Consider the following 72,089-nt stretch of genomic DNA (forward strand, 5'->3'; position numbering starts at 1 on the left):
TGGGGGATTGACAGTTAAGGCGGGTGGGGGAGTCACGTCATCATCTCCCCTCCCATTTACCTCAAGTTAATACACACGCTGTCTCTAGAGTTTCAACACACTGAATCCTCCAGGCACTACTTACAAAAGGTCACATTGACAAGCGTGTTACGCTATTTTTAAAATCTTTCCTTTTCTTAGCACAAGCACAGCTGAGAAGCTTCGATGCATGTGCTCCATAACGCGTTGAAAAATAATGCATTTAATCACACTTTGCATTACAAGCAAAGGGGAGCTTTTGTCAATGCATGATTTCCTGGTACACCGATTACATTGATCAGCGCATCCCGATTCATTTTACCCTCGCACCACCTTAGTTTGAGAAGAAGTATGAAAAATATGAGGTTAACACAGAAAAACAGATCACCAATTCAAGCTTTATGAATAATCGATTCGCCATCAATAATTGTTTTGGTAAAGCCATCCTCCTTCCATTTTATAATTTTTCCGCCACTAGCCATGATTAAATGAACGGTAAAAAGTAAGAGCGAGGGTGACTTATTTAGGCAGGAATATATATGATAGCAACACTCATGACAATGTCAATCATGTTACGTTATTATTAAAATGTTTCCTTTTCTTTTTCATTACTTCTTTAACACACTACTTCTCCGCTGCGGCGGGTATTTTGCTATATATATAATATATGAATTACCTCCAAAGAGCGCTGAGACTTTTGATATCATGAACGTGTGTACAAAAGGGGTCTCCTGCCCAGCAAAAGTCGAGCAGCCAGCGCGCGTGCATAGCTGTGCCGGCCTTTGAGACGCTGACTGCGCTTCTGCCTTAAGTCAAAGTGAGCACTTTTAATTTTTTTCATCCGCCCCCTGAGCTATAGCCCAGACAAGTGCAAACACGGGACCCCTTTTCTACACCACGGCAAAATAATATTAAGGCGATTCACACTTTCTTTTGCACGTATACGATTATCAGGTCCTCAGCTCGGATTATGAACACACGCATACGAGTGGAGGACTCACAGTGCCATCACAGCCGATTAATGGCGGGGACGTCTCACCAGTCTACACAAGACCCACCGCGACTGTCGCCAAAAGGCGATCATAACGTCAGCGAACACATCTCTCTATACTATATAAAAGAAAAAGGCAACTTTCCTTTCTTTACACCTTTTTTCCTTTTATCCCAAACCAAAGCCTTTCTCTCTTAAAACGGCAGAGGACACAAAATAATTTTCTTTAATTGCCGGTAAGGCACATTACCAGAGGCACAAATTTGAACGTTCACATAGAAAATGTAATTTCTATACCACAGCCGTCGTGTAGCGCCTTTCAAAAGGGATCTACTACCGAGAGATGATCCATATACATTTTAGCTGCTGTTAGTTACTTACCTGTTTTGTTACACAGTCTTTAAAATGTAGTTTACCCGAAACCACTCCAGTAGTGCTCAATGTACCTGTACTTCTTAAAACGTTAATGTTTTACTGTTTAATAACTTATAGACTATATTTCATTATTTTTCCCTTGCACTCAGTGACTAAAGCTATACACACACATATAGACACATACAAACATACACACAAGTATATGTATGTGTATATATATGTATGTATGTATATATATATATATATATACACACACACCCCTATCTAGATTATATATATATATATATACACACACACACACACACACACATACATACATACATACATACATACACACATATATATAATTTGTGTGTGTAGATATGTATATAGATATGTAGATATGAAGATATGTATGTGTATATATATGTATATTATATATATATGTATGTATGTGTGTATGTGTGTGTGTGTATGTGTGTGTATATATATATATGACAGCAGCAATCCAAGCTGTGAGAAAACAGTAAAAAGGAGGCGTGTCAGACGTCGTGGTACATTTTCTGATGCAGCTACGAAAACAACTTTGTGACGCTGCCACCAAATACACAAAACAATTACTTTGACAATCATGTTACATTATTTTTAAAATGTTTCCTTTTCTTTTCATAACTTCTTTAACACATGACATCGCTGAAGCGGGTATTTTGCTATATATATATATCACAGCGACACTCATAACAGTGACAAAACAATTACATTGACAATCATGTTACGTTATTTTCAAAATGTTTCCTTTTCTTTCTCTTTCCTTCTTTAACACACTACTTCTCGCTGCCAAGCGGGTATTTTATATATATATATATATATATATATATATATATATATATATATATATATATATATATATATATATATAGATAGATAGAGATATATATATAGATAGATAGATATGAGAACAACATAGATAGATAGATAGATATATATATAGATAGATAGATATGAGAACAACATAGATAGATAGATAGATAGATAGATAGATAGATAGATAGATAGATAGATAGATATAAGAACAACACTCATATCAATGACAAAACAATTACATTAACAATCATGTTACGTTATTTTTAAAATTTTTCCTTTTCTTTTTCGTACCTTCTTTAAAACACTACTTCTCCGCTGCGAAGCGCGGGTATTCTGCTAGTATAATATAAATATAAATGACGCTGGTTTTTCTGTGTCGTCGCGTCCGAGTTGGTGGGCGTGGCTCTGTGAGTTGTCGTCGTATCCAATGGTCTTGGAGTTGGTGGGCGTGGCTCCTTCCTGCATGCGCCATAGGTGTCTCACTTGTCGGCAGCTTAGTGAATCCGCGCCCCTTCCGGCATGCTTTCCATGGTTGTCTTGCCTTAGTGAATTATATATACAGATAATGCTGGCTGTATAACACTTGAACCTACTGAATATACACAGAGACATAATAAAGTAGCCAATTATGTACACTGGACTATGTGCAAGAACGTAGGGGTACAAGTGCCAGACAAGTATTACAAACACCAGCCAGAAAAGGTCATGAACATCAACAATATCACCATCTTGTGGGATGTTCCAATAACAACAGATAGAACAATCCTAGTGAATCATCCTGATATTGTGCTGCATAATAAGAAAGAGAGAACCTGCCTGTTGCTTGATATAGTCGTCCCAGACGACTTGAACATCATGTTAAAAGAAACTGAGAAGATTGGTAAATACAAGGATTTGGAAATCGAGATTAGCAGGATGTGGAACTGTAAAACTAGAACTGTGCTAGTTATAGTTGGAGTATTAGGTACATTAAAGAAAGATCATGATGAAATTTTGAAGATTCTGCCAGGCTATCCATTATCTAGTGAAGTGCAAAAGATCACACTTATGGGCACTGCACACATCCTTAGAAAGGTGTTAGGGTAAGTCACTTTGGCTTATTGTTGTAGTCTGGATTTACCAGCTAAAACCACAAATACATCATGTGAGTCGAAACAAACTCTGAGTAATAATAATAATAATAATAATAATAATAAATGCATATCATATTTTTTTAATCCAGGGGCTACAGATGGATGCAGCCCATTTAAGCAAGATAGGAACCAGGAATAAATGAAATACCAATCCATCGCGGGACAAACTTTTACCAGGTTAATACTGAGCTGCAAATAACCCAAAATATATGTCTTTGGGAGAAAAAACAAATGCGGACACAGGGACAGAAGTCTGGAGTTTTGCGTCTGTACTGCTAATTACTGGAAGAAGAAGAAGAAGAAGGGTGGTTCTATGTAAATGAATTGCCTAAATATAACTTTTTCTGGCAGGCAGTGTGGTATAGTGGTTAAGGCTTTGAAAGTCGGCTTGTGCAACATGCTTCACTGTCAGCAGATGTTGCTTCTGTTCTCTTCCTGTCTTGCATTGCCGCTTGCTACTGTGGAGTTATGAGTCCACAGCTCGCTGAGCAAAGGCCGTTTTTGAAATAAATAATCACTGCTCTCGCGGCGGCTTAGTGAGGGGGCGTAGTGGCCATAGAGGGTCCTGAAGCCTAATTATGTGGAGGAAGTAGCCTGCACTTTCAGGTCTTTGGTTGTGAATGACTTTCCTTTGTGCTCGAAGTGTATGACAATCAGTTGACCTATGCAATGTGCTTCACAATCGGCAGATGTCGCTGTGGTTTTCCTGTCAGCAATGTGCCTGCACAGCTGTTCTTTTCCTTGCAATCAAAACAAGCAGCCGCACTGCCGCTTCCCAGGAGTGGGCCTTGAAGTCCCAATTACATGGCCGAGGTACCTTACATCTTCAATCCAGGGCCCATGCATGTCATAATATCTTGATTAAGACCGAGGTTCAAGGCCCAGTGGTTTGAGTTTTTGCTTGACAGACAACATTTATCTATATATATATATATATATATATATATATATATATATATATATATATACAGTATATAACAGTAATACTTTTTGAGTTTTACATTATTATAATAAGGATAAAGTAATCTAGTAGCAGCATATGTTTATGAAAGTTGACCCACTGAGGAGGCAAGGTGAAAGAAAATCTTTGCTTTTATATTGTGATGCTGTTGAGGAGTGGTGTGAATATCATCAGCTCCAAGATGGACAAATTAATTATTTTTACATCAAATCAAACCTGATAGTACACTTAAATCATCTTAACCCAAGCTAAAGCTACACCTCTGGTCACATCATGAGAAAAGGCAGCTTGACATAGAACACACTGGTATCTGAAAAACTTCCAAGGTAAATGAGGAAAAGGGAACACTAAATAAACTAAATGAATGTCATTGTGTACATTTCAACTTTCAAGAATTGAATGATGTCATTATTAGTAGAAAAATCTGCTGAACTATTGCTCCCAAGGCTAACAGAAAATGCAACAAATGGTCACATTTGTTACAAGAGGTCATAATCACCAATGAAAGAAATCTGCACTCTTAGGCAACAGAATGAAGAAAAAAATAAGACAACTAAGGAGATTATGTCAGGATAAAAATATTGGAATACAAGTGTTGCAAGTCTTAAAATCCAGAATCTGATCAAACATGTTAAAGTTGGTCAAATGTCTGAAATGAGAAAACTAAAGGCCAACTCCCAGCAGCTAGCTTGTGTCCCAAAAATATTCTTACTGTTACAAATTGTCAAGTAACAACATGACATTAATCTCAGATGCACTTATGAAGTGCTCAAACAATATTTAGACAGAAAGAGGAAATGATTTTTACACATTATTTTTACATATTAATATCCCATTTGAGGCTTTTCATTGTTCTACTTTTAAATAATTTAATATGTCTCACTTATTCTCCGTGTTGCTGTTTGATTTTTCCTCTGACATCCCACTCTAAACTGGCCCTTGGTGAATGGATTGGTGTCTGATCCAGGGTTGGTTTCTGAATTGATGCTGTCAGAATTAGCTCTAAACCCATGGGACCCACAGGTCAAGTCAGGTTGGGGAGCATGCACTGGTACAGTGCATTGCTTGACCCCCCACACAACGAAACAGCTCAGAATTCTGGTTGGCAACCCTCCAGGCAGACATGCAGTCCAGTCCCCCCACCCAGAAATGACCATCTAACTACTGCAGCCAGGTGTTACGTATGCGTCCCCTTGGCCGGGTCCAACTGCTCAGGTCCTCAACAATGAGGATCCTGTGAGCTGGATCACCCTTGGGGAATCATACCACATGGCCATAGTGCCGTAACTGACGCTCCCTCACAATGCCAGTAATGTGCTTCATTTGAGACTCCATGTGCAACTCACAGTACCAGAAAGTGGATTAATTAGGTATGAACAATCTATGTTATGTATGCATTTGACCAGGGTTTGAAGTGTGCTGGTGCACACTTATACAGCATACCGGCCTCAGGGGGATCCAATCACATTCCCACCTCAATGAAAAGTATACCACTCGCCCACACTATAAATAAGAAATTGTGTAAAAATTTCCAACAAAACATAGACTACTAGTACTTATTCATATAGGTATGAGAGAGAGATGTGGGTGCTGGAAATAAAACATAGCCCAGCCTTCTATCCCAAACAAGTGTGTTTGACTAATTGATGCCTCTGTTTTGGTCTGCATTATGATATTGTGGCCAAGGCACTGGGTTTTTAAAATCTCAAAACCTGAATGATTCGATTCCAGTCAGTAGCTCATTTTGTGTCACTTCAACTGCCTGTGCTGGAATTGCAAAAAATAAAAGAATTAAAAAAATTGTAAAATACCTCAATCTTGAAAGTCATTTTGGTCAAAGCCATCAGAGAAATATATAATAATAATAGTTTTGGCCAGATACAAATGAGTGGGTGTTTCTTTACAAATCTGTACCTGATGCTGTGCTGCTGGGAGAGGCTCTAGTTTCCCATGAAGCTAAATGGAGTCCTGGGATCATATGTTTGCTTGGTTACAGTCCATGTAAAGCTGTACTTTCCTTCCATGTTTATGTGAGTTGTTTCTGAGCTACCTTAGATGGAGAAGATAGATGGGTTGACAACTTGGTGTGCTAAATGCACTGCTTTCATCAAAATGTACATTGGTGTCCTCCTGTATCTCTAAGACACACACATATTGGGTTGATTGGTGGTTTTTAATTGGACTAATACAAGTTAGTAATGATGTGTATGTGTGCTTGTGGTTTGAATGGCACCCCTTCTGGAGTTTGTTCCTACCTTTCCTCCTAGTTCAGCCAAAAATGGCAGCTCTGTATGGGAAAGAAAGTTAAACACTACTAAGCGTCATTTATATTAAAGGACTTCAATGAATTTCAAGGAGAAATCGAACTCCTTTTCAGTTCTTATAGTTACTTTTGGTTCGTAACGGACGTTCGTTTCTTCAGCAGTCGTGGACTTTGGGCTGCCACGAATTCCATGTTTTTTTCCTGATTTTTCCACACTCAGAAAACTGCAATTCAAGGGAATTTAGTAATCGAGGCGTAGGCCAGCAGAATGTCCGTGGGGTGCAAATCTTTTTTTTTTCCTCTTCCCTTAGTGCCAGACCAGATGCGGATATTTTAGGGTCTCTGCTCAACTTTCCTCCTGCAGGGGGAGTTTTCTGGTAAAGCGAGCCGAGCTTGCGCTTTGTACAACCCGAGACGGAGAATCACAGCGGTTGTATTTGGCAGTCTTGTGCGGAGGGCACCGGCGGCGCCTGGGATCGGGTCGGAGGCGCCCGAGAGACTGGCAGCGGAGCGAGCCGAGGGAAGCCGAGCAATCCCGAGCCGAGGCGAGAGGAGTCGAGTAAAGGAAAGCTACCGGCGGAGCGGAGCGGCTCCATCTTGTGCGGCCCGTCATGGGGGAGACGAAGATTATTTACCACCTCGATGACCAGGAGACGCCGTACCTGGTCAAGCTGCCAATCCCTGCTGACCGGGTCACCCTGGCGGACTTTAAAAGTGTGCTCAACAAACCTAACTACAAGTTCTACTTCAAGTCTATGGACGACGACTTTGGGTAAGAACCGGACCAGGGGCTCGCTGCCTGCTGGACTGGGCCTTTTCTCCCCGGCCTCTTCATGGCTTCACGGCCCGAGACGATTCGTCATTCTTCTCAGCGCCGCCTTGGACGCTGACGACTTTGCGCTGTGTAGAGCTTTACTTAACGCCAGGGGCCGAAAATGGCGCCTGGACGGCCTCTTTGTTATGAGAAAAGGATTCCTTTTGTGTGGAGTCGAGGACTAGGGCCTAGGAAAAGCCGCAGCTCCCGTAACTTACACGACCAGACCGCCTTTTAGGTAGACACAAATGCGTGTGATTGAAAGGGGAAAGGCAGCAGACCGCAGGATTCGCGGAGAGGCTCGAATGAGTGCTGGCCACACGGGCTAAGAAGTGGGGTCCTTAATGGATGTGTGTGTGCGGAGAGAAGGTTAGTGGTGGTCAAGTGGGACTCTGTGGGCTGTAAGCAGAGGGTCCCGTGTGAAGTTGACAGACGAAACAAAAGACCTAAAATGTGTGAGGGAGGACTTGTGACATTGGTGGGCTCTTTATCTGAGTTTGGGGAACTGAGTGACTAGCTCCTCAATTGAGTTTGGGGTCCTGAATGACAGTGATGGGCTTCCCACGTGGATTTGGGGGGCCCAGATGTGAGTGATGGGCTGTCCATGCAAGTTTAGGGTCCTGAGTGAGAGTGATGGGCTCTCCATGCGAGTTTAGGGTCCTGAGTGAGAGTGATGGGCTCTCCATGCTAGTTTAGGGTCCTAAGTCAGAGTGGGGAGCTCTCGGTTTGAGTTTGGGGTCTCGCGAAGGGCTCTCTGTTTGAGTTTGGGGTTCCCGAGTGAGAGTGAGTGGCTTTCCATGTGAGAAGTGTGGTCTCTCCATGTCATCAGTTCTTTAGAAGGTATGTGATTCATAGAGGTGTGTGCTACAGATACTGCAGAGTCAAACCCCTCCATGTCATGGTGGTGATCAGAGAATAAATGACAGGTTTGGTGTCATTAGGAGGGCATGTGTGAGAGAAAGCACCTGATGCTTTTCAGACTGTGGTTATGACTGAATTAAAGACCTCATTCAGAGAAGTGTGAAACCAGAGAGAGAGGAAAAAAAAAGCCACTGGCTGTAAGATCTCTAAAAAGGAGGACAGACCTGAACATAAAGCTTGACTCTCAAGTGAGAAGAACCCCTTTTTAACATTCTCATGACAATATGTTGCCACTGCATTTGGTTGGAATTTCAAGGGTCAAATGTGATGTTTGGGAACAGAGGAATGAGGTACTCGTTGCAATCTTAAGATTGTATTAAGTAGGTTTACAAAATAAATGGTTGAATGAAAAGAAGGGAGGGGCAGAATAAGAAACGGCCACAAATGAAACTTGTAGGTTGTTCTGCAGTGACCCAGGGCCGGTCACTTTATTATCTAGATACACTAGAAAATTGTGGGCAGCTCCTCCTGGTCTAAGGTTGCTGGATTTAAATCAGTGCTACAGTTTTAGTCTTTGTAGAGTTTGCATGTTCTCCATTTTTTCCTCAAGTCACCTCCCATCCTAAAATGTGTTTTTTTTTTTGGTAACTCTGAAATGGTACAATGAGTGATTACATTCTTTTCAGTGTTTTGCTCCGTGTTGCTGGGATAAGCCTGGCAAATGTATAAGCGAAGTAGTTTGAAAATGGATAGATTTCAGAAGTTAATTTAGTGTGACATGCAGAGTTAGGAATGTTGTAAGTTAATTGTGTTATTGATTGATTGTTTATTCTTGGTAAAGTCATTCCTTTACAAATGAAGGTCCTGGTAGAATGTGCATGTTTATATGTTCTTGTTGTTCACTGGATACTTTTTTGGTTTTCCTTTTGGGCCTACCCCTTACACAGTGTAATCTCTATCGGTGTACTCCTTATACTAGTGCTGTTCACAGAAAGCATCAGCACAAATTTGGATTGCAGGAAGTACTAGCATGTTGTAATATACAATGTGCCCATCTAAGCAGGGAAGAGGAATAACTGAGCAAACAGTTGAAGATGGTGTCTGTACTGAAATAAGGGTGAATTAACAGTTCAAGCTTGCCATTGTTATTGAGTTTTAACAAGAAGTGATAATGAGGGGCATCCAGAAGAGGAAAGGATATCTTTTAAATGCCTCATTCACTTGAACTGTTCTGGCAGCAGTGCAGATGGTGAAGACAAAGAAAGAGGTGAAGCCCCATGTACACATTTTCTCAGTGATGAAGAGGCTTGGGCTTATGTGTCACCGTGTTTGAGCCCCTTCACATCCTGCTGCTTTATTCAGTGCATTGGAGAGCGTCTGGAAAAGCTCCCAGGGGCCAACCGCTTGGCTACTGTGCTCTAACACCTGTTGCTTGACAAGGTCTAACATCCCTCTTGGGCTCCCTCAGCTGTCTGACGTTTGTCTGGCCTTTGAAATGGACTCGATGTTTACCGTTCTGTACGTCAGTGTGTGTTTGGATATGGTCTGGCTGTGCTGTTTAGTAGTGGCCATCAGCCTGGGCCTGCAGGACCTGTTGAATGTTTCAGACTTCACTTTTACAATTGTCAAGTGGATGGCGCCTAAAGTATACATACATACACATATATATATATATATATATATATATACTTGCATCAATTTTGTGGGAAACTCTGTCTTTATTTCTGCTTTTTACTCCCCTCCCCCTCAAGAATGGTAAATGAGCAGACCAGCTGTGCCAACTGTCTCTGGATGAGCAAAACAAACTGTGGGTTAAGATTACCAGTGTCTGGTTGTACCTGCTTATTCAGGACCAACAGGGCTAAGTGAATTTAGTTTTGTCCAGTTGTGGCAGTTCATTCAGGAATTGTTGGAGCATACAATTTGTAAGCCAGGATTGGTTTTCATAACTGGCATTTCTTTTTACATTTGGAGGCAAAAGTGCCAGTGTTATTTTGGATTTTTGTTACGTAGAGGTAAAGAGATATTACACAGGTATGGTGCACAAATTTAAAGCGCTTTGGCTACTGCATTCTACACTGCTGTGGTGGCATTATAAGTTTTGGTGTACTGGTTTTACACTGAACTCCTGTCAGATGGCGCAGCCCTTTTTGCTAGCTTGCTTTCTGATCCTCGTAAATGGTTGACAGCATTGGGCCCCAGTTGGGGGCGGTGTAATTGGAATGTGGGCTTGGAAGTGATTGGCATCTTGAATCCAAGTTGAAGTCAGTTAGAGGCACATGTGAAACACATTAGTGTGTACTGGGAAATCCGCAAACGATTATGATGCGTGCAGTGCACGGACAGGATGGAAGAAAACCATCTGCGGCTAGTAAAATAAAAGCAGAAATGTTGAACTCTGCCTGGGGCATCATGGAGCATTGAACAACAAATATTGCTGTGTGTGTATGTTGTTCGTTTTTTTTTTTTCCAGGATTGGATCTGTACAAGGCTTTGGAGCTGAGAGAGAGTATTCAATTGCTTCCGGTGTTCCTTACATTAAATCTTCCGGCTGCCAGGGGCAGCACCCGCTGCTTTGCTCAGAATGATGGTCTCTGTGTGACCTCACAAGAGGCTTGTGGTTGTGAAATGAGCAGCTGCTGCGTCAGCTGTTCTAGGGGCAGCCTCTCAGGAAGGTTTCTGTTTCCTTTCTGTTCAGTGGGCCACACAGATAGCTGAACTTGAGATTTCCATTACTGTGTGCAGCTGCAAGGGGAATGACACGTGGTCCCTAGTATTTCCTGGTATTCACATACCCAAGGCTCACCCAGTCTTGATCCATGACGGTTTGACAAGGACATGGCTCACAGGTGGCATTTGGTTTAAAAGAGGTTGGACTTTGTGGATTTTTTGCCCTGGGCTTCATTTTTTTTATTCTCCATTTATCATCTATCTAATTGGCACTGGAGATGTGCATAACCTCGAGTGCAAGTCTAACACCTACTAAGTCAGTTTTGTTTCGCAGTGGGTCTTGCATCTCTTCCTTACTATCTTCAATGTGGTCAGTGGATAGAGGTGGATAAGAAGACTAACCAGTACAAATTCTGATACATTCTGACATTAGCCTTTTGATCCATCCTTCTGGTGAGATGCCGTACCTTACAAAAATATTTAGATCCTTTCAAAGTTATCAAATTTTGCATGCTTTTTTAAAATGTTTTGTTGTCTTCTCTATTTTTATCTCAGACCTGAATGTTCAGGAATTAAAAAAAAAAAAAAAAAAAATTAGACAATTTAGAATGAGTTTGATTACTCAATCTGTTAAATTTTGTAATGCTCACCTAATACAAGTGCTGGCTTCAAAAGGCTGTTTTCAGTATTTTTTTTCTTCATTAGCATTCATTATCTATTTTGCATTTCTTCATATAATTGACCGTTTTTATGCACATGAGTTGTTCATTGTTGCCTGAATTATTTTTGCACATGTTAAATCTGAATGGCCTCTGGGCAAATTTGATCTCTGAAAATGGAGTGCTAAACAATATTACTGCCTAGTCTAATCCATTAAAGAAATGTTTTCTGGTTGCTAAGAGAAGGGAGCTGATTCTGCTCTTCATTCTCACAGCTTTTAGTTACTTGAAAATTCCATAGACAAATCTTGTTTGCATATTTGACATTTTATTTTGCTACTGGTTGAAATAAAACAAGTTTATTTTCAGTTTAATTTGAATTACAGTTTTGTTTTCTTTACCATTAAAATTAATGTTCTGTTTTCTGTAGTATGAGTGTTGTACCATGTGAGCCATTATGACTGTAGAGAAAAGCCAAGCAAAATAACACCTTTTTATTTAGTTAACCAATAAAAGGTGTCATTTGGCTTGGCTGTTCTGTTTTCTTAAACTGAAAATTAAATAAGCAAAACTGGAAAAATGTAGTTAATCATAAGTCACAGCAGCAAACCTTGTATTTTTTTTTTAATTGTCGGACAGCACTAGAATTTGAATTTCTTACCACTAAAGTTTTAATGTTTGCCTGATTTCTGTGGTAAACTGCCAAAACAGAAACCCATTATCTTTATGACAAACAGCAATAAAACAACTAAACTTTAACCTTTCTTGTGGTGTGGCTCATAGAAGGAAAACAGAGTAAGCCTTGGCTCAGGGCAATGTCTAGTGCAAATGAGATTTAGGTATGCCACTCTGAAAATGACCACAAAGTAACAAACATTTTTTTGACAAAGGTTGCTGTGAATATGACTATCCTCATTACTCCATCTGCCATTCCTGGAGGTGGCTTTCAGCTGTTTCTGAAATTTAGATGTGTCACTTTTTCTGAAGCTAAAAAAATATTCAGATGAGTTTAAACTACTTTGTATGTGTTGAATAGATGGAAAGAATACTTTGAGAGGCTGATGAATGAAGACCATGAGTGAGGAGGTTGGATGATGTGGAGATAGTGATCCAGGAAGTGCAATGGGTTAGCAAGGAGGAAGTATGGACAGCTATAAAGAGGATGAAGAATGGGAAGACCTTTGGTCCTGATGACATACCTGTGGAAGCGTGGAGGTGTTCAATGGGGCAGTGGAGTTTTAACCGAATAGTTTAATGCAATCTTAGAAAGTGAGAGGATGCCTGAGGAGTGTAGAAGAAGTGTACTGGTACCTGTTTTAAGAATAAGGTTGATGTGCAGAGCTGTAGTAAATACAGAGGGGATAAAACTGATCAGTCACTGCATGCAGTTGTGGGAAAACTTAGTGGAAACTAGCTTGAAAAAGAAGGTGAAGATTAGCGAGCAGCAGTATGGTTTCATGCCAGGAAAGAACACTACATGTGCAATGTTTGCTCTGAGGGTGTTGATGAAGAAATATTGAGAAGGCCAGAGGGAGTTGCTTTGGGTCTTTTTGTACTTTGAGAAAGCATATGATAGTTCCTCGAGAAGAGTTGTGGTATTGTATGAGGAAGTCGGGAGGGCCGGAGAAGTATGTAAGAGTTGTTCAGAATATGTACGAAATAAGTGCGATAGTGGTGAGGTCTTCTGTAGGAGGTGGGATTACACCAGGGATCAGCACTGAGCCCTTTCTTATTTGCAATGGTGATGGAAAGGTTGACAGATGAGATTAGACAGGAATCCCCATGGACTAAGATGTTCGTGGATGACATTGTGATCTGTAATGAGAGTAGAGAGCAGGTTAAGAAGACTGAGGAGAGGTGGAGATACACCCTTGAGAGGAGATGAATGAAGGTCCATAGGACTAAGATAGAATACATGTGCGTAAATGAGAGGAAGGTCAGAGGAGTGGCGAGGTTGCAGGGAGCAGAGTTGGTGAAGGTGGATGAGTTTAAATACCTGGGATCAATAGTATAGATTAATGGGGAGTGTGGAAGAGAGGTGAAGAAGAGTTTGTAGGCAGGGTGGAGAAGAGTGTCAGGTGTGAGATGTGACAGGCTGGCACTGCTAAGAGTGAAAGGGAAGGTCTGCAAGACAGTGTTGAGACCATCTATGTTATATGGGTAGGAGACGGTGGCACTGACAAAACAGGAGACAGAGCTAGTGGTAGCAGAGTTTAAGATGTAAAGATGTCAACATTTGCATTGGGTGTGATGGGGATGGACAGGATTAGGAACGAGTACATTAGAGTCAGCTCATGTTGGACTGTTCGGAGACAAAGTCTGAGATGCGAGATTATGTTGGTTTGGATATGTACAGGGGAGAGATGCTCGCTGAATTGGGAGAAGGGTGCTAGGGACAGAGGAAGGCCTAAGAGGAGGTTTATGGATATGGTGAAGGAAGACATGTGGGTGGTGGTGTAACAGAGCAAGTTGCAAAGGACAGTAAGATATGGAAACAGACAATCCTCTGTGGCGACATCTAACGGGAGCAGCCAAAAAACAAAGTAATAGCACGTGGGGCAAATCTATTGAATTAGAAAACCTGTATGTATGTTCTGATGTGATCCTCTCATCAGTGTAAGAGATCACCAGAAATAGAGGGTTGTAAAACAATTATGGATGGGGGGAAAAAGAAATCATCCCAGGAAAGCATCCTAAATTTCTGATTTGAACCTCACCTGATAGTAGAAGTTGTTTTTTGCTCTTGAAGTATGATTTCACATGAATCCATGATTAAAAATAAATCATTGTATCTATTGTAAGTACCTGCTAGTTTATTTGCATGCTAATATTTAACTGTAATATTTTTCTTTTGTTGAAACTTGCATACTATATAAAGTTGTTAATGTTTTGCTTAATGAAACTAAACTGTTTTGCTGTATTTGCTATAGTTTGTATTTGTTCAGCCTTTTGACTTTAGATGCTCAATGCTAATGTGCTTGTAAATAATTCAGACATAGAAAGGCTCTATAAATTTATACGGATTGTGTCATTGAAGTATTTGTTGTGATAGATACAATATGGAAGCGAACAAATAATTAATGTGGAAATTTGTTTTTTTTGTTTTTTTTTAATAATTTACATTTCTTTGCATACTCCATATTTTATTGTATACTATGGCAGGTTATGACCGTGTCACCATTTATAGACATTATTTAAATGTTACTGCAGTTTTCTCCCATGGCAAAAACTATAAAGGGTCAAGGTAGTTCCTGCAGAGGTTGCGTTGTCAGTTTCAAAAATAAAACACAAAGACATTAATATATTTTGATAACCAGCATCAATGTTTTAATAGAGAAAAATTTGAATATGGAAATGCCAGATTGTAAGTACAAGAAGGAAATGTGGAATTCTGCGTATGGTTTAACACTAGAATTACCAGAGCCTACGAAAAAAACTCATAATTCCGTCCCACCTTAAACTGCTTCTTAAATCCCTTCACACCTCTCCGCCAGCGTCCTTTGTCTTCTAAATGTGCTGATAAAGAGAAGCTAGGAGCAGCCGGCTATTCCATCCCCCCACCAATTTAGAACGTGCACGAACTTCTCTCAGCTCATGCCTTGATTGAGTATCTGGGAGTGAAGTGGAGTTTTAGAGTGGAAATAATAGATCGTTATTTGGAACACACGCATTTCATGTCTGTTCCGTTTCTACAGTAATCTGTGTCAACACATTGTTAAAACAGAAACGTTTTTTAAATATTCTAGTAGTAGATGACAAAATGTAGGCATAAACTATGTGATGTATGAGCCTGAAGTCCAAATAGCAAAGAAACATTTTCACAAGAATAACACAATTGCGCTTTCATTCAAAAATTTAACTGCAGAAACAAAAAGCCGCCTTAACATGCGACATTGACACCAGTTTATTGTAACTGCCTCCGTGGTTCAATAGACTCAGGCCCCGCTTGGGAATCAAGGGGTCACGAGTTCGATCCTGCGCCCCTCCGTTTTGAGAAGTAAACTGCTTTTATTCTTACTGTTTTAGAATAAAAGCATACATTTGATTTCAGTCTGTAACAGCCGGTGCAATATATGATCCTTGTAAAGGTTAGCTTTTTTTTTTTATTCACTTTTCATTCTCTCAGTCGCGTTCAGAATCAATCCATATAACCCCATCTGACACGGCTGTTTTCACTAAAGACGCGCTATAGCTCTGCAGTGTACCACGATGCATACTAACGCCAAACAAGACACTCCCCCAAAGGGTTCTGACACACAAACGCTGGCGAAGCTGCCTTCTTCGTATCTCACCGTCACTTGATTTTCTTTTTATTCAGTTTTATTGAGTGTTCCTGCCAGTCCCCGCATGTTGCTGTATGCTGTTTCTTTTGTACTCCAGGACAAGAGGAAAGACAGAGGAAAGAATGGTAATGACCAGTAAGTTCGGCGCTATATGCAATCATTAGACACTCCCCATCTGCCCGTGTCGTTCAAACACAGGAACATATATTGGTGTAAAAGTATAACAAAAGTGCACTTTTATTCAAATCAATTCAATCAAGTGACGGTGAGATACGAAGAAGGCAGCTTCGCCAGCGTTTGTGTGTCAGAACGCGACTGAGAGAATGAAAAGTGAATAAAAAAAAAAAAAAGCTAACCTTTACAAGGATCATATATTGCACTGGCTGTTACAGACTGAAATCAAATGTATGCTTTTATTCTAAAACAGTAAGAATAAGAGCAGTTTACTTCTCAAAACGGAGGGGCGCAGGATCGAACTCGTGACCCCTTGATTCCCAAGCGGGGCCTGAGTCTATTGAACCACGGAGGCAGTTACAATAAACTGGTGTCAATGTCGCATGTTAAGGCGGCTTTTTGTTTCTGCAGTTAAATTTTTGAATGAAAGCGCAATTGTGTTATTCTTGTGAAAATGTTTCTTTGCTATTTGGACTTCAGGCTCATACATTACATAGTTTATGCCTACATTTTGTCATCTACTACTAGAATATAAAAAACGTTTCTGTTTTAACAATGTGTTGACACAGATTACTGTAGAAACGGAACAGACATGAAATGCGTGTGTTCCAAATAACGATCTATTATTTCCACTCTAAAACTCCACTTCACTCCCAGATACTCAATCAAGGCATGAGCTGAGAGAAGTTCGTGCACGTTCTAAATTGGTGGGGGGATGGAATAGCCGGCTGCTTCTAGCTTCTCTTTATCAGCACATTTAGAAGACAAAGGACGCTGGCGGAGAGGTGTGAAGGGATTTAAGAAGCAGTTTAAGGTGGGACGGAATTACGAGTTTTTTCGTAGGCTCTGGTAATTCTAGTGTTAAAGATTTTGATCAATGATGCATATTGATCTTGGGAATGAATTCTGTACAGTAGTACTTGAAAAGAGGAAACATGAGAAGGTGGTTATGGGATGGGGATGGGTTGTTGTTAGGTGAGTTTTGGAATTGTGGATCTGTAGATGGGGAAGAAACTGTGGAGATTAAAGATTATTTGGTAGGGTTGGTTAGTGGAGTCTTAATTGAGTGCTTTCTATTCTGCACCTTTTACTGGACGCCAACCAGTAGTGCATTTTGATTTCAGTTTAGGGAACAAAACATCAAAACAAATTTATTGTTGGGGCTTTTATTTTATCAAAGAGCAAAAATGAGAATTGTTCTAGGAATGCAGTCAAAAATAGCTTTAGAGGAATAATCTTCAATTATATATGGTTGGCCCTTCACATCCACAAGTTCAACCATCCTCTGATCAAAAATATAAAAAAAAAAAAACAAAATCCAGAAAGAGAAATTTGAATTAGCCTTATGCTGAGCACTGTTCTAAATCTATGTGAATAAAGTGATCTGTAGGCATACTCTGCTGTACCCTTCTGCCATAGTAGATAAGTTTAATCCTATGAGCCATTAAACTCAACAGTTCTTATATGGCAGCCAGTTGACACTGTTCTTCAGTCGTCTAGCTCAGCTCACACAAAGCACCCTTGCTGTACTCTGTAAACTGATCGACCCTGTCCTCCTGTAATCACAGCTTTTATAAAATGAAAGCTCTTTGTTGCTCACCTACACCATCCCAACTTCTGATTACTACCAATTGCCAATTTAGGAAGCAATTTGTATCTTTTCACTTCTAGCAGTACTGCAGCTCTTAAACAAAACACAGAAGACATACACACATTCTGGAACATAAAGACAGTTAAAATATTTTTAGATCAACTAGGCTTATTCCAGGGCTACTGAGGATGAGTTATGAGGAAAGATTAAAAGAGCTGACCCTTTTCAGTTTAAGCAAAAGAAGTTGAAGAGGAGACATGATGTGCTTAAAGTTATGAAGGGAATGATTACACTGGATTGAGACTGATACTTTAAAATGAGTTAATCAAGAACGTGGGAGAACAGCTGGAAACTTAAGGGTACATTTTGCACAAACATTAGGAAATTTTTCTTTACGCAGAGAACCATAGACACATGGAGTAATCTACCAAGTATTGTGGTAGACAGTAGGACATTAGAGACTTTCAAAACTAGACTTGATGTTATTTTAGAAGAATTAAGTAGATAGGACTGGCGAGCATTGTTGGGCTGAATGGTGTGTTTTCATATAGATTTGTTGTAATTTTCTAAAACAAACACAACTAATCAATCATTAACCAAAAAATTTAAACTGAAATTGGACTTCCTTAAAACACTGCCCCCTCCCCAAGGCAATCGAAGAGAGTCCATCCATCAACCCACAGGCTAGGGCACCAGCCTTTGGTATCCGTAAGTGGGTCCAGGAACCAATCCTTCGCTAATGTAGTGTTTCGTTTTAATTGGTTATAATGCTATATTGACAATGGCACCTTTAATCAGCCGTAATGTATATTTCATAATGCATTATATATATATATATATATATATATATATATATATATATATATATATACATATACACACACGCACGCACACATAGAGTACACCTCCAAAATTCGTGGGGGTTACGTTCCTAGAGCACCCGCAAATTGTAAAAACCCGCAACTTTTGGATACCTTTTAAATGCCTATTTTAAAGTTTAAACCCTAAATATGCCTCCAAAGCACTTTAACTTCATTGCAAACTCAGGTTAGTACATTACCTAAAAAAATAATGTAAATGTAAACCAGTCTACTGTACAGTACTGTACTGCTATGTCTCCCGCGGTGCTAGAATGTAAAATACTGATATTACTGCTATGTGTGCTGTAATTCATGCAAGCGCATTTTCTTTGGTATGCGCTGTCGTTTTCTTTGCTATAAGTAGAGTGAATACATAATAATTTAATTAAAATACAGTAAAATGTATGGGTACTCACCAATGATGAATGATATTAATGCTGATGATGAAGTAGCTGTGCAGTATGATGCAGGGGATGCACAACTCCTCGGGTGGCGCCTCTTCAGGCGCTTCAGGAGGAGTCGTATCTTTGGACTGGTCTTCTGGTGAGGTTTCGTGCTGGCTTTTCTTTATAGGTTTCAGGAATATTGTGATGGGAAGTTGCTGTTGTTGTTTCTTCATGGTAGCAAGCGTTTTATATGTCTGAATGGCAGCATCAATGCCATTATTAACTTTGAGAGCCCTAACTATATAGGGATCCCATGCTTCAATCACCCCTTGTAACTCCTTTGATGTCCGAATAATCTGGGACAGAGGTTCCAATGTCAGGCCCTGCTTTTTCTCCTCTTGCACTGGATCTGTCTCTTCCTCCTCCTCTTTGCTGGCAGACTTTTAACTCCAATAAATCCTTGTCTGTCAGGGGTTCAGAGTGGGCATCAATAAGGTTGTTCACCTCATCTTGACTGATGTCGTCAAAACCTTCACCACCCAGTATCTTTGCCAGTTCCACGGCCTTGTCGACAGCATTGTGCTGACTTTTTTTGGCTGATAAGCCCTTGTTGTAATGGACACACTTTGGCCACAGCTTCTTCAGCAGGCGTTGATGGTTTCCTTTTTCATCTCCTTAAGAGCAGCTTGAATGACTGACAGGCACGTTGTGATTGTAAAGTTATGCCAGTAACCCTTTAATGTAAAATTCTCATCCGTGTCCATTGCATCCACAAGGTATTGGAGAGAAATCTGGGTATAAAGAGCCTTGAAGGCACGGATCACACCTTGATCCACAGGTTGGATGAGGGAGGTGGTGTTGGCAGGGAGGAACTCAGTCTGAACTGCCTCGTAATACAAATCCAAAAGATGGCCGCCAGCATTATCCATAATAATCTTGAAGTCCATGCCTAAATCGTGGAGGTATTCCTTGGCTTGAGGAATGAAGCACTGGTGAAACCAGTTTGAAGCAAGGAATTTAATAATCCAGGCTTTAGGGTTGTGCATCCAATAGATAGGCAGCAGGTTTTTATTTTTGTTTTTAAGGGCCCTGGGGTTCATTGATTTGTAGATGAGGCCAGGTTTCATCATGTAACCAGCAGCATTGCCACACATAAAAAGTGTCACTCTGTCCTTCTGCGCCTTACACCTTGGAGCTTTGGCTTCTTCCTTCAAGATGCAAGTTCTGGACGGCATCTTCTTCCAGAACAAGCCAGTCTCATCCATGTTAAAAACTTGTTCAGGCTTGTATCCCTTTTCCTCTATGATGTGCCTAAATGTCTCGGGGTACTTCTCCGCGGCTTCTTTGTCAGCAGATGCTGCCTCTCCATGTAGAGAGATGCTTTTAAATATTAAATTGTTTCTGAAAACAATCAAACCATCCCTTACTGGCTTGAAAATCTCTGGCTCCGGTGCTGTTGATGGCCCTGGTTGCGGTTCTTCGGTACGTTCTACATTGTCTCCTGTAGCAAACTGCTGGTACAATTTCCATGCTTTCTCATGGATGATGTTACCATCCAAGGGGATGTTCTTCCTGCAGTCGGTGATCCACAATGCCAAGGCAGATTCCACCCTGACGATATTTTTATTCCTTACAGTCGTTACCTTTTTGGCACTATCGCAGAAACTTACAGATATGGTACTCCCGATTGTTGCCTCATTCTTCTTTATGTAGCATACAGTGCTTTCATTAATGCCATAATGGCGTGCTACCGAAGCATAACTTTTTGGTTCACGGAGTAAATCCACCAGTTCAACCTACTCCTGGAGTGTTTTAAACATCTTTTGGTGCTTAGGCTCGGTGCCATAAGCCTTAGAAGGTGCAGGGTGTTTTGGCAGCATCTTGTGCGTTTTAAGAATAACAAAATGGAAAACACGAGGACACTCTGCTCTAGGATTGGCTACTTTCGCCATCCCAAACCATGTTTCCCTCAGCGGTGGTTTCTTGTACTCTCTACAGTACAGTATTGCCACAAAAAAAGCCATACAGTACTTGCATATAGTATTGTGCTATAATGTTTTCCAAGTTTATTTTTTGCAGTGTGCTTCCATTTAGCACTACCATGCTTTGAAATAATTAATTGTTTTAGATACAAAGGAGCTGTATTTTGACATTATCAGCGTTAATGATAAAGGACGTTGCCTCTACTGTAAAACTACATGTTCCATTTCATCCTACAAAATGCAGTGCTATAATGTGAGTAGATATTTTCAGAATATAGTATGTGATGTGGTGCGGCACGATGGCCCATTGGTAGCGCTACTGCCTCTCAGTAAGCAGACCTTGGTTCGCTTCCCAGGTCTTCCCTGAGTGGAGTTTTCATGTTCTCCCCGTGTCTGCGTGGGTTTCCTCCGGGTGCTCCGGTTTCTTCCCACAGTACAAAGACATGCAGGTTAGGTGCATTGGCGATCCTAAATTGTCCCTAGTGTGTGCTTGGAGTGTGGGTGGGGATGTGTGTGTATATGTGTGGTGCCCTGCCTTGTGCCCTGTGTTAGCTGGGATTGGCACCAGCAGACCCCCCGTGACCCTGTGTTAGGATATAGCGGGTTGGATAATGGATCGATGGAGCATGTGAAGTATACAACATGTGGTAAACATTAAATTGTGAGGGTAATTTGGACTGTGACTTTCTTAGAAGGACTTCGTACACTTGTGAGAGAAATTTGTCAAGCATGTTAATCCAGTCTAGTAAATTAATATTCATATGCTGGAGTAGTGGGATTACTTGGCAATAGAATATTTAACTACATATCTGAGTTAGATGTGGTGTTTCTTTAGATCTATTGATGCTATTCTGAAACGCACAGTGTAAATGTGACCTGACTTTTTTCACGATGTCTGCCTGCTTTTATGCTTTTTGTCCAGTGAAACCTGTTTTATTATACTTGTATGTATATGCTACTACTTTTTATTTTTTATTTATTTATTTATTTTAAATTCTCACATATCCTTTAAATGCTGTGGTAAATGATATGCATGTGTTTGTATATGTGTGTGAATGTGTCCTGTGATTGACATTTGCCTTGGGCTCATTCCTTGTGTGTGTGTGATGCTGCCAGGTTAGGCTCTGGACCCCTAAAGCCATGAAGTGGACTAAAATGAAAATGTAATGTAATATAGATTTCATGTATGGCTTGTGTCTTAGCTAAAGTACCATCTTCTGCATGTTTCCGCATTTAGCATTAGGCATTTAAAGATTAGTGGTTTATTATCCTATTTCATAGAAACTGGAGGTTGTACAAATACCATTTTCAGTCAGTCTGTACTTTATATGAGGAGTGTATTCTTGATATGTGGGAGATTACTGTGCAAGACAAAGCATTGTATCGTTCTAAGAAAGACATCAAGCCAATGCAGTTCAGTATGATTTTTGGTTTGCCCTCAGTCAAGAGATGCTATAAAAAAAATAAAACCAATCCAGTGGGGAGGATAGTTAGGTTAGTTACTGATGAAGTGGTTTTTAACTATGGAAACAGCCTACCTAACTAAAAAGACACTATAGAAAATTATAATATGTCTATCGATGTACACTTAGCCCTTTGTGTAATATTTTCATTTTGTTTTTCATCTCTATTTTTAAAATGGCTGAGCCATTTTTTGATGTACAGTATATAAATACCTGCATCAGATGGCAGAAGTGTATGGTGTGTGTTTTCTAATGTTAGCTATTGAAAAAGTGGAAATGGATGGATCCCGAAGTAAGGGAAAGCCTGGCAACCAAACCATGGATTAAATTGTTGGGAGTCTTGGTACCACTGAGATGCTGGAATGCAGCAGTTACTTCATATCCACGGAGATCTCCTATTACAAATAGTGGTGTGGGTGTGGTGAAGATAAGAAATGTGTGGACCTCCTGTGGTAAAAACTGAACTTCTTGCAGCATTTTGGAATGAGAATTGTGAAGTAGCACTAATGTTTTTTGTCCCTACTGCTTTATATTTTATTCTATTATTTCTTATCACTAATACTATTTACTTCATAAATATTGGGCATTTTCTAAAATAAATTAATAAACAGAATGAATGCAACACTTGACCGTTGCTGTTTACCAATGTATTTTAATTTTAACAAAATATGGTCCATGGTTGAGGACCTTTTCTGCAGTCCCCTGATCTGGGATGAGTTTCATGCCTCAATGCCCAAAGCCCAGTTCATTTTTGTGATGGTTATCAATAGTTGTACATTTGAAAGGGGCTGTTACAAGAACTGCAGTCTAACGTGCTGCACCATTTCTCAAAGGTCCAGACATTAAAGGTCAGAACTTGCATGGCTGTCCTATTTCATCAACATTAGTGGGCAAACTTTCTTGCCTGTAGATGACATGTACTGCTCTAGAATCTCCAGCTGTTTCACTCTCTTGTCAGCTGTGTCGGCATCAACATTTTGCAGCTTTGTAGTATTTGAAAGTACTCATAGACTATGAATGTTTTGCCTTCCAAAGTCATTATTTGGAAGTGTGCCTGCATTCTTGTTAGCGTGTTACCTCCAGGTTTTTTATTATCTTTACTGGAAATACTTGTTGCTGAACTACTGTTTTCCAGTAAATGCAAATGAAAGCATTAGGACTTCCAAGATCTGCTGCACTCGTGCCACATTTATAGCACTTACATTTGTAAGCAAAAAAATACCTAAAAACAGATGCTTTAAAAAATACCGGACCTGTCAATGTCATATTCACAAGTTGGCTTTTTTCCCCCCATCTAGTTCTTTGAGGCTTTAGCTCCTTCAGTGTCTTGCTACAACATTTCACAGCTCCTCAACTCTACATTATTTTTTTTTTTCTTTAATTTATGCTTTTTGCTCCTATGGCGTGTATGAGTTATAGCTTGTACAGGTTGGGGATACATCAAATATACTTATTGCATCGTGGCTTATTCTGTGTGGGATGTAGTAAATGACTATCACATACACCAAGTACAAATTGTTGTATACTTTTGTTTTTTAACCCTTTGAACCAGGCAGGCCCATTTTGTTTTTTTTCCCGCATAGTGGTATATACCCGAAAAACCTGCACATATCTGTTCCTGTGCAGTCCACTGCTGTAGAGGCATATTCCCAAAAACTTGCTTCTCCTTGCTGCCATCATAACCTGGCTGGCCAAAATATCAGGCTTTGCTTTATTACACTACGCACATACTATATGTCTGTCGAGTTTGTCAGTTTTGTTTTTTCCCTCGTGGATTACAAGAAGAAAACTAAAGTTATTTCAGCTGTACTTTACAATGGAATCATTTCAGAACAATACTGTAGATGTTTAGTTTCTGCAGAGAAGTACATAAAGGCAACAAGAGCTTTTGCCCTTCTGCTCTACAGGAGGTTTCTTTCCTCCTTGAACTCACCGTAGTACATCTGCGTTACAATTTGAAAGGTGTACCATCCCAGTCAAACTCCCCACCTGTTACTAAGGCCCTATGGAATCCATTTTATTTTTTCACAAATTCAGTTTTTTTTTTTTATTTTTGGTTTTCACCATTTTATTTTTCCTTAATTCGTTTTTTTTTTTTTTTTACTGTAAGTAGCAACAACTACCGCAAAACAAATAATGAGATGGCAATTTACATTCCTTTTAATGAAACGGCACACTAGTACAACTGAACCTTATTTTGCAGTTCCATTCATCAGGTAGGAGCCCAGATCCTCCATGATGCCGTATGCTGAGACTGCAGTAGGACAGTGCGTGCCCTACAGGATTGTAAGAGCTGTTACTAGTTTGATGTATCCTTTTGAGATTAAGATTAACTTCATTTTTAGGGTGTAGGATATTTGTTACAGCCTGAGCTGATGTGTTTTTGGCCAGAAAAAACTTTGTAGAGGTAAATGTATTCAGCGAGGTTCCCTACTGATTCGAATCAGCTGTTCCACCTGGTGTTTCTTGCCTCGGGGGTTCCTGGCAGGCTTCTTGAAGAAGGCAGACTTTACCCACATCACTAGTGGTGCAGCCTCACTAAAGTATTTATTGTGCTGCCAGGTCTCTCCCACCATACTGATGACATGACACAAGTAGGTTGAATGTACACTGTTAGGCATAACCCCTTTTAAAACTTCCTGGAATGCTTTCAGACAATATAATGCATTGTCTGTAACCACTGCTAAAATGTCATTAAGATTCAGCTGGTTGTTGTGAAGGGACTAAAGTGCTGCCTGAGAGAAGGTGAAAAAGTTGCAGCTCTCCATAAAGATAACATCTGCCAAAAAGTACTGGACATCAGTACCGGTAATTGTAATTATGTAAATTATTTCTAAATATTCTTAAACCTTTAAATGTTTACAGATTGTAAACATGCATAATTACATCTGCATATCTTAAAATAATGAATTACAAAGCAAAAGCAATATAATCTGCAAGATGCTAAATCTGGGATTTAAACAGAAAAAAAGATAGAGACTCGCTTTTAAGGGCTCATTGTGTCTGAGGAGAAGCCTGCTCTTCTGCCCAAGTTTGTTGATGCGGAGTTAATAACAGAAGAGTCAAATGTGGACCTTGCATGCCTTGTCACACTGTGAGGCAAAACATTTATAAAATCCCAAACCATCCTTGTTAATTTTTAAAAGGTAACCTGTTAAAATTCAGTGCCTTTCACTAACTACATTTTTCTTCGGGAAAGACTGTTCATACCGGTTAAATATAATTTCATGAACTGCCTACATAAAAGAAATGCCATACAGCCAATTGTTTACTCACATACTTCTCAAGATAGTGATATGTGGTCTCGGCTATCAGTGGTTTCATCAACTACAACATAAATTTTACTGCCATGAATCTTTTGAAGAACAGCATCCATATGTTGTTCAAAGACATGGGGCAAATGAGTTTGACGAAGACTGCTATCATTTTTTTGGCAGAGCACCTACTTTTTTACAATGCTTAATAAAGAAAGGATGCATCTTTGTCATGTTTTTTAACGCGGTATGTCTGACTCGCATGACCACAGAGTCCTCCACAAACTGGCCTCATTTTTGATCTTTATTTCTCCATATTCTTGAGATGGGTTTAGGTTTGATGCTAGCAAAACTTGAAGAAAAGTTGTTGTCCAGATTTGTAAAAGTCACTGGGATATTGTTGTGCCCTCAATTTTTGCAGTTAAGCTCGTGTTTCTTAGTTTTTCTCGACGTAGTTATTGTTTCTGATACGGCTTACTTCGACATTTCTGTCTCATGCGGCTAGCTAATTCACGTGCCTTTAAAGAACAAACATACAAGAAACATGCACAAACGGATTGAGGCATGACTGAATTTCTACAAAAAAATGCGTTCACTTAAAAAACAACAAACTAGAAAATAGTATCTGAATGATACTATTGTTCAAAACAATATTAAAGACTCATTTCTATTCACTTGCTTTCCATGACCTTCAGTAATACTAATGGCTTCCTCATTGTGATTATGTAATCTTACTTCTATTTATTATTTAATTTATTTATGTTCATTTATTTTATTTCTATTTGTTGTTATTTATGTTAATTGTATGTTTTTTCTTCTTTTATTGTAAAGCACTTTGGCCACAGCATTCCTATGTTGGTTTTAAATGTGCTATATCAATAAATTGACATTGATAGAACTACAGATTATTCAATCATTTTAATTTATTGGGAAATTTTGTAACAGTCACCCTTTCAGTCTCTAAATTCCGCACATTTCTGTTTTTAAATCTAATACTCTTTTTATCTGTTAATTCCATGATTCCTTCTATGTTTTCTGCGTCGTGGAAATCCTAGGGCCCTATTACTGTCCCCAGTGCAGGTTGCAGCGTAGCCGAGGGAGTTCGGGCACTGGGTCAAGAGTAAAACTAGGAAGCATATTTTTGGAATGTGGGAGGAAAACCAGCAAACGCACAGAGGTAGTGCTTGGGCCTAGGGTTCAAACCTTGAATTCCGGAGCTGAGGTGGCAGTATTAACTACTGTGTCACCCATATATTGTATAATTAAGAAGAATTCTAAATGAATTTTTTACACATCTTAATGTGGTTAATTTTTGAATATTTTAGGAAAGCACTTCTGTTCTAGTGGTGTTGTGATGTATTTTTATTATGTAGTTCTTTCCTCCATTTCACTTTTTTTCTCTTACTATCTCAGTGGTCTTAGGATTTATTTCATAACCTTTTGTTCCTTTTATCTTAACCCTTTTTCTTGCAGCCAGTTGTCTCTGGAGGGTAGTAAGTCTGTGCCAACTGTCTTGTGGGTCTGTAGGTTGCCTGTCATGGGCTTTTCCACACTGCCTGTAGGAGAACTGGAAGATGGGTTTTCCAACTATATCTGTTGAAAGACAAGATTCACTTAATAACGGGAGACAGCATCATTCTTTTTGGTGTGTTAATGTTCAATAGGAGTGACATTATAGCTGGCCAGTTGATTCTTTTCATGTGTATTTTCCAGTCAGGCATTTTGGGGAAAAATGGTAGTGTGTGTTTGCTTTGCTGTATGATCTGTACAAAAGCAATTAAAGATTGCCTCTGTAATGTGTTTTGAGGTACTGGTTATTTTGTTTCCTTTTTGTGCTGGTTGTAAGGGGAAGTTAGAATGTTTGGAAATAAGCATCATCTGAGGGCATCAATTTTGAAGAGTTGTTGAATTTCTGCAAGTTTTCATAGAAAGGTCAAGTGACACTGAGTTTTGGAAACAAAGCCTTTATGCCTGATGGGTGGCTGTAGCTTTCTTCAATGACACCTAACTGTTATGCAGTAAGTTGATGAAATCCATGCTCCACTTCTGCTAGATTTGGTTTATAAACACAATATGCTGCCCTTTGACCACAGCCACAGGTCTAATACAAATGTCTTGTTATATTAAATGGGCAAGACCTGGCTTAGTGTTCATGACATCTACCACCTCCTTTAAGGCCAGCATCCCCTTGATTTATAGAAAAGGTCATGGTGTCTAGCAGTAATGGTTGAAAACCTCTAAAAACGTTTGTCTTCTCTAGGCTTCTAGGTGCTCTAAGCTTAGTGATACACCTGTTCCCTTTTGTCCACATTTTACAAACAGCTGTGATAGTGAGCCAACAGATTGGATTGTGGATGAAATGTTTAGACCAGTGCTGCTATCTAGCCAAGTTCAAATTGATCTCTGAGAAGATCAAAATGTTCTGTGATATTGGTCTGAACATTTGATTGGTTCTTTCTGTGTTATGTCCAAGGTTCTTTATACAGATTTATTTGAAGCATTTATAAATGTGACATTTGTATGTCAACTTATTTTTGGCATTGTCTTACTTTATGTGTATATGCAGAACACTCTCCCTTTCTGTGTACTCTAAAGTAGGAGGTCAGAGCTCAAGTAGAGAAGACTGACTGTGAATTTATTTTGCAAAATTTGGACAAACCTTTGATCTGCTTTTGTTATTAATAAGTCACAGCCTAGGATTATAACATAAGGTAAAGGGATATAGCTAATTTTAGTGGCTAACATTTTATATTTATTTGTGTCCAAACATGTGATAATTGATTTTCTTTTTTGATTTTTGATATACTTTATTAATCCCCAAGAGAAACTGCCTGTTTACATGACCTTTGCTTGTTATACTATTGTTGGTTTTTTGTAGATTTATCAGTCTGTCTGAAACAATTGCAGTATTGCACTTGGAATCATTTAGGGCTTTTAGTGGCTAAAGACCTAATTTTATTTGCTTGTAATTTTAATTATTTACCATTAATCCTGACAGCTTTAAAGATGGCATGTTTGCTTTTTGGGATGAGAAGTTACTGGGTTTTCCAGATTACCTTAACAGTAGGATTTAATGAGTGGTAGGTCCATCAGGTCTTGTCGGTCATTGATCTTCTTCTTGCTCTTATGCCAGCACTCTCTGTGTAGAATTGTGGGGTTAGCCTGACTAACCTCCTCTTGAAGACAGTTACCTATGATTCCATTTTTTTTATGTGGCGGCCATGTCTTGTGATACCTTGGAAAATACTGAGGCATTGATACCACGATTTGTGACTGAAAATGAGGTATCAGCTCTGATATGTGTCTTATGAAGCCATTCATAATAGCCAAGTTGTGGAGAAGCTGGATCTTCTTGTAGATTTTAGTCCAGTTTATCTCCACCACTCCTAGTGTGAATTTTTTTGGGAAACTCTGAATATTTATATTCTGAAGTTTCCAGTCAGGTTTCAACATTAACTTTTTAGCTACTAGCCCAGTTAGGTCAGTGGGTATATTTTGCAACTCAAACTGAAATTTGCCTTTTCAAAAGGGTATGAAGTGGTACATGTGATATTATTTATCTTGACTTTCAGAAAGCATTTGATAAGGTTCTTACATGAAAGGTTCAGCATTAAACTAATAGAAGTGGGAGATTTTGGTGTAGTGTGTAGGTGGGCGCAGAATTGGCTAAAACACAGGAAGCACAAGATCATAGTGCAAGGAACCTTATCAAAATTGGGGTGATGTTAAGAGTGGTGTTCTTTAGGGGGCCAGTGGTGACACAACTGCTATTTTTAAAATCTATAAATTAATGTGGATCAGAATATAAACAGCAAGCTGGTTGCATTTGCAATCTGGAATCCGTATAATCATTAGAGAGAGGGCGGATTTGTGGCAGATGAAATTTAATATAAGCAACTATAAGGTATTACATGTAGGAAGTAGAAGTGTTAGATTTGAATGCACAATGGGAGGTCTGAAACTTGAAATTACTAATTATGAGAAGAATTTTTGAGTTTTAATGGACTCATCACTGTCAACTTCCAGACCGTGTTCAGAAGCCATTGAGAAGGCTTACAGGTGGTTAGGTATAGCACAGTGTGTAGAGTATAAGTCCAAGGAGGTTATGCTTACATTTTATAATGTACTAGTTGCACATTATCATGAGTACTGTGTGTGGTTTTGGCCTCTGCTACTGACACATTCTTTTTTATGCAGCCCAAAGTCCAGAGAAGAGAAACTAAGGTCATTCCAGGCCTGCAGGGAATGAGTTATGAGGAAAGATTAAAGGAGATGGACCTTTTCAGTTTAAGCAAAAGAAGATTTAAGAGGTCACATGACTGAAGTGTTTAAAATTATGAAAGGAATTAGTACAGTTAATCCAGACTGTTGCTTTAAAATTAATTGGGCACGGAGACCCAGTTCGAAAGTTAAGGATAAATTTCACTCGAAACATTTTTTCTTCACACAGCGAACCATAGACAAGTGGAATTGATTACCAACTAATATAGTAGACAGTAGCATTTCATAGGGCTTCAAAACTAGAGTTGATGTTATTTTTGAGAAATTAAGTGGATAGGATTGGTGAGTCCTGTTGTGCTAAATGTTCTGTTCTCTTTAAACTTTCTTAATATTCTAGTGTTCTATGGACTCTTGTTGCTTGCACCAAATTCTGATTCTTCCATTTATTTGATGGAAAAGGCAACCTGACTTTGCCTAGCCAAGCAACTTTTTTCTCACTCCTCTTGGTCCTGTGCCTACTGGGGACATGCTTTCTTATTTTATATTGACAGTATCAACACCCAAAAATGGTTCCTCTTATTGTAGCCAATTCAAGACAAAGTGTGAAAAATGTGTTCTGAGATGACACCAATATTGAATCTGGATGCAATTTACATGGTTGTGGCTTGTCTGTTTGCTTGTATGATTTTAGCCATGCTCCTTTTGAAACCTCTAGTCCTTAAGCTATTTTCATCCAGTGGATTGTACATCACTGGTAGTTTTCTTTCACTGTTCACACCATTCTCCCCAAGTCCTTTAAAATGTTACATGTGAAAATCCTTTTAAGATGTTAGAACTGAGAAGCCCAGACACAGTTTTGCCCATTTCAAGGTTCAGTTGAACACTAACTGGTGGTAAAAATGCTGGTTTGCCTATTTTATTTGACACGCTGCTATCACACGACATGTTGGAATGTTGAGTTTGGGCGAAGGTGTAGGGTGAATCTAATAAACTACCTGCACAATGTTATGAGCCGTTGAGATTATCTTCTGCATTTGCAAGTTAAGTTCGGCTTTAACAAAAGTGTGATTTCTATACAGTTGTGATCAGGGTGAGAAACTTTACAGCTTAAAGATTAAATAATTAAAGTAGCATCTTATATATATAATTTAATTTTTTTGATGCGGTTCGGTGAAGGTCAAGGACAGACACTGAATGGCAGATATTAGTCTACAGACTCATTGCTTTTCCCAGTAACCTCCTTATGATACTTAAAAAAATGAAAAAATGATTGTCTGTGTTTCTAAAATGAAAAACATTTTACATCCTGCTACTTTGCTGTACAAAAAAAAAAAAAAAGACATATCTTACAATGTTTAGTTTTGTTTCAATTTTTCATAATATGTTAGTGATTTTATGGCTTCTTTTCCAAATCATTGGAAGGCTACACTGCTAGTATATAGCATAGCGAGCCAGACACTCGTGTGTCTGTCTGAGCTGAGTGGTTTTAAGACCTAAAAATATTATTGGGAGTAGCATGGGCATATGCAAATAAGTGCCATCTCTCTAGCTTATACAAATGTTCCTTTAGAGAATGCTGTGACTCTTTATGGAGGTGGCGGTTTGCGTGCTTGTCACTTCTTTTTTTCCCTTCATTTCCTGTTTCTGTCTTTTCAGTTATCTGGGCAGCCCTCCCTCCCAACACTAAGCTCCAAAAGCACGAACGAATGGGAGTTGGTCATACTCTGTCTTGGGATTTTCTTTCACAGTATATTTGGTACAACATTTGGAATGTTGCCATGTAAAGTCCTGGGACCATGAGTCCACATTGCTCACTGTCCTCTTATGGATTTATTGTAGCGCAGTTCTTAGGATTTCCATTAAATTACATAGCACTTATGATTGCTCTTGTGTTGCCTGGCTTCCTATAACTAAGGTAGGGTCAATTTGTGTATCTGTTGTTTGTATTCCTGGAGAAAGCTGAGTCACCTTCTGTTAAGCTTGAAGGTTGTTTTCTGTTATGCAGTTACACCATTAATAATGGATGTGCTGTCCTGATTTTTTTTCAGATGTGACCACTGCCTTGTAAGTACACCACATGCAAGCCAGATATTAGACACCGACCTCCCATGTTATTGTAATTTATTTGGTTGTGTCCTCTAGCATCATTCCTGATGCACATCCATTTACCAGTTGATGTTTCTGCTCCTCTTTCTTGTGCCTTTATTAGCCTTCTCCATTTTGACCAAAAAGGCCTACTCTGTTGATTTCTGGTCCATCCCAAGTAAGAGTGTCACCACATAGCAGAGTACGGTGGCATGTAAAGGTTTCTTAAAATGTCTGATATTGAGAGTGCAGAAGATGAAGTGATCACCAAATGGAATAAAGATAATGATTCTTTAATATTTTAAGTACGATTACATATTTAATTCTATTATTTAAAAGTATAATATACTAAAAAAATAAAAAGGGTCTGAAGCAAAAGTTTGGGCACCTAACATGGTCAGTACTTAGTAACACCCTGTGTGGCAAGTGTCACTACTTGTGAATTTTTTTTGTAGCTAGTTAAATCTTTCAATTCTTTCTTGGTGTATATTCACTTATTCATCACTGAAAAAGGCTTCTAATTCTGCAAGATTCCTGGGCCGTATTGCATTCATTGCTCTTTTGAGAGTTATCCACCGATTTTCAATAATGTTTAGGTCAGGGGACAATGATAGCCATGGCAAAACCGTAAGCTTGTACCTCTTGAGGTATTCCATTATATATTTGTGGTGTGTTTCAGATCATTATCTTGTAGGAGCCATCCTCTTTTTAACTTCAACTTTTTTACAGAATTTTCGGTTATTTATTGGAGTCCAATTGACATGTTCCCTGTGCCACATGCTGCAACACAAGCCCAAAGCATGATCAATGCACCTCATGCTTAATAGTTAGAGAGGTGTTCTTTTCCTGTAATTTGGCACCCTTTTTTCTCCAAACCTACCTTTGCACATTATTGCCAGAAAGTTCTATTTTAACTTCGTCGGTCCACAGAACTTGTTTCCAAAGTGAATCAGGCTTGTTTTGATGTTCAGTTAAACATTTCAGGTGCTGAATTTTGTGGCTAGGGTGCAGGAAAGCTTTTCTTCTGATGACTCTACCATGAAGTAAATTTGTTCAAGTGTCAATGCACAGTAGAACAGTGCACTACCACTCCACAGTCTGTTAAATGTTGCTATCTTCTTATAACCTTCTCCAGCTTTGTGAGAATCAATTAGTTTATTTTTCAGAGTGCTAGGCAGCTGCTTAGAGGAACCCATGGCTGCTGATTGTAGGGACAAGGTTTGAAGAGTCAGAGAATTTATACTACTTTGCATCACCTGAGGTGTCCTAATGATGACTGTGAACAAGCCATAATCCTAATTAAGGTCTGTGACCTTGGTAAAAGTTATCTGAGACCTCAAATATTTTGGGGTGCCCAAACTTTTGCATAGTACTCCTTTCCTTTTTTTTCACTGCACATTGTATAAAACAGTGCACTGATCTTGCATAAAATGCTAAAGAGATATGTGTCATCTTTATTCCTTTTGGTGATCATTTAACTATTCACAGTAACAGACATTTTATGCAAGAGTACCCATACTTTTTGCATGCCACTCTATATAGTGTTTTTCATGTTATTATTATGGGAACAGAGCACCATACAACACTAGAGTGTTTAAAGAAACAATGGCAGCCCTCAAACCCTAAATGCTGGTAGCTGTGTGTGGGCTAGAATGTTGCACAAGGAAGCTTGCCAGCAGATCCTATTCTCTTAAATGGATGTTGTTGTTAGCAGGGGCCAGGTAATGAGACATGCTGCTGTCAGGTAAGACAATTACTCAAGTGTTTCAGAGAACTAGAAATGTCTGTTCATCTTGACATAGTAGATCACCACAAATTGTGTCTAAAATAAGACTGGAGCTCTGATGTTAACTAAATAAATTATCAATTTAAGTCCAGTCCGCATCTTATTAAAGTATTGACTGGTAGTTTCCACTGTGTCTTTTATTATGTAGCATTAGAACTCATGTAAACTTTTTGGCTCTGTGAGTACCACATTACTCCAAACATACATTTTGACACCAGTCTAGACACTAGTTTTCTGTTGAAGGACACAGCCTGGCTGCTATTACTTGAAGTCATTAAATACATTGCCATTTCATCTAGGTTTTAATGGGGAAAGCTGCAAATGGTGTGTGTCTCATTGTAGCCAAGCATCCTGAACTACATTCTCTCTCCTTTTTAACAGAGTAGTGAAGGAAGAAATCTCAGATGACAATGCCAAGCTCCCATGTTTTAATGGCCGTGTGGTGTCCTGGGTGAGTCTTTGTACACTTTGTCAGCTTGTCCCAGTAGTACATGTGTGACTGATGTGCTCTCACTGGAGTAGAATGAGGTTTTGAGTAGCAGGCCTCACCACATGGTGTCTTCCAAGAAAAAAGGAAGCTTGTATTGCTCAACAGTATCTTAAAGTCAATATTATACTATAAGTAGAAAGGTCTGACTCCCTTGTCCCAACATCAAAGTGAGATCTGTATTTTGTACAGTAATATGTTCCAACTTCTCTGTCCCCTGTATGAGGGGATTTGTAGGTGGTGGGGTGTTTATACTTTTGTAAGTAGTGAGGTGAGACAGTACCGTTCTGTGGTCAGAGGTTTTGCCAATGTGCTTATACAGCTGATGACTTTTACCTCAGTGGACAAGGAAAATGTACATTATTGTAGAATGCATAGCAGGGACCACACTTACTGTGACCTGTGTAACTGTTTTGTGGGGTGGAGGTTGGAGATATAATACTAGTATTATATAATAAGTATTTTTAAGCTTTAAAGTAAATTGGTAAGCAAGCCTCTCTGGACTCATGCAACTGCCAATTTCTTCCCAGTTGGTGTCAGCAGATGGTTCCCACTCAGATGCTGGCTCTGTGTGTGCAGACAGCCAGTCAGATCTTCCACCCCCCATAGAGCGGACAGGAGGCATTGGGGATTCGAGACCTCCATCTTTTCAGTAAGTGCTCTTGATGCAGCCTGTCAATTGGCTTATCTTTAGGCTGTATTTATTGGATGGACTTATGATTTGGGGTTCTATGCATGTAGTGATCGGTCTGCTCTCATTACCCAATAGTGCAAATGCTGCTGGCAGTCAGGACAACTTGGACAATGAGACGGAGACAGAGTCCGTGGTATCTTTACGAAGGGACAGGCCACGCCGAAAGGAAGCAAATGAACATGGTAAACTGGGGCTTAACCCATGGTGCATTTGGGGGGTTTGAAGGTGGTACTAAACTGGGTGGAAAAACTTGGTAAATGCTCATAACACAATCATCAGTTAAGTGTGCATGTGTGTGACCTACTGCAGTGCATCGATTCAATGGCCATGCGAAGATGGAGCGACGGCATGACATGGGTGGTTATGAGAGCTCATCCACACTGATGAGTAGTGAGCTAGAGTCCACCAGCTTCTTTGACTCTGATGATGATGACTCAGCAAGCCGGTAAGCACTTCTTAATTAGTCACTTCTGGATGAGTTACAGTTTAGTAAAAGACTATTTCACATGCATTTTGTATGGTCTTGGCAGGTTTAGTAGCTCAACAGAGCAGAGCAGCTCCAGCCGACTGATGAGAAGACATAAAAGGCGGCGGCGGAAACCCAAGGCCCCACGTATGGAGCGGGTATGTGTCTCGGCTGTATACAGCTGAGGTAGAAGTTGTGGACCAATGTGAACATATCTTTTTTTTTTTCCCTCTTTCATTATAGTCATCCTCCTTCAGCAGCATTACAGATTCCACAATGTCTCTAAACATCATCACGGTCACGTTAAATATGGGTGAGTGTGGGGTTAGCTTCTGTTATTTGCTTTTCTATGTTACTTCTAAAGAGTGCTTGGAGTTTGTGGACAGCAAATAACAGGTGTCTGTTTTTGCAGAGAAGTACAATTTCTTGGGCATTAGCATTGTGGGGCAGAGCAATGAACGGGGAGATGGAGGCATTTATATTGGTTCCATCATGAAGGGTGGAGCTGTGGCAGCAGATGGTCGAATTGAACCAGGAGACATGCTTCTGCAGGTGAGTCTGACCAAACTGAGGTGCTACAGAATGGCAAAAAATAAGAGCAGTGTTTTGAGCAAATAAGCATCTTCTAAACATTTGGAGACAATGTCAGATACAGAATGTTCCTTTTCTTCCTTTCAGGTCAATGATATCAACTTCGAAAACATGAGCAATGATGATGCTGTGCGTGTTCTAAGGGAGATTGTCCACAAACCAGGGTGAGACTTTTTCTACTTTTATGATTGTTGCCTTATGCCTGGCTTTCTATAAAAATTGCATAAATTAGCATCTGTTTCTCCTCATAGGCCTATAACTTTGACCGTGGCAAAGTGCTGGGACCCAACACCTAGAGGCTGCTTCACGCTACCCAGGAGTAAGTAGTAAGACCCGAGAGAGTGCAGCTGGAGTATCCAGGTCTAGAGTGTTTGTTGGTAGGAAAGGGATTTTTTTTTGGGAAAGGGTGTTATGGGTGGGGAAGTAGAGGTGCTTTGAGATAGGTATTTCAAAACCAAGTAAAGAGAATAGTAATAGCATTGAGATCCACTGGGAAGGTGGGTGATGGGAAGGGGGATGATAGGGGGGCCTGTGAAATTTAGACAGTCGGAACTTTGCATAGGCCAGGACTACAACAATAGACTGGAATTGCCACAATTGTAGGGTAATCTGTGACTTGCAGCAATCACTGATGTGAAGAATGGAAGCTCACCTTTGTTAGGCTGTTGTTATCTGCACAGAAAAAAACAAGGGAAGATGCACAGTTTTCCCAGAACTTTAACATAAGATACATGTCCCACCTCCAACCACTCTGCCTCCCCTCGTTCTGCAGGTGAGCCAATTCGACCTATCGACCCGGCAGCCTGGGTATCACATCGGCTGCCATGACAGGGACGTACCCAGTGTATGGTATGAGCCCTTCCATGAGCACGATCACTTCCACTAGCTCCTCCATCTCCAGCTCCATTCCTGAGACTGAACGTAAGTGTTGTGTGTGTGCTGTCCTGCTTGGCTTCCTACCACTATTTTTCCACCCCCGGCTATTTGCCCGGGCTTGCATGGCTATTTTCATGATATTGTGATTATTGTGCATTTGGTGGCACACAGGGTACTTGCTTGGCTTCTCAGGTTATGTGTCTTTTGTGTATTCTTCCATTGCAGGTTTTGATGACTTCCACTTGTCCATCCACAGCGATATGGCTACTATTGCTAAAGCCATGGCATCGCCAGAGTCGGGTCTGGAGGTGCGAGACAGGATGTGGCTGAAGATAACCATTCCTAATGCATTTATAGGTATATTCTGATCACCACTCCCGTCGTCCACTACCCTGACAGGAAGACTTAACGTAAACTACTCATCATTGTACATCTTCATTTCATTTGAGGTCATACTTGCTTATTTTTGGAGCCATTTTATTTCCACCTGATAATCCACAAAGATTTTTAAATGTACTGTATTTGCTTAGCTGTGTTCTCTCTGCCAGTCTCTTCCTAGCCTGGCAGCACCCCAGGTAAACTGCATCTTCTGCTTGCAGGTTCTGATGTAGTGGACTGGCTGTACCACCATGTGGAGGGTTTCACTGACCGGCGCGAGGCACGCAAGTATGCAAGCAATTTGCTCAAAGCTGGCTACATCAGGCACACCGTCAACAAGATTACTTTCTCTGAACAGTGCTACTATATCTTTGGGGACCTCTGTGGCAGTAAGTGGAAAGTAAACAATTGAGTTTGAGTACACTTGTCAGGGTTGTGTAATGTTATATGGAGGTATGCAAGGCTGAAAAGGTGATTGAGATGCACTTGATTGATCCTGATATGAAGCTTGTATTATGATTCCACTTTTGGTCGGTACGTGTTAAGCCAAGATGGACAGTGACATGATCTGACTGGGTGTTTTGTGTCAGTTTTCTAATCCTTCTCTGTTTTTCAAAGATATGGCACATCTGTCCTTGAATGACCATGACGGCTCTAGTGGAGCTTCAGACCAGGACACTTTGGCGCCTCTCCCTCATCCTGGGGCTGCACCTTGGCCACTTGCCTTCCCATATCAGTACCCAGCACCACACCCTTACAGCCCTCATCCAGGTTTTCATGACCCTGGCTACAGTTATGGAGGTGGAGGTGGAAGTGCTGGCAGCCAACACAGTGAAGGTAAGAGAGGAAAGCAATTGGGCTGCTCTTGTGTGACACACAGTCAGGTGGGTCATAGGCGTTTAGGTGTGGTTTAAGAGTCAAAAAGCAGATTTTTGTATTTAACTATTCTTGTATTTCACTGATTTCAATGGATAATGTTGTGATAAGTGACTTCACCTAATGTGGCCACCTTTCATAACATATTTTCTTTCACCACACCAACCCTAGTTCCTGTTGCCTTTTCCTCTGCCTCTTACAGGAAGCCGAAGTAGTGGTTCAAACAGAAGTGGAAGTGAACAACGGCGGAAGGAAAAGGAAGCGGGCAAGACAGGGGGTGCAGACTCCAAATCAGGGGGCAGTGGCAGTGAGTCAGACCACACTACAAGAAGCAGCAGTGTGAGGAGGGAGCGGCCACCCAGTGAACGCTCAGCAGCGCCCCCTAGTGAACATAGCCATCGCAGTCACCACTCCACAGCACACAGCATACGAAGTAACCACAGCCATGCCTATGGTCCACCAGGAGTCCCACCCCCTCATTTCCCTCCACCTTTGGTAATGATGGCACCACCTACAGCTCCACCTGGTGCACCCCCGGGCCGAGACCTGGCATCAGTTCCCCCTGAACTGACTTCTAGCAGACAGTCGTTCCGCATGGCCATGGGTAATCCCAGTGAGTTTTTCGTGGATGTTATGTGACCCCACTGAAGACCACCAATCGGATGGAGAGATTTTTCTGGCCTTGATTTCTTAATAAAGATATCAAAATAAACTTGTTAGAAAATAAGCAGCAGTGTGAGCTGTGGCTGCATCCAGCTCTTTTAGATGGGTTGGACACTGCGTAGCCTGAGCCTGGACTGGATGCAAGCAGGATTCTTCTGTTTCCTAGCAGTAACACTTTGGGTTTTGTTTGAAAAGGTGTGGTTCAGAGGTGGAATGCCTGTTAGCCAAGCATTGTTCTTAGGCTGGTACCACAACACCCAGAGAACACACCTCCTGCCTCATGAAGAGAGAACTATACCAGTTGGTCTGTCTGCAGTACTGAGTCAATCACTTAAAAGTTGAGGAGCTACAGGCAAACAAATGGCTCATTTTATGAAATATTTCAAAATGAATAGCAGAGTAAAATACCACAGTAGAGTCAAGCAGACTGCTCTGCTGAATGTGAATGTGTCTGTTCTTCCTGGATAAAGCCTCCTGATACTTTTTTCAAGCTATACAGGATATAGGGAAGAATGTTTATTGGCATGTTGGCCTTAAAACTGTCCCATGCCTGGAGCATCACTAAATCAGAATGTCATGAACTGGTAGAGCAAGGTGCTTCATTAGAATGAAGTCCCTTCCGAATGTGCATAATGAGATAATGCCCCCTTAAATGAAACCACTGTGGAGGCAATACTTAAGCAAAATCCACAAAGTGGCTGCAGCAAGGTGGTACTAGCAAGAATGAAGCCCCTTGGGCAAGTGTGTTGAGCCAATATTCAGTGAATGTGATGGCATGAGCAAGTGCAGTGAGATGGTTATCCCTGAATGAAACATTTTCAGTGAGTGATGCACCTGACTTATTTCCTTAGTGTGGTTGTAATAAGGTGGAAATGGTTCCCTCTTGCCAGGGTGTAATAACAGTGTATACCTTAAACTGCCAATGGAGGGTATACTGAGGCCCTGCTATTGAATGAAGACCCATGCATGCATGGGTAGGTATAGTGAAGTGTCTGTTCTATGGTCTGGGTCTGCCGGAGCCCACTTGCTGCACATCTGTCAACTTCGTTGCCTTACACCTGTAAACTTTACACATTAACCCATTGCTGTAAAGCTCCTTGTTTGAGTTTCAAGTTTTTCAGACATTAGTGACTGATGTGTAGCGGTACTCAGCTCGGCTCATACTGGCTGTACTGAATGCTGTTTTATGAAAAATATTGTTTCTATTTATAAACATAGTTTTATTGCCTAAATATGTGCCTTTTTGTGTGTGTTTGTTTGTTTTGTTTTTATTTCCAAGCTAAACAATATCTTCACAAAATGTTCTGCCATGGCAAGACTATGTTCTCTCTGATGTCAATAAATGTAAGATGGCAGGACTGAGTCATTCTGGGAGGGAGACCCACAGTTGTCCAAAAAAACAGAAATGAGGTCAGTTGACCCAGTGGCGTTAGGTAATGCGGAAAATTTAATGCATAACTTGTTTAAAAAAAAAAAACAAACAAAAAAAAAACAGCCTGCTGGGGAACCTGCTAAACAAATACAAACTATAGTCCTGACTATAATAGGAGAAATGTGAACAGCGTAGGCAGTCTGCACTTTGCTTTGGATGCATTCATTCCCTTAACAAACAACATTTAAATGAATGTTGTCTTAATGGGGCTGGATGATTTACTTTGTGCATCCTTTTCAAAGTTCTGAAAAAGAACACAGTGGTAATGTTAAGGATGACACTGGATCTATCAACCCCTAACCATTTTACATTTTTAGGCCTGGTATGGTTGAGCTAATGTTGCTTTCTATTAAGTGTTTTCACAGTTCTTACACTATCTGGCCTGGCAGTTGTATATTTCTCACCTCTACCACATTCCATGCTTCAGTTCATTGACTTTTGTATTGATGAATAGTGCAGTTTCTCACTCAAAGAAAAAAGTCAATTGGTGTTAACATGTCCTAATTCTGGGTGTTCATAAGAAATGTAATGATTACTTCATGAGGTAGAAGTATGCAAACAAAAACATTTGTCAAATATTTAAAAATTAAAGAACACATTATTATTTTAAAGTTTAAATTATAAACATTTTCAATTGTAATACAATACAATTTTATTTTTGTATAGCCCAAAATCACACAAGAAGTACCACAATGGGCTTTAACAGGCCCTGCTTCTTGACAGCACCCCCAGCTTTGACTCTCTAGTAGAAATTTGTCATTTTCCTCCCTCTGATAGAGGTCTATAGAGGGCTAAATCTGTAGTAAAGGATCAAAAATACCATCCTGTCCATCCTCCCTGACCTTGAAAAAATTTAAAACGATATCCCACATGCTTCTGTTTGAAATGTGTAATTTTAAATCTTATCATAGTGGTTCTTAAAGGGCTAGGATCACCATTAATAAAGCAAATATCAAAAATATTATGTTTGTGATCAGCAACCTCTAAGCATAAAGCAAAACTCCTTATGTCTATAATACCATTCTTCATTTTTTCAAAGTTTTGTGAAAAGGTGTAATTTTGAACCGTTGTATCCCATTAATACAATACAATACAATTACAGTGGGATGCAAAAGTTTGGGCAACCTTGTTAATAGTCATTATTTTCCTGTATAAATCGTTGGTTGTTATGATGAAAAATGTCAGTTAAATATATCATACTAGCCAACCCGCGGCGTACCATACGCTGCATAATCAGGCCGGTTTTTTAATGATTTTTAAGCACAGGAGAAAATTAACATTTGAAAAATCGGTAATGTAATAAATCAGCAAGAAAAGCAACATTGTAACAATGCACGGAAACGAACCAACACACAATCGTCTGAAGTGACTGAAAACTGGCGCACCGTCCTCGCGCCTTCTCCTGCCAGACGGAGGGATGGGGGTGCATGGCGCGGAGTGTGGAACGGGAGGAAAGGAGAATGACGTCCATTCAGCTCCGTCTGTCATGCTAGTCTGCTGATTTCTCGTTCAGTATGCACTGCCCGCACATGTGCCCACCTCCAACTCGTCAAGTCGCCGTCTTTACGTAGTCCAGATGTACCTGTGAGTGACGTAGACTTTTCACTGCTCTGTGCGGATCTGGCTGCTTTTCTATATATAGTCCAACAAGACACCCGAACACGGTATTAGCAAGGTGGGAGGGGGGTGTGTACAAAGGGTTGGGACACAACCAGTAGGAGCGTAGGAGTCGCACTTAGTGGGACTTAGTTTGCAGCCCGAATGGGGTTCAACGACTTACCCACACCGGGTCGACACACGCTCAATGTCCTGCATAACTATTTATTGAATGCTAAACACTTCTGGAAAAACACGGATGTCTAAAACGGGTTGGTGTGAGAATACAACAGTAAGTGAATGAAAAGATGGAACTCTGGAGAGAGCAAAATACAACACAATAGTGAACCTGCGGCATAACAAACGCCGCATAACTATTTAATGATGGTTAAACACTTCTGAAAAGATACAGTTGTCTAAAAAGGGAGGGTTTGAGGATACAACAGAATGAGAATGAAAAGGTGGAACTTTTCATTGCTCTGTGCAGTTTTGGCTGCCTTTCTATATATAATCCATCAAGACACCACATCACGGTAGTAGCGAGGTGGGAGGGGGGTGTGAACAAAGTGCAGGAGCATCTAAGAAGATGCATGTTTGTTGCGAATGCGAATTGCTGTATGTAGCGTGTAAAACAGTTTGCTATCGTGCACGCAGGCGTGCGTCGTAACCGAAACCTCTTTTTTTTTTTTTTTATTTAAAGACTGCCTACTTCATTGTGTTTTAACCTCAGTTGGAAAGGAATGTTTTAAGGACCCCATGGGATACCCCTCGGTTTTGGCTGCTTTTCTATATATAATCCACCAAGATACCCGACCATGGTAGGAGGGAGGTGTGCACAAAGGGTAGGGACGTAATGAGTGGGAGCATATGAGTCACATTTAGTGGGAATTCCACGGCTTGCAGCCCGAATGGGGTTCAACGGCTTACCCACGCCTCTCTGCACTGGGTAGACACATGGTCAATGTCATGCATAATTATTTATTGAATGCTAAACACTTCTGGAAAGACACGGATGTGTAAAACGGGTTGGTGTGAGAATACAACAGTAAGTGAATGAAAAGATGGAACTCTGGAGAGAGCAAAATACAACACAATAGTGAACCAGCGGCATAACAAACGCTGCGTGGCTCAGACGTGCATGTGGACTCTTACCGCAGACGAAAGGGACTAACTGGGTGGTCGGTGAGTTTTTGCGTCCGGGCAAATGGGCAGGCAGTGTGAATACCTAGAGAGCAAGGGTAGACGCCGGCCGGTGAAAAAGGAGTGTTGGTGGGCAGGAAAACGTCTTCTGTGTTCCTGCAGGAGCATCTAAGAAGACGCATGTCTGTCGCGGAAATGAATAGCTGTATGTAGCGTGTAAAACAGTTTGCTATGGTGCACGCGGTCATGCATCATAACCGAAAAGCTGGTTTTAAAGACTGCTTACTTCATTGTGCTTCAACCTCAGTTGTAAAGGATTGTTTTAAGGATCCCATGGGATACCCCTCGCAAACCGTTTCACACGCTGCATATGGCGATTCACCTCCGCGAGAAACATAACTATGAACAGTCAATGCACATGACATTAACCTGACCTGCACTGCATGTGGCCTCTACGACAGACAAATATAAATGACGACATTTTTTCTGTGTCGTCACGTCCGAGTTGATGGGAGTGGCCCTGCGAGTAGTCGTCGTATCCAATGGTCTTGGAGTTGGTGGGCGTGGCACTTCCCTGCGTGCGCCATAGGTGTCTCACTTGTCGGCAGCTTAGTGAATCCACGCCGGACATGGTTGTCTTGCCTTAGTGAATTATATATATATACTAGCAGAATACCCGCGCTTCGCAGCGGAGAAGTAGTGTTTTAAAGAAGGTACGAAAAAGAAAAGGAAAAATTTTAAAAATAACGTAACATGATTGTTAATGTAATTGTTTTGTCATTGATATGAGTGTTGTTCTCATATCTATCTATCTATCTATCTATGTTGTTCTCATATCTATCTATATATATATATCTATCTATCTATATATATATCTCTATCTATCTCTCTCTATCTATATATATATATATATATATATATATATATATATATATATATATACAAAATACCAGCTTGGCAGCGGAGAAGTAGTGTGTTAAAGAAGGAAGAGAAAGAAAAGGAAACATTTTGAAAATAACGTAACATGATTGTCAATGTAATTGTTTTGTCACTGTTATGAGTGTCGCTGTGATATATATATATAGCAAAATACCAGCTTAGCGATGTCATGTGTTAAAGAAGTTATGAAAAGAAAAGGAAACATTTTAAAAATAATGTAACATGATTGTCAAAGTAATTGTTTTGTGTATTTGGTGGCAGCGTCACAAAGTTGTTTTCGTAGCTGCATCAGAAAATGTACCACGCGTCTGACACGCCTCCTTTTTACTGTTTTCTCACAGCTTGGATTGCTGCTGTCATATATATATATACACACACACACACACACACACACACACACACACACATATACATACATATATATATATATACATATATATATACACATACATATCTTCATATCTACATATCTATATACATATCTACACACACAAATTATATATATGTGTGTATGTATGTATGTATGTGTGTGTGTGTGTGTGTATGTATATATATATATATATATATATATAATCTAGATAGGGGTGTGTGTGTGTATATATATATATATACACATACATATATATACACATATATATACTTGTGTGTATGTTTGTATGTGTCTATATGTGTGTGTATAGCTTTGGTCACTGAGTGCAAGGGAAAAATAATGAAATATAGTCTATAAGTTATTAAACAGTAAAACATTAACGTTTTAAGAAGTACAGGTACATTGAGCACTACTGGAGTGGTTGGGTAAACTACATTTTAAAGACTGTGTAACAAAACAGGTAAGTAACTAACAGCAGCTAAAATGTATATGGATCATCTCTCGGTAGTAGATCCCTTTTGAAAGGCGCTACACGACGGCTGTGGTATAGAAATTACATTTTCTATGTGAACGTTCAAATTTGTGCCTCTGGTAATGTGCCTTACCGGCAATTAAAGAAAATTATTTTTGTGTCCTCTGCCGTGTTAAGAGAGAAAGGCTTTGGTTTGGGATAAAAGGAAAAAAGGTGTAAAGAAAGGAAAGTTGCCTTTTCTTTTATATAGTATAGAGAGATGTGTTCGCTGACGTTATGATCGCCTTTTGGCGACAGTCGCGGTGGGTCTTGTGTAGACTGGTGAGACGTCCCCGCCATTAATCGGCTGTGATGGCACTGTGAGTCCTCCACTCGTATGCGTGTGTTCATAATCCGAGCTGAGGACCTGATAATCGTATACGTGCAAAAGAAAGTGTGAATCGCCTTAATATTATTTTGCCGTGGTGTAGAAAAGGGGTCCCGTGTTTGCACTTGTCTGGGCTATAGCTCAGGGGGCGGATGAAAAAAATTAAAAGTGCTCACTTTGACTTAAGGCAGAAGCGCAGTCAGCGTCTCAAAGGCCGGCACAGCTATGCACGCGCGCTGGCTGCTCGACTTTTGCTGGGCAGGAGACCCCTTTTGTACACACGTTCATGATATCAAAAGTCTCAGCGCTCTTTGGAGGTAATTCATATATTATATATATAGCAAAATACCCGCGCCTCGCAGCGGAGAAGTAGTGTGTTAAAGAAGTAATGAAAAAGAAAAGGAAACATTTTAATAACGTAACATGATTGACATTGTCATGAGTGTTGCTATCATATATATTCCTGCCTAAATAAGTCACCCTCGCTTCGCTCTTACTTTTTTACCGTTCATTTAATCATGGCTAGTGGCGGAAAAATTATAAAATGGAAGGAGGATGGCTTTACCAAAACAATTATTGATGGCGAATCGATTATTCATAAAGCTTGAATTGGTGATCTGTTTTTCTGTGTTAACCTCATATTTTTTCATACTTCTTCTCAAACTAAGGTGGTGCGAGGGTAAAATGAATCGGGATGCGCTGATCAATGTAATCGGTGTACCAGGAAATCATGCATTGACAAAAGCTCCCCTTTGCTTGTAATGCAAAGTGTGATTAAATGCATTATTTTTCAACGCGTTATGGAGCACATGCATCGAAGCTTCTCAGCTGTGCTTGTGCTAAGAAAAGGAAAGATTTTAAAAATAGCGTAACACGCTTGTCAATGTGACCTTTTGTAAGTAGTGCCTGGAGGATTCAGTGTGTTGAAACTCTAGAGACAGCGTGTGTATTAACTTGAGGTAAATGGGAGGGGAGATGATGACGTGACTCCCCCACCCGCCTTAACTGTCAATCCCCCACAAACACAGTCTCTCGGAATTTGCATAAGCACACCCCTTCACCTACAATTTTAACTTAGTTACAAAGTGATCAAAACTCTCGTTTATATCCTGCGTCCTCTCATTAAACTTGTATCCCGCATTACCTGTGGGCATGTGAAACGCCAGCGGTAGCCTGTCTATGAACTTAATTTAAAGTTTAGGTTTACCACCTTGCTTTCTTTCCGAGGTAGCAGCACTCATGAATATGGTAGTATATGCCACTCGCTCGCTTCTTATTGTTTCGCTGCCTTCTCAATTATATAATGCATGTTTTCTTAAGCGCTTTTTGTAGGTCTTCCTGGTTTTCTACGTACTGCGTTGACAGTCAGTTCACGTGATTACGTGGGAGGCGTGATGATGTCACACGAAACTCCGCCCCCTACGTCTTTGCAGCTCTACTCCATTACAGTTAATGGAGAAAAATACCTTCCAGTTATGACCATTAGGCGTAGAATTTCGAAATGAAACCTGTCCAACTTTTGTAAGTAAGCTGTAAGGAATAAGCCTGCCAAATTTCAGCCTTCTACCTACACGGGAAGTTGGAGAATTAGTGATGAGTGAATGAGTGAGTGAGTGAGTGAGGGCTTTGCCTTTTATTAGTATAGATTATCTATTTAATATAGGAGACACACACAGTGACATTTGAGAAGTGAAATGAAGTTTATTGGATTTACAGAAAGTGTGCAATAATTGTTCAAACAAAATCAGGAAGGTGCATAAATTTGGGCACCGTTTTCATTTTATTGATTCCAAAACTTTTAGAACTAATTATTGGAACTCAAATTGGCTTGGTAAGCTCAGTGACCCCTGACCTACATACACAGGTGAATCCTATAATGAGAAAGAGTATTTAAGGAGGTCAATTGTAAGTTTCCCTCCTCCTTTAATTTTCTCTGAAGAGTAGCAACATGGGTGTCACAAAACAACTCTCAAATGACCTGAAGACAAAGATTGTTCACCATCATGGTTTAGGGGAAGGATACAGAAAGCTGTCCCAGAGATTTAAGCTGTCTGTTTCCACAGTTAGGAACATATTGAGGAAATGGAAGACCACAGGCTCAGTTCAAGTTAAGGCTCGAAGTGGCAGACCAAGAAAGATTTCGGATAGACAGAAGCGACGAAGGGTGAGAGCAGTCAGAGTCAACCCACAGACCAGCACCAAAGACCTACAACATCATCTTGCAGCAGATGGAGTCACTGTGCATCATTCAACCATTCGCAGCTTTACACAAGGAGATGCTGTATGCGAGAGTGATGCAGAGGAAGCCTTTTCTCCACCCACAGCACAAACAGAGCCGCTTGAGGTATGCTCAAGCACATTTGAAAAAGCCAGCTTCATTTTGGAATAAGGTGCTGTGGACTGATGAAACTAAAATTGAGTTATTTGGGCATAACAAGGGGCGTTATGCATGGAGGAAAAAGAACACAGCATTCCAAGAAAAACACCTGCTACCTACAGTAAAATATGGTGGTGGTTCCATCATGCTGTGGGGCTGTGTGGCCAGTGCAGGGACTGGGAATCTTGTCAAAGTTGAGGGACGCATGGATTCCACTCGGTATCAGCAGATTCTGGAGACCAATGTCCAGGAATCAGTGACAAAGCTGAAGCTGTGCCGGGGCTGAATCTTTCAATAAGACAACGACCCGAAACACTGCTCAAAATCCACTAAGGCATTCATGCAGAGCAACAAGTACAACGTTCTGGAATGGCCATCTCAGTCCCCAGACCTGAATATAATTGAAAATCTATGGTGTGAGTTAAAGAGAGCTGTCCATACTCGGAAGCCATCAAACCTGAATGAACTAGAGATGTTTTGTAAAGAGGAATGGTCCAAAATACCTTCAACCACAATCCAGACTCTCATTGGAGCCTACAGGAAGCATTTAGAGGCTGTAATTTCTGCAAAAGGCGGATCTACTAAATATTGATTTCATTTCTTTTTTGTGGTGCCCAAATTTATGCACTTGTCTGATTTTGTTTGAACAATTATTGCACACTTTCTGTAAATCCAATAAACATCATTTCACTTCTCAAATATCAATCAATCAATCAATCAATCAACATTTATTTATATAGCACATATTCATACAACTATGTGTGTCTCCTATATGATATATTTAACTGACATTTTTTATCATAACAACCAACGATTTATACAGGAAAATAATGACTATTAACAAGGTTGACCAAACTTTTGCATCCCACTGTAATTTTTTTGTACAGCCCAAATCACACAAGAAGTGCTGCAATGGGCTTTAACTGGCCCTGCCTCTTGACAGCCGCCCAGCCTTGACTATCTAAGAAAAAAAGAAAAAACTCTCAAAAAAAAAACCCTTGTAGGGGGAAAAAATGGAAGAAACCTTGGGAAAGGCAGTTCAAAGAGAGACCCCTTTCCAGGTAGGTTGGGCATGCAGTGGGTGTCAAAAAGAAGGGGGTCAATACAATACAGTACAGTACACAGAACAGAACAAATCCTCAATACAGTATAAAAATAAACATTTTAGAAGTACGGAGTAGAATTTAACAGTAGATGATATAACATAATATGATTTGGATTTGTTTAGAGTCCTGGAGACCTCATTCATCAAGCTGCTTCCCTCATTTGGCCATTCCATAGCTGAAATAGTGCTAATCCAATGAAAGGAAACCCTATTTCCCATGATTCTTCCAATCCTCCATCAGGGATGACTTTACCTTAGGTAGGCAAAACAACTTGGCAGGTGGGCCGTGGCACCAAGCATCTGAGTACCGAGAAGAGAAACAGAATAATTGAGGGTTAGTATCCAATTATAACTATCATGTTACTTATGTTTTAGTGCTAATGACTAACAACAGTTAGTCAGCAGCTCTAGTCAGGATATGCTAAACTGAAGTACTGAGTCTTCAGCCGGGATTTAAAAGCTGAGACCGAAGGCGCACCTCTTATAGTAGCAGGCAGACCATTCCACAATTTAGGGGCCCTGTAACTAAAAGTTTGACCTCCCACTGTTATTTTATTAATCCTTGGAATCCTAAGCAGACTGGCATCTTGAGATCTTAATGTGCGCTCTGGTTTATAAGTCATGATAAGTTCAGACAAGTAAGCCGGACCTTGGCCATTTAATGCTTTATATGTTCAAAGGAGGATTTTGAAATCTGCCCTAAACTTAACCGGGAGCCAGTGTAAGGATTTAAGAACTGGAGTTATGTGTTTGTATTTTCTTGTTCTTGTAATAATTCTTGCAGCAGCACTTTTGGATTAACTGGAGGCTGTGTAAAGAACAGTTTGAACATCCAGTGAACACCACATTGCAGTAGTCAATCCTACTAGAAATAAATGCATGAATTAATTTCTCAGAATCCTGTTTATTTAGAAACCGCCTTAATTTCCCAACATTTTTATGATGGAAGAAACATGATTTGGACATCTTTGTAATATGCGCTTTAAATGACATGCTAAAGTCGAAGATAACTCCTAGATTGCGGGCTGCTTCAGTAAAATTAATGGTGATTCCAACTGAATTAAAGGACTACAGAATATTGTTGTGATCAGCATCATTTCCTCCAACAGTTAACATCTATTTCATCTGTGTTTAACGACAAGTAGTTCTCATCCATCCACTACTTTATTTCACTAACACAACTAATTATGGACAACATTTTTGAAACTTCATTTGATCTAAATGAAAGGTATAACTGGATGTCAACTGCATACGAGTGAAAATTAACATTATGTTTCCTAATGATAGATCCCAGTGGAAGCATGTAAATTCACAATAGTAAAGGTCCCAGTACTGAGCCCTGTGGGACACCATATCTCACTTCTGTGTATAATGATGGAGTACTGTCAGCACATTTCTGTACATATTGGAATCGATTTAATAAATAAGAACTAAATCAGGTGAGCACAGTGCCTGTAAGCCCAACATCATTTTCTAGCCTGTGCAGTAAAATAGAATGGTCAATGGTGTCAAATGCTGCACTTAAGTCTAACAACATAATTACAGTGGAGTTTCCTTCTTTGGAGGATATCAGAATGTCGTTTACAACCCGCATTAGTGCCATTTCTGTATTATGACCAGTGCGAAAGCCAGACTGGAATTTCTCAAATAAATTGTAATGCGCAAGTTGTGACTGAAGCTGATTGGTGAATACTTTTTCTAGTATTTTAGAGTTAAAGGGTAAATTTGAAATAGGCCTATAATTATTTAGGATGTGTAGGTCTATGTCTGACTTTTTAAGTAATGGTTTAATGACTGCCACTTTTAGTGCATTAGGTACTGTGCCATGCAATAATGAACTATTGATAACGGTTAGAATAGGCGCTGCAAGAACATCCAATGCACTTTTTACTAGTTTTGTTGGCACTGGATCTAGGGAACAAGTAGTGGGCTTCATTTTAGAAATTAAAGTTAAGACTTCCTGCTCAGTTATAGGATTAAAATTACTAAAGTGCTCAATGCAATGTAAGGCAGGGTCTGCTAAGCTAGTATGCGATTTGTACTGTGATGCTGAGATCTGGGATCTTAGATTTTTAATTTTCTCATTGAAGAAGTTCATAAAGTCTGTACTGCAAATATCTGTTGTTATTTTGCACTGTAGACCTGAATTTCCATTTGTTAATTTAGCCACTGTTCTAAACACTACCTGAGGATTTTTATTATTACTATCTATTATTGTAGAATAGTATTCTGAGTGAGCTTTAAAGAGAGCTTTATATATATTTTTTAACACTCTAAGGTGTGAACCCCTGGGGTTGCCCTTCTGATCATTTTTGCTGAAGAAGCCTATTGGTTTACACTTATCATAAGAGGGTGTAATTTCTAGCACAAAATTATGTCTAAAAATTGCCTAACAATGAGAGTTTTTTTGGGGTCTAGAGGGCAAAAAATGGGGGGAACTCCAAAAAGATGTACGTCTTAATTAGATGCATATCATATTTCAGGGATTTCTTATACTGGTGAGTCAGGAGGTGTCAGACAATAAAAACTGAATTGACTTTAAAGTGCTCATAATTAATTCTTATGAACACAAAAATTGCTGTGAAGTGCTGCTACACTGCATATGTGCTGATCAAACTTGCTATTAAATCTCTTTTTTTGGTTATATTTTTCTTTCCATTATTTGTATTCTGTATATCCCTATTCATGTATTAAAAGGTGTTTGCTTACACTTCACATTGCCCAATTTTTAATTTGAAAGATTATGATGCTGAACTGAGAACAACCTCAACAATTCATAATCTCCTAAGGAAGGAAATATAGAAAGCAGTGTGACACAGAAACACCGTGCTTCTTTCCACCACAGTCAGAAGTGAACAGCTGGGCAGCAGTCTGGATGACCTGACAAGGTATTGGTGGAAAAACTGGCATTGACCTTGGTTATGACCGAAAAATGGTAGATGTGAAATCAGTTTTCCTAAAAAAAGTGTACAGTATAAAATATATTTTCATTCCAAGTATCCCACATGCAAAAACAGGGCTCAGCAACATCCTGTCTAAGAGACCATATGTCCTGTTTTGTGACTAAAGGAAGCCTGTGCCAGCAGATAAAACTGTATACGGCAGCGATAAGGATGTCGGTTAGACAGCTTCTAACATCCCCCCTGAACTTCATGACTTTGCAGCCATCCTTCCATTTTCTAACTCGCTTATTCCAGTTGTCGCCTATCTCGGCGGCAACTGACAGAAGGCAGGAGCCATTCTAGGGCAGGGCGATGCTGACTTTTGTTGTTTTTCCTTTATTTTTTTTTCTCTTCAGGTTAGTTTATTCAGTTGATTAATAGTTTGAAGGCTAATCACTGTGTGGAGTTTTCATGTAATCCTGTTTTGGGAATGTTTTTCCCTCCAGGTACTCCGAAACACGTGCGCGGTAGTCTGACAGGTGACTGAAAATTTCCAGCTAGGCTTCCGTTTCACTGGGTACTAATTTATTTCGGCTAAGACTTTCTGTCGCCTCAGAAGCCGGCTTCACGTACATTTTATAGCAAAGACGATGACGTAATCGCACGGTACCCTATCTATATCGGCGGGCGTCACCACGTCTCATTAATATTAACGTCCTTTGCGTAATGACGCCAGTCAGCTGACTGCTTCCAGATTGAAGGCTGACCGGCAGACATCTTGGAGACGCGAGAGAATCGGAACGCCCGTCTGAGAACAGTGGAGCCGGGCTCCGACACCACCAAGAGACGGTAAGAGGTAGAGCTATCGTGGGAAGTATACCTACAGATGCTGTTCAAGAGTCTACAAATGTAGCACGAGGATTGCTTGAATCCGTTAATGAAAGATAGTTGTCCCTAAGGAGACGGACATCTTGGCTGTCGCTTAACGGGGGTGTGACAGGGTGGCTATGCGGCCCGGTTCGAACGGGTTCGGGAAATGTCAAGCGGTGCCCTGGTGCAAGCAGGTAAAGTGGATGAGGAAATGGACAGTCCGCACAGGACGAGGAAAGGACTAAAGACGTTCCGCTTGGCAGCTCGTTGAGTGTGTTGACGAGGCCCTGTGTGAGCGGGAAGGAGTTAGGAGCCAGCGGCTTGGCGGGGGAGGATGTGCTGCGGTAGTGTGGGGGCTGGAATGAGATTGTGGCCGTCCGGTCGGTGTCGACGGTGGACGAAAGTAACGAGCCGGTGCGACGAGGTGGTCTGGAGCATTATATTTAATCCCCGGTGGCACGGTTATTCTAATGTGAATTGATATAAGCGTGCGATTACAAGTACAAGACTTTGAAGATGGAGGAAGCGCATTGTCAGATGAGCCAGTCTGCAGTGCAGGGCCTCTCCAAGAGTTGAGGCGTCCAAATGCAGTTTTGATGTGGATTTTAGTGGAAAATAGCTAGGAATAAAGGCTTGTGTATTTTAAAGTTTTCTTATTCTTGAATGGGAGAAGTGTGTGCGATGTAAAGGGTTACAACAAGGTATGGATTCTGTAAGGACTGGCATGGTGCCAGCCGAGCCCTATTGAGGGAGCCTCCTTATTAGCCAGAGCTGGAATAGCAGCTAACCTCGGAAGAGCTCGTCAGTTGGAGTTTTAAAATTGGAAGAGTAAATGGAATACAATGACATTGTGCCTTAATTTATCTGTAAATCTGGTAATAGTCTTGCCTGTCTAAGAAAATGATAGTCAATGTAGATTTTCAGTCAACTGAAGCATTGTTTATGCCATAACAGGAACCACTGATAATGCTTGTGTCATGTAGTATGAAAGCTTGGTGTAGTCATTGGTTGGCTGCTTTCGTTAGACGTTTAATTCTGTACTGGTGATGCATTTTTCAATACTAGATATAAAAACCAGATCAAATACAGTCTGTGTTCAGTTTGTATCTTCTCCATGTGCTCCTGTTTTTCCTTCCACATCCAAAAAGTGTCTTTTAACTGGGACAGCTAAACCAGCACGAGTTTTGAACAAGTGTTTCCTGAAATTCACAGGTGTGAGAGTTGGTTCCAAACCTTGCCCTGATGTTTTTGCTATACCTGTAGACTCCTCAAGCCCTAAAATTAGATTAGTCAGGCCCGTTAGAGGAATTGAATAAATGTCTTGCTACAGTTAGTATTTATGATACTTTATTTTATATTTACATCCACCCACCCTTATTTATCTGGTTGTGCCCAATGTTTCTAAGAAGTTTTATGAACATAGTAGAAGCAATGCCCCAGGATTTGAAGCCTTAAGGTTTCAATGATTAACTCTGTATAGTCCACAGATAATGAATGTAATTTTTCGTTTTCCAAGTACTCCTCCAGTAAACTGCCATTACATATGGATTAAATCAATTAAGCTACCTCTGTCTAGTGGTGCTACACCTTGAATGTTAAAGAAATAGTTATTGACAGTTTGGTATTGAAGTTAATGAATTGGAGCTCTTTGTCTCTTACTTGATGAGGGAATAATAAGCATGTGTTGTATTCATTTGGTTTGTTATTATAGTGGGATGTATTTTGTACTACAGATTTTCACTGAAAAACACCATAGAAAATATGGTCTAAAAGCCTGCAGTTGACACCCACTCTTTCATTCTGTTTTAAATTCTTTTCAGCCATTGTCTTACACTTGCTTTTTAATTTATATAATTCAATTTTTTTCACTTTAGGTTTTAGTTTGATAAAACAAGAGAATTTTGTTTGAGAACTAGTGTATTTGAGTGGGATGAGGTCAGTTATTTGGCACTATAATATTGAATATAGTGCTCTTTGTTCACATATGTTAAATCAATCCTATGCCCAGTGTCTGATTTTTGGATTTCAATTGTCCATATACTTTCTAAGATGATACCCATTTGGTATTTACATGCTGTCCATCCTGGCCAGAACACACTCGCATACACAACCACATATCATGAGGGCTCAATTTAGATCTGCCAGTTAACCCAACTTTCCCATTTTTGAGATGTGCAAGGAAAACATTTGCAGACATAGTGTGGATATGCAGATAACCAGGGTAGTTTCTGTTTAGGAATTTGAGCTTTGAGATAGCATTGATTAACACCAGTGACTGTTTTTGCACTGCATCCTCTAGTTTATATTAAATTCATGCATCCTGCAAAATTACCATGATGACAGGATGCAGATCATTTTTCATAAAAAAAATTCAGTCTTGGTCAGATTCTTTCCTCTATTGAACACTGCCTAAACTGTTTAGGTTTCCAATTATAGGCTCACAAAAAATGGCATCCATTTTACCCTGGCTTTCTGTGTGTTCTATTTTTTGTTTTGTTTGTTTGTTAAGGTCTGCGTTATGCTTTGCATATTTATACCAAGAAGTCCACAAAGAGAAAATGGTTTATCCTAAAATAGTCTTGCATTCCTTTGCTTTCAACACCTGCCAGGTGTCATCATCGGATGAAAATGATTAGATATACAGGAATTAAAGGAAATGTATAGCAAGTGAGGAATTTTAAATCTCAGGAATAAAGACTATTTTAAGATGCATGATTCATCTTCCTTTGTGAACTTCTTGCTATAAAAATATATAAACTGCTCAAAGTACTAATTATTCTTTGGTTTTGCAAATTGCATCTTAAAATGTGACATCTTAATGTTTTAAACCACTGTAATTAACCCATTATTTGATAGGGGAGGAGGTGTCAATCATGTGAAATGGATGGAATTGGGCCGCACACGTGAAAATTGCAGAGACGGCACATATCCTTGAGTGGAGTTCTCTTCCTTCCTCTGCCTCTCTGATTTGAATTAGGCTGTTGGAATCATTGTAGATTTTAATCTTAGGTGCAACACTTGTGCTTGTCCCAAGTACCGCTTTACTTCATAGAATAGTGTTTGCATTAATTTTCTCAAAATATCTGTTTGTTGTTTAAGTGCTCAATCTTGAGTCAAATGTTCATAGTTCTTGATGTAAAGATTTCATATGAAATAAAATTTCTTTCAGTGTTTCCTGATGGATTTTCAGACTTAAGTTATTTTACTTATGACAGCATGTGTGAAAAGCAGAAATGGGTGAAAACAACTCTGGGATTAGTGAGGAATTTTTAGGGGTCTTAGTCAGACTCTAATGCATCATACATAATGGCAAGTGTATTTAAGCAAATCTTTTAATTGCTACTTATATTGAATAGCAGTTTCACATGGACTTCTAGAACATATAAAATTAAGCAATTGTTATGTATCTTGATTTTTTTTATTAAAGTGTATTAAAAGTATGTTTCTAGCAGCAAAAAGTTTTGTGCACTTGGCACCTTAGACCATATGTTATTCACTGGAGACTTCTGTAATTTTCTGCTCTAAATCAGAAGATAAACTACTAGTACTTGTGAAATAAGTCTTAAATGGCAAAATATGACTGCAAGTACAGTTTTAAAATATAATTTGTGTTAGCTGTTAAACATCTTCCATATTTTTATTTTGACTTTCTGAATGACAAGATTAGTCAGAGAGGCCTGCTAAAAATTACATTATTTTTTAAAAACCTTAGGGATACAGTAGATGTAGGGCTGGGCGATTAGGGAATCATACCACAGTAATTTTGTTTTTTTCATATCAGTCAATATCGATATCACAAAATAAATCGAATCACTATTTTATGTCAAGCCTAAATGTTCCTTTTTACACCTAAGTGAGATCTGAAGATATCATAAGGTTAATTTTGGTTTAAATTTTATTTTCTATGAAGTTGAACATGACAAATGTACTGTAGAACATGATGCATCTGTTTTTCAAATAAATAAAATGTGTATATAATAAACAATAGGCTTAATTCTGAACATTCAACAACTTCAGGTGTTACAGGAGAACACAAATTGCACCACTAAATTCAATTTAGTCAATTTCAAATACATCAATATTGGTCAATTTCAAATAAAATAGATAATACAAAATAAAGTCTCAGTTCTAACTAGTAAAAAGCTTTCAAGTTTTATAGGAGAGCACACAATTTTTTGGTCATCTCCAAATAAAATAAAATCTTAAATCTAAAACTAAAATCTTAAAGTTTTCAAGAACACAAAGTAAATTATTTGGTCTGTTCCAAATAACTAAAGTAGGTATTACAATATCTCAACAAAACTACCTCTATATCGTATCCTTTCCAATGTATAGATTCAAACTATGTATTTGTGGGTTTGTTTCCCAACCATTTAAAACAAAGACATTTGATATATATCACTCAGTTGTTGTCAGCTTATGCTCCAAGACATTAAAAAGATAGCCACAAGAAATTCCTATTAGTTCAGTAATGTCTGTAGAGTCTGCATTGTGAGTGCTCCAAAGGGTGGCACTGTTTCAGATGGTACAAAAGATTAGTGGTATTGTCTGCCTTTGTGGGGAAAATGCTTTCAACACAGTTTACAGCACCCGCTACTCTGTGTCTTGTTGGACTTTAAACGGCCAAAAAATTTCCACACTACCTAATTCCTTGGACCATTCATTTCAACAATATTCTCATCTTTTGAGCCTTGAGTAGTGTCCATTGCGGTGTCTACTTCGGTAACGCTATTATTTTTTTTACCCCCGCCTCAAGTTCTTATTAACATTGTCATCATTTTCACTTTTATCTCACTCACACTCCTGACAAACTGCAGTAGCCCAAACATAAGCACATGTGCTGTACCCAGCTGCTGTTCTTACGCTTAGTGCTGTTTGTGTCAACCTAACCTGATGTGGCTGAAACTCTATTCCAGACAGATGATTGGTTCTGGAAGACACTATTCTCACTATCATTAGCTTTTTGTGATGTCTGTCAAAACATGGATTGAATGGGTTCTGTCGAGGTATTGACCATGTCTTGTATTTCTATTGAGGAAAAGTTATTTCTCAATAATTCTTTTTAGTTTTTCGCCCCACCCTAAGTAGATGTAATCTGTTTTTGCATTTTAAGAAAGCAAGTGTGCTACTTTCAAGACTATCCTCTCAACTGTGCTTTATCTCCCTCTCCCTACAGGGTTGATAATGATGGATGGCTGAATTTGAGGTGAATTCACCATGATTGGAGGGCTCTTCATTTACAATCATAAGGGAGAGGTACTCATCTCCCGAGTCTACAGAGATGACATAGGGTAAGTCTCTTGTAAAGTCAGGAGTATCTTTTTATGTGGAATTTTTGATACTGGTTTTGGCCTGGTTATAGACTTTTGCCCAGTCTGCAGTTACTCATGGGTGGGATCGTTCTTCTCTTGTAAAAATTTTTAATAAGTCTTTTAGGATGAATACAGTATTGGTGAACCATGATTAGGGCATTTCTGTTTCTTGGAAACGTCATGAAAAAAGTATACAGCCATTTACTTAAAATGTAACGTGTATAATGCACCTTTGGTTTGCTTTACAACAGCAAGGTTTGGCCTGGTTTTTATAAAAAGTACTGTTCAAGTTTCATGTGCTGTCCTTTGAGATGCTTTATAGCAGAGAGTTTAAGCAATAAGAGCACAGTTATTCTTTAATAGAGCATGTTCTAAATTGTATGCTCCAGGTAATTATTTAACAAATGCCTTAATTGAATGCAGCTTATCTAAACAATCCATCATACATACTCTTGGGGAAAATCTGTGAACAGCTTAAGCAGTACATCTGCTGGAGGGCAGAAGTTTTCAGATCCCTTATAAACAGGTTACGGAGTTGATGCTAGCCCAAATCGTAACACCCTGCCTTTATCACTTGTGTAGCTTTTATACTGAATAATATGAAAAAAGACTTTAAGACTGCTGTTTACAAATAAACATGCCTGATGGCTGTGCTTGGGGGCAGAGCAATATAAAATCTCTTGACTGAATTTCAGTAATCTTTAGTGTGGTTGAGGAGCACTAAAACAGAGTTTTGTTGTTTGTGTTAAAGTTGTAATCAGTATTTTGTTCTGTCTATGCTACTGCTTTCAGTTGATTCCAGTCATATTCATTTTTTTTTTTAAATGCACTTTGTTCATAGAAAAGCAGATGGATATCTACTAGCCTCTTGTAATTAAAATGTGACAAAGCTTTTACTTTTGTGTATGCAGTCCCTAGCTAAAGCTCATTTGAAAAAAAAAATATTCAGTTGTCCTCAGTTGACTAAGCTTTGAATCTTAGATCCTAGCTCTCTCTTCTACCAGTGCAAAAATCTTATTTTTTGTCATCTTTGCTTAAGTTATGGTAGTTCTTTTCAGTAAACTTCAGATTTTAAAGTGCCGCATTAAGAATACACACTTAATAACAAAACACAATGAATACCCCATCCTTCCTTACACCAGCTTCATGTTGTAGTTCACATTGTCATCAAAAGTCTTGGAGTATACTGGTGTGTTAGAATGTACAGTTTTTTTTTTGTTTTTTTTTTCCCTTCCATGGCCTTAAACTTGCACATGCCTCCTGACACTGACTTTTTTTTTTGCTTTCTCATAGTCCTGCAACACCTTCTGAACTCTCATTCACCTTAGTAACTCCTATTCTCTGGAACTCTGTTCTCTAGGTTCATGCCTACTAAGATGCTTACTCTGCTTTGCTGTTTTTAACTCTTATTTTTTTAATATTGGTATGTATTTCATTTGTAAGTATTTCCTTAAGTTTAAAGCTTCAAATGCATGCTATAATATAGCATTGTGTGTTGTAGCTTTAAATTATGTTTTTCTTACATTACTGAGAAAATTGTATGATATACTCCGTAAAAGGTGCTGTTTTTAAAATTCATTGTTTCTGGGGTGGTTGTCATGCATACATTTTATGAGAATGTACATGTTGTTGTTAAAACCAAACTCCTACAATCTTCAGCAGTTTGCTTATTTATCGTAACAAGAATTTTGTAGACCCGCAGGCTCAACCTTTCCATAATAGCCAAAGGCATGGCAATTGTGTATGCACAATTACCAATGCAGCATTCCGGTAGCTGTATTGAAAGCTCTTTCCTAAAGTATTTTTTACTTTTTCCACTTTCTCCATATTTCGTTATTGGTGGAAGTATTGTTTTTATGGGGGAACAAAAATCCTTTCAGTGGAAAAATGCATTTTAATATCCCTCACATGGGTTTTAAGCATTTTAAAAAAAGATACATGTCTGTATTTGAAAATTTTGTAATATTGTAATTTGCAAACAAAGATTGTTGTGATGTTTTGTGGACCAGTTGATGAGAGCTTGAGAGTCTTGAGAACTGATGAGGGTTTGAGTGAATTTCAATTAGTCTCCTTCAAGCTTTTCAAATATAGAGTTTTTAAAGCTGATTATCAACAAACCAGTACTCAGAAGTTCACTAAATGTGACATACCTTGAAAGAAATACTCCTGTTGAATTGTACCTTGCATATATTTTGGTAAATTATTTTTAAAATAACCCTCGTGCTCCCATTAACAGCAATATCGCGTCTCTAAAAGTTGGTGACAGTATGTTATCGCCTACAAAAAATGATAAATTGCTGAAATGCAAAGAAAGCTACCTACAAGTCATTACTACATAATGGTGAATGCTGTGAAGGGAAAAATAATTATTGTGTCTATGACAAAATGGGCATACAGAGAAGTCTGAAGTGACAAAAATAGAACATGGCTTATTTCAGAAATTGGGGATCTGAAAGGTTTAAGAATTTACAGTTGGGCATTGGAGTACTTTGTGCTCAATTGGCTTGTGCAAGCGTCTACTCAAAGTGCACTTCGGGTGAATAATCATTATCAGAAAACTTGAAGTGGCTACTTTGTATTGAATAGTGCATTCATCTTTGGCACCAGTAATTTATAATTTTAGTGTATTTTTTTTTTTTCTTCACAAACTATGCAGAATCTTCCAGTATGATAACTTGGAGGATGGGCTTCTAGAAAATTTCATGTACTAAATTATTGAATACTCGTAGCAATTTTTATTTTTTTGTATGTGTCCAAAGTGTCATTGCAGCTAAATTGGCAGTGCATCTTTGTGTGGTTTATTTTTCTCTTGACGTTGAACTACAAGTGTTGGGTTTTTGGGGAAAGTTTGATTAGAGTAGCTTAGTTACAAAGGGGATGTAGGTATTATCTTAGAAACATAGAAGGGTACGTATTAAGGTTTATTAGTCAACAGAAGCGGATCCATTGTTTTCTGGGTTACATACATTTTTATCGATTTAGTTATTACACCAATTTTTTTTTTTGTTCAGAATACCAGTAAAAAAATTGGGGTTATCAATTCTGTGTGTTTGCCACTTCCGAGTCATTGTTAGTATAAAGCAAGTTTTTTTTTTAAAGACAAAATCTTAATTAACAGAGGTAAGAGACTTTTGAAAATACATTCACATTTCTATCATATGTTAAAGAGGCTATTTGGGAAATAAAAAACATGCAGCATAGCTAAAAAGGAAGCTTGTTTAAAGGCACGGATCAGCATTGATGAATTTGGTTAGAAGCAGCTTTGGCCTTTAAAACATGTTAATCGAATTAATACTAAACTTTTCTAAAAAAGCATTGCTTGTTTTGAACCCTTATTGACTGCTTCACAAGTGGGTTTATAATTGAACTCTCAAAAGCACCCTCCATTTTTATATTGTTATGAACAGTGCTGTATACCTGCAGTTCTCAACTTTTATTCAAGTTTGCTCAGTATACCATGAGAATATGTGAAGCACCCCATTACACAGGCCATGATATTGACCCTCTTATCATTTTTGAGGATAAATAACCAGTAATTTCCAATATACAGAATTTGTCACTGTATTTTTTGAGAAGGGCAAAAGCTTCTCAGTACTCGCTTGGTTTACGTATTACATTTTAAATTAAGTATAGGATGATTTCAGAAATAAGTATATTTTAAAATGCTGATTTAGTCCCCACAGACATGTTTTCATAGCTTAATCATAGAAGCTACATTATATGGATGCAGCAGTGGATCATTTCCATCAGTAATAGTACATTTAAAATGAGTGAAAATATAAATGTGTTTTCTATCCACATACAGCAATCAAGTTGACAGAAAAGGCAAAAATGTAGTGTAGGACTGTGGCAGCTGACAGGTAAGCCACAGAAATGTGGCCAGCGGTGACACGCCTGTGCAGCTTTAAAAAGAATTGAGTGCAGTGGCGGCAGCGGTTTGCAAGTCCATCATGAGTCTGTCAAATATTTTCCATCATGCTAAAACACTAAAGTTTTTTTTTTTTTATACCAGAAAGGCATGTCACCCTCTTTTTACGTGAGGTACGTCACCTTCTTTTCACTTTTCTTGCTGGGTTAGAGCAGAATGTTGCCATTCTAATTATAGGCTAGTAGGTTTGATGCTCTGTTTTGGGCAAATAAATGTAAGAGACCTCTAAATCAAGAATTGCTGTGTGTATATGGTGCGTCTGTCCTATCTCTGTCCAGACCAGAGATGCATTTTAATGCAAGGTGTAAGACTAATTAGTCTAAACTACAGTGCTATGAAAAAGTATTTGCCCCCTTCCTGATTTTATTTTATTTTTTTGCATGTTTGTCACACTTAAATGTTTCATAGATAGATCGATTACTTTATTAATCCCAAGGGGAAATTCACATAATCCAGCAGCAGTATACTAATACAAAAAAAAAAAAAACAAACAATATTAAATTAAATAGAAATAAAGATGCATGTAAAAGCAGATAATAACTTTGAGTAATGTTAGCATTTACTCCCCCGGGTGGAATTGAAGAGTCGCATAGTGTGGGAGAGGAACGATCTGCTCAGTCTGTCAGTGGAGCACGACAGTGACAAAAGTCTGTCACTGAAGCTACTCGTCTGCCTGGAGATGACACTGTTCAGTGGATGCAGTGGATTATTCATGATTGACAGGAGTTTGCTTAATGCCCGTCGCTCCGCCACAGATGTTAAACTGTACAACTTTACTCCTACAATAGAGCCTGCCTTCTTAACAAGTTTGTCCTGGTATGAGGTGTCTCATCTTTATGCTGCCGCCCCAGCACACCACCGCATAGAAGAGGGCACTCACCACAACCATCTGGTAGAACATCTGCAGCATCTTATTGCAGATATTAAAGGACGCCAACCTTCTAAGAAAGTATAGTCGGCTCTGACCTTTCTTACACAGGGCATCGGTATTGGCAGTCCAGTCCAATTTGTCATCTAGCTGCAGTCCCTTATATTTATAAGTCTGCACACAGTCTCCTCTGATGATCACGGGGTCCATGAGGGGCCTGGGCCTCCTAAAATCCACCACCAGCTCCTTGGTCTTGCTGGTGTTAAGGTGTAAGTGGTTTGAGTCGCACCATTTAACAAAGTCTTTGATTAGCTCCCTGTATTCCTCCTCCTGCCCACTCCTGATGCAGCCCACAATAGCAGTGTCAGTCCTCCTCCTGCCCACTCCTGATGCAGCCCACAATAGCAGTGTCATCGGTGAACTTGTGCACGTGGCAGGACTCCGAGTCGTATTGGAAGTCTGATGTACATAGACTGAACAGGACCGGAGAAAGTACAGTCCCCTGCGGCTCTCCTGTGTTGCTGACCACAATGTCAGACCTGCAGTTCCCAAGACACACATATTGAGGTCTGTCTGTAAGATAGTCCATGATCCATGCCACCAGGTGTGAGTCTACTCCCATCTCGGTCAGCTTGTCTCTAAGGAGCAGAGGTTGGATGGTGTTGAAGGCGCTAGAGAAGTCCAAAAACATAATTCTTACAGCACCACTGCCTCTGTCCAAGTGGGAGAGGGATCGGTGTAGTATATAGATGATGGCATCCTCCGCTGCCACCTTCTCCTGGTATGCGAACTGCAGAGGGTCGAGGGCGTGGTGGACCTGTGGCCTCAGGTGGTGAAGCAGCAGCCGCTCCATGGTCTTCACCAAATGTGACGTCAGAGAAACAGGCCGGAAGTCATTCGGCTCACTAGGACGTGATACCTTTGGGACTGGGGTGATACAAGATGTTTTCCAAAGCCTCGGGACTCTCCCCTGTTCCAGGCTCAGATCATCAAACAAATTTAAATATTAGACAAAGATAACCCAAGTAAACACAAAATGCAGTTTTTAAACAATGATTGTATTTATTAATGGAAAAACTATCCAAATCTACATGGCCCTATGTGAAAAAGTACTTGTCTCCTAAACTGGTTGTCACCCTTGGTGGCAAAAACTGTAATCAAACTGGCAGTGAGTCTTTCACTTTGCTTTGGAAGAATTTTGGCCCGCTCCTCCACCCGTTTCTGAGCATGAACCGCTTTAAGGTCATGTCACAGCATCTCAATTGGATTCAAGTCTGGACTTTGACTAGGCCACTCTAAAACCTTCATTTTTTTTTTTTTTTTATAAAAGCCTTTCAGAGGTGGGCTTACTGGTGTGTTTTGGTTAATTGTCCTGCTGCAGAACCCAAGTGTCCTTCAGCTTAAGGTCATGAACTGATGGCCGGACATTCTCCTTCAGGTCTTTTTGGTAGAGAGCAGAATTCATGGTTCCATCAATCGCAGCAAGTTGTCCAGGTCCTGAAGCAGCACAGCATTCCCAGACCATCACACTACCACCACCATGTTCATCTGTTGGTATGATGTTCTTTTTCTGAAATGCTGTGTTACTTTTACGCCAGATGTAATGGGATGCACACCTTCCAAAAAGTTCAACTTTTGTTTCACCAGTTCACATATTTTTACAAAAGTCTTGGAGATTATCTAGATTTTTTTTTATTTTTTCTTTTTTTTTTTGCAAAAGTGAGACGAGCCTTTATGTTCTTTTTGGTCAGCAGTGGTTTTCTCCTTGGAACTCTGCCAAGCATGCCATTTTTGCCCAGTCTCTTTCTTACGGTTGAGTCATGAACACTGACCTCAACTGAGGCAAGTGAAGCCTTCATTTATTTAGATGTTGTTCTGGGTTCTTTTGTGACTTCTTGGATGAGTCATTGCTGTACTCTTGGGTTAATTTTTGTAGGCCAGCCACTCCTGGGAAGGTATACCACTGTTCCATGTTTTCTCCATTTGTGGATAATGGCTCTCACTGTGTTTTGCTGGAGTCCCAAAGCTTTAGAAATGGCTTTGTAACCTTTTCCAGACTGATAGATGTCGTCAGTTACGTTTTCTCATTTTTTCCTGAATTTCTTTAGATTGCAGCTTGATGTCTTCCTTTTTGAGATCCTTTGGCCTACTTGACAGGTTCTATTTAAGTGATTTCTTGATTCAACAGGTCTGGCAGTAATCAGGCCTGGGTATGGCTAGTTCAGTTCATGATTTAACAAGGGGACAATTACTTTTTCACATAGGGCCATGTAGGTTTGGATAATTTTTTTTCCTTAATAAATAAAATCATCACTTAAAAAATTGCATTTTGTTTACTTGGGTTATCTTTGTCTAATATTTAAATTTATTTGACATGACAAACATGCAAAAAATAAGAAATCGAGAAGGGGCAAATACTTTTTCACAATACTGTATATAAGACTGCAATCTGTATTTTAAACTGACTCCTTAAAGGGTAGAGAAAAGGAAGGCCTGAGACTTGGCGTGAAACATGTACATCGTGCGTGTGGTGGTGTAGTTGAGGCGTTTCAGTATGAACCATACTTTCAAAGGGGATATTTGAGAATACGGATTGTCATTGCGTGCCTTTGCAATGTGTTGAATATTGATGAAGTGGTCTGCTTTAAAAAGAGTTTCACACCCCTGCTGTAGCTGGTTATTTAGTGATTTAACACTAGAATTACCAGAGCCTACGAAAAAACTCAAAAGATCCGTCCCACCTTAATTCGCTTCGCACCTCTCCATCAGCGTATTTATTGTCCTGTAAATGTGTTGATAAGCAGCAAACCGCAAGAAGCCTGCTATCACATCCCCCACCGGCGCACAGTTTTCTCAGCTCAAGTCTGTTTACCTGCGTGTCAGTTGCTTGGAGTTGTATAGAGCGAGAAGTCAAGCAAAATCACACCTTTTTATAAATACTATATCGTTATTTGGAACACATGCATTTCATGTGTGTTCTGTGTCTACAACAATCTATGTACAGTGAACACATTGTTAAAACAAAAGTTTTTCATGTTTTAGTAGTAATTGACAAAATGTAGACATGAAGTGTACAATGTGTTAAGCCTGATTTCCAAAGATCAAATAAACACTTTAACAAAAGGTTCAAGGACGGTGCAACAGCTTCCGTGGCGTAGCGGTAAGATTTGCCGACTTGGAATCAAGAGTCCCCGGTTCGATCCTGACTGTCTCCTGTATTTGCTGTTTTCAGTAGTGAGCTGCTCTTATTATTATTAATGTTATACAGTACACATTTGGTTTGCGTCTGTCACAGACTGTGTACATTTATAGAACTGTACTTGTAAAAGTTACTTTTTTTTTCCACTTTTATTCTCTCAGTCATGATCACCATACATACATACACCACCCTAGGGATCCGACGTTTTTAGTTTTTATTTGAAACTGGGAATAACTGTAGATGCAAGTAGTGTTTTGAGGTAATGGAACTGGACATTCTCTGATCTGGAGGGATAAAAGCTGACACAAATGCTGGTGAATCTGCCTTCTTCGTATTTCATCGTCACTTGATTTTTTTTATTTATTTTAAATTCAGCTTTATTGAGTGTTCCTGCTGCACTGAATAAGCTCACGCCTTCTGGTGCACGATGTCGACGCAGCACGGAGAAAAAAGAGACAAATATATGGGACATTGGGTATAAAATTAATCAGAAAACATCATCTCACTAATGCAATATTTGAAAAACGAACAGCGTCAGATCGGGTGTGAATTTACGCTGGTGCTGTTACTTAGAGTCAGATCAGGAGAGGCGATATGGGGGGGTGGGAATGTTAGAGCGTGACTTTCCTGGGGAAGCAGCTGTCTTGCAACAGAAGCTTGTTGATGTTGCATCCTCCTTTTCTTTTTCCATTGCCTTTTCTAGTAAGATGCAATGATGAAGTTCTCTGCAATATGAGCTATGAACACTCTTCTTTTCACAGTGGCACCCATGCATGCCTTGCACAGTATATGTGCGTTGATCCTGCTGCACTGAATAAGCTCATGCCTTCTGGTGCACGATGTTGACACAACACGGAGAAAAAAAAAACCAGACAAATATATGGGACATTGGGTATAAAATTAATTGGAAAACCTCATTGCACTAATGCAATATTTGAAAATGAACAGCGTCAGATCGGGTGTGAATTTACGCTGGCGCTGTTACTTAGAGTCAAATCATGAGAGGCCAGGGGTTTAGGGAGTGTTTGAGCGTGATTGTGATCGAGAGAATCAAACTGGATCTTATTCAGTGCAGCCCCCCAGTTTTAGTGTCTGACTCACGTTCAAGCTTCCAGACACACACACCCCCCTTCCGATCTGACGGCATTTTCAGATAAAGACGTGGTACAAACTTGTTTTGTTACACCCCGCCTTTATTTGAAAACTGTGTCAGATCTTGTGTGCAAACGAGACTGGGAAAACTGTGGACGTGGATGTGAGTGTTGTGCGTGACTGAGAATGATTGTGGATGTGAATTTTTTTTATTCAGTTTTATTCTTGACTGTTCCTGCTCACGCTGAATTAGTATGCGCCTTCTGATCCATTATGTCAAAGCCATACTGACAAAAAAGAGAGACTTACAGTTACACCCTTTAGAATTAGGTCATTTATGCAGAAAGAAAAAACATCAGATTTTCACTCAAGTCCTAAAAGTAGATAAAGAGAAACCAGTTAAACAAATGAGACAAAAATATTATACTTCGTCATTTATTTATTAAGGAAAATGATTGAATATATCATATTTGTGAGTGGCAAAAGTATGTGAATCTTTGCTTTCAGTATCGGGTGTGACCCCCCTTTTTGCAGCATTAACTGCAACTAAACATTTCTGGTAACTTTTGATCATTCCTGCACACCGCCTTGGAGGATTTTTAGCCCATTCCTCCGTACAGAACAGCTTCAACTCTGGGATGTTGGGGATTTTCCTCACATTAACTGCTTGCTTCAGGTCCTTCCACAACATTTCAATTGGATTAAGGTCAGGACTTTGACTTGCTCATTCCAAAACATTAACTGTATTCTTCTTTAACCATTCTTTAGTAGAACGACTTGTGTGCTTAGGGTCGTTGTCTTGCTGCATGACCCACCTTCACTTGAGATTCAGTTCATGGACAGATATCTTGACATTTTCCTTTAGAATTCTCTGATATAATTCAGAATTCATTGTTCCATCAATGAAGGCAAGCCATCCTGGCCCAGATGCAGCAAAACCGGCCCAAACCATGATACTACCACCACCATGTTTCACAGACGGGATAACGTTCTTATACTGGAATGTAGGGTTTTCCTTTCTCCAAACATAACGCTTTTCATTTAAACCAAAAAGTTCTATTTTGGTCTCATCCGTCTACAAAAAATTCTTCCAATAGCCTTCTGTTTTGTCCACGTGATCTTTAGCAAACTGCAGATGAGCAGCAATGTTTTTTTTGGAGTGCAGTGGCTTTCTCCTTGCAACTCTGCCATGCACACTATTGTTGTTCAGTGTTCTCCTGATGGTGGATTCATGAACATGAACATTAGCCAATGTGAGAGAGGCCTTCATTTGCTTAGAAGTTACCCTGGGGTCCTTTGTGACCTCGCCGACTATTACATGCCTTACTCTTGCAGTGATCTTTGTTGGTCGACTACTCTGGACTGTGGATTGCTGGAGTTCAAACTCTTTTTAGAGATGGTTTTGTAACCTTTTCCAGCGTGATGAGCATCAACAACTCTTTTTCTGAGGTCCTCAGAAATCTCCTTTGTTCGTGCCATAATACATTTCCACAAACGTGTTGTGAAGAGCAGACTTTGATAGATCCCTGTTCTTTAAATAACACAGGGTGCCCACTCACACCTGATTGTCATCCCATTGATTGAAAACACCTGACTCTAACCTTCAAACCAACTGCTAATCCTAGAGGTTCACATACTTTTGCCACTCACAAATATGTAATATTCGATCATTTTCCTCAATAAATAAATGACCAAATATAATATTTTTGTCTCATTTGTTTATCAGGTTTCTCTTTATCTACTTTTAAGACTTGAGTGAAAATCTGATGTTTTAGGTCATATTTATGCAGAAATATAGAAAATTCTAAAGTGTTCACAAACTTTCAAGCACAACTGTAGGTATATATGACATTTGAGAATTCCCTGTAAAACAGCATCAGGGTGTTGGTTGGGTGGGGGCTAGGGATTAGGGAGGTGTTATGGGAGCGTGAACGTAAGTGGCAATAAAACTAAAAAAAAAAGACGCTAACTTTGACAAGTACTTTATATTTACAGTGGCTGTTACATTTTATTTGCATCTGTATGTTTTTATTGTATAATATTTACAATAAGAGCAGCTCTCTACTCAAAATGGTAAACTTGGAAAAACTGCCAGCATCCATCCCAGAAGCTCTTGATTGAGAATCAGCAGTTCTTAGCATTGCACCACGCAAGCTGTCGTATCAACCGCCTACCGTAACCTACTTTCTTTTTTTCTTCATTTATATTCTTGAATAAAAGTGCACTTGTTTTGTTATACTTGTACCTTTTTGTGAAAGTGTTTATTTGATATTTGGACTTCAGGCTTCACAAATTATACAGTCACGTCATGATAACAACTGCATGAAGGTATGCAAATGAATATAATGTTGCATTAGTGCAACGTTTTCCGAAATGTACAGTACAGGTCATAAAATGAATTATTACAAATGTTATATATACCCAAGTCTCTTTATTTTTTTTTTTTTAAGCGGCTTTGAGATCATGGAACAGAAGGCGCATACTAATTCAGTGTGAGCAGGAGCACTCAAGAATAAAACTGAATAAAAACAAATTGACATCCACAGTCATTCTCAGTCACACACAACACTCATCCACGTCCACAGTTTTCCCAGTCTTGTTCGCGCACAAGATCTGATGCTGTTTTCAAATAAAGGGGGGTATAACAAAATAAGTTTGTTTCTTATACCACGTCTTTATCTGAAAATGGCAGTGTCAAATGCGGGGGGGTTGACCCCTACTCTCTTTTCTGTTTCTTTTTCCGTTTCTTTGTGGTGGTGGCCTGCGCCACCTCCACCTACTCAAAGCTTCATGATGCTCCAACAATGATGGACGGATTAAAAGGAAGAAGTCTACGTGACCATCATCATCATCAAGCCCTTCCGTGAGAATCCTAAATCCAAAGAGGACTGTTTCATTTATGTTAGGTAGAATGCCCAGAGGGGACTGGGCGGTATCATGGTCTGGAATCCCTACAGATTTTATTTTTTCTCCAGCCGTCTGGAGTTTTTGTTTTTCTGTCCCCTGGCCATTGAACCTTACTCTTATTCGATGTTAATGTTGATTTATTTTTTATAATTATGTCTTTCATTTTTCTATTCTTTAATATGTAAAGCACTTTGAGCTACTGTTTGTATGAAAATGTGCTATATAAATAAATGTTGTTGTTGTTGTTTGCGGAAGGGGAGTTGGGATCGTGAACACAGCTGAGAGAATAAAACTGAATTAAAAAAGAAAAAAAAAAAAAAAAAAAAACCAAAGCTAACCTTTGAGTATCATAAATTATACTGGCAATAAAACTGAATAAAAAAAAAAAAAAAAAAAAAAACAAAGCTAACCTTTGAGTATCATAAATTATACTGGCTGTTACAGACTGGAATCAAATGTATGTTTTTATTCTAAAATAGTAAGAATATGAGCAGTTCACTTTTCAAAACGGACTCGTCCGGGATTGAACCCGTGAAGCTTTGATTACCAGTCAACAATTGATACAGTCGCGCCACCGAAGCTGTCGTAGCAACTGCGTGTCAATGTTGCACCCTAATGCGGGTTGTTTTTCTGCAGTTATATTTTTGAATGGAAGTGCATTTGTTCTGTTATATTTGTACCTTTTGTGAAAGTGTTTGCTTCTTTGATATTTGGAATTAAATTGACTTTATTAAATTGCCACAGTGCACAAAACACCCTCTCCTCCACTATACTCATTCAGATCACAATAAATCAATCCTCCACTCCCAGACGCATTGCCACCCTTCCACCCAGCTCCGCTTGCAGTCTGGGAGCTCCCACAATCCTTTTAAGTACCCTGACCCGGAAGCGTTCTAATCCCCAGTCCATGTGAGACTCGATCACTTCCGGATCAGGTAAAAAGTCATTTTCTTCACCCCGAAAGCACGTCATTTCCCTTGTCCATGTGTGCTTCCGGGGCGTAGGGAAAATATCCGTTGTTCCTCCTGCAGCGTCCCCTAGTAGCCCCCATGGCATCCAGCAGGGCTGCGTATAAAAACTACAATGTCCGTGATGCCCTGCTGGTCTTCTGGGGACCTCCATATTGCAAGGAGGGCTCCACCTGGCGGCTTGGGGGTATTGACCGGGATAAACGGCTGGCCACTCATCACAATGTCTACATTTTGTCAATTATTACAAAAACATGAAAAACGTTTGTTTTAACGATGTGTTTATTGTGCATAGATCGTTGTAGACACAGAACACACATGAAATGCAAGTGTTCCAAATAATGGTATAGTATTCATAAAATTTGTCATTTTGCTTGACTTCTCACTCTATACAACTCTAAGCAACTGACATGCCGGTAAACAGACCTGAGCTGAGAACTGTGTGGGGTGGGGGATGTGATAGCAGGCTGTTTGCTGCTTATCAACACATTTAAAGGACAAAAGATGCTGACAGAGACGTGTGAAGTGTTTTAAGGTGTGACGGATCTACGTGTTTTTTCATAGGCTCTGGTAATTCTAGTGTTAATTGTTTTGCTATTACATTACTTTTCATTTATCTTGAGGCTCCCCCTGAAAGTTTATTGGGACCCTGTTGTGGGACATTCTTCCCCCTACATTTTGAGAAACACTTCTGTAAACAATTGGTTATTTGCTTGTAGTAAAGTGCACTTTGTGACTGTTGCATAACTATCATATACACAACTGCTGTAGAGATAAAGATGTAAATTAAAGTTTAATTTGAAAAAAACGTTCTATCGTGACATTTGACATGTTCCTGTAATTGCACTGTGTACGAAATATGTATGTATAACTATTTTCAGGTAGCCTTTCATATTGTTCATTATTTTACCCTGAAACTTTCCTTCAGCTAACCTTTCTGTGCAATATGCAGTTTTGCAGAAAGGGAATTTCATGGTATTGCTAGTAATAAAGAAAAGTATATTCCCTTATTTTAAGGGGGAAAAATAAATTGGGTAAGCAAAATATCCTTCCCAGATTTTTTGTTAGGTCTCTGACCAGATACTTCACACATCTTCTCTCCTCTTGCAGTGCCCTTGGATTTAGTTTAGTTATTCCTTTCTATCATCCCATTCCCTCTCTGATCATTGTGCTTTATGAATATCTATTTTGTAACTCTCTCCATCTGTCACTCTTCTGTTCCTCTACTGCCCACTCTTGCCGCTGCCATTCCTCCATCTCACCTCTTGGGCTACCCTAGGAATAGGTAAGCTTCAGGACCTAGGAGGTGGCATTGGCACCTACTGCACATGCAAGCTACCAGTTCTTTCTCAGCTTGCTGCTTCGCCTCCTTTCTCTGCCCTGCTGTCTTTGCCAGCAGATACAGAGGGGGGACGTTCATATACGCGTTAGACATTTTGTACACTGCCTCCACGCCTAAATGCTTTGATTCCTGCCTGTATTGTGATGGAAAAGCCCCTTCCTGGATAACCTGTAAAGTTCTCACATATTGCCGTCGGTGGGCTGCATGGGGCAGCTGGAC

The 72,089-nt window shown here is 39.6% G+C and overlaps 2 protein-coding genes across 7 annotated transcripts in view; both read left to right on the forward strand.

The window, feature by feature from the left end:
• The first annotated feature begins 6,944 nt into the window (after positions 1-6,944).
• On the forward strand, positions 6,945-39,936 carry LOC120536531 (segment polarity protein dishevelled homolog DVL-3). The gene is given in 16 exon segments (XM_039764929.1): positions 6,945-7,356; positions 34,055-34,124; positions 34,691-34,812; positions 34,930-35,036; positions 35,164-35,299; positions 35,385-35,478; positions 35,564-35,633; positions 35,733-35,872; positions 35,999-36,075; positions 36,163-36,230; positions 36,684-36,725; positions 36,728-36,832; positions 37,013-37,144; positions 37,387-37,554; positions 37,784-38,002; positions 38,244-39,936. Coding segments are annotated over 16 exon segments (2,148 nt in total). The 5' UTR covers positions 6,945-7,195; the 3' UTR covers positions 38,681-39,936.
• A 12,169-nt stretch (positions 39,937-52,105) lies between these two features.
• The window catches only part of ap2m1b (adaptor related protein complex 2 subunit mu 1b), a 30,160-nt gene continuing 10,176 nt past the window's right edge, over positions 52,106-72,089 (forward strand). For 3 of the 6 annotated variants that reach the window (XM_039764933.1, XM_039764951.1, XM_039764941.1), the window contains exons 1-3: positions 52,106-52,233; positions 57,431-57,545; positions 71,808-71,813. In XM_039764933.1, the coding sequence (XP_039620867.1) occupies positions 57,472-57,545; positions 71,808-71,813 (80 nt within the window). In that variant the 5' untranslated portion in view covers positions 52,106-52,233; positions 57,431-57,471. The remainder of the gene's footprint in view (positions 52,234-57,430; positions 57,546-71,807; positions 71,814-72,089) is intronic. The other 3 variants (XM_039764938.1, XM_039764947.1, XM_039764958.1) reach the window with 2 other exon arrangements.

The sequence above is a fragment of the Polypterus senegalus genome, chromosome 1 (assembly GCF_016835505.1).
Source record: "Polypterus senegalus isolate Bchr_013 chromosome 1, ASM1683550v1, whole genome shotgun sequence".
Lineage (NCBI taxonomy): Eukaryota > Metazoa > Chordata > Cladistia > Polypteriformes > Polypteridae > Polypterus > Polypterus senegalus.